General features: G+C 43.7%; 1 protein-coding gene and 1 pseudogene across 4 annotated transcripts; both read right to left on the reverse strand.

The window, feature by feature from the left end:
• Positions 1 to 6,197: 6,197 nt before the first annotated feature.
• ZNF496 (zinc finger protein 496) lies at positions 6,198 to 52,982 on the reverse strand. Of its 4 annotated transcripts, none has more exons than XM_061151110.1 (10): positions 52,844 to 52,982; positions 51,681 to 51,871; positions 49,925 to 50,041; positions 49,150 to 49,576; positions 48,546 to 48,729; positions 42,073 to 42,149; positions 17,506 to 17,638; positions 16,891 to 16,998; positions 15,683 to 15,796; positions 6,198 to 9,658 (listed from the first exon to the last, which is right to left on the reverse strand). In XM_061151110.1, exons 4-10 carry the CDS (start codon positions 49,537 to 49,539, stop codon positions 8,901 to 8,903), a joined length of 1,764 nt encoding a protein of 587 aa, XP_061007093.1. In that variant the 5' UTR covers positions 49,540 to 49,576; positions 49,925 to 50,041; positions 51,681 to 51,871; positions 52,844 to 52,982; the 3' UTR covers positions 6,198 to 8,900. The 4 variants fall into 4 exon arrangements, with proteins under 4 accessions (XP_061007093.1, XP_061007094.1, XP_061007091.1 ...); XM_061151111.1 differs by lacking the exon at positions 52,844 to 52,982 and adding an exon at positions 52,066 to 52,222 and having other exon boundaries at positions 17,506 to 17,617; positions 51,681 to 51,906; XM_061151108.1 differs by lacking the exon at positions 52,844 to 52,982 and adding an exon at positions 52,066 to 52,222 and having other exon boundaries at positions 51,681 to 51,906.
• A 9,712-nt stretch (positions 52,983 to 62,694) lies between these two features.
• LOC133062821 (nuclear transport factor 2-like) lies at positions 62,695 to 63,221 on the reverse strand (annotated as a pseudogene).
• Positions 63,222 to 72,089: the final 8,868 nt, after the last annotated feature.

Raw genomic sequence — 72,089 nt, forward strand, 5'->3', positions numbered from 1 at the left:
ACTCCATAGACAGAGTATGGGCCATCTCAGAGGCAACAGAGGTGGCTGCAGGCACGGGGTTGGGGTCTCAGAAAGTTACAGTAGACCTAAGGTGTGGGAGGTGTTTAGTTTTTATGGACTGGGTAATTTCAAGGGCTATTGAGTGGCAGGATTATTCCAACTATTTTGGGAAAGGGGCAGGGTCTTCTAGCAATTGAACTATTGACCATTTTTTGGCCTTTTATGGTTGGTCTCAGAAGTGGCTTGGCAACTGTGGGTGTGTCATCAGATGCTAATGTATTACAATGAGCATATACAGGTCAATGTCTACTGGAAGTCAAATCTTCTGCCATCTTGGCCCTCGTCAGTTCTGTTTTTGCCATATCCTATTCTTCTAAATGGTTATGTTATTCTTTTAATGATTGTGCCCTCTCCCTTTCTTCCTGGCTCTTCCTTTTCCCATTTCAAAGCACATCATGACTTTTTCATTAAAAATAATTTTTTTTCTTCTCTGGATCTATCATGACTTTGTTACTAAGCAAAGTTTATGTTCAAACAAAAAGACGGTTCAAACTACTGCACAACTGCACTCATCTCACATGCTAGCAAAGAATGCTCAAAATTCTCCAAGCCAGACTTCAACAGTATGTGAATTGAGAATTTCCAGATGTTCAAGCTGGATTTAGAAAAGGTAGAGGAACCAGAGATCAAATTGCCAACATCCGATGGATCATTGAAAAAACAAGAGAGTTCCAGAAAAACATCTACTTCAGCTTTATTGACTATGCCAAAGCCTTTGACTGTGTGGATCACAACAAACTGTGGAAAATTCTTCAAGAGATGGGAATACCAGATCACCTGACCTGCCTCCTGAGAAATCTGTATGCAGGTCAAGAAGCAACAGTTAGAATGGACATGGAACAAAAGACTGGTTCCAAATCAGGAAAGGAGTACGTCAAGACTGTATATTGTCACCCCGCTTATTTAACTTCTATGCAGAGTACATCATGTGAAATGCTGGGCTGGATGAAGCCCAAGCTGGAATCAAGTTTGCTGGGAGAAATATCAATAACCTCAAATATGCAGATGACACTGCCCTTACGGCATAAAGCAAGGAAGAACTAAAAAGCCTCTTGATGAAAGTGAATGAGGAGAGTCAAAAAGTTGGCTTAAAATTCAACATTCAGAAACAAAGATAATGGCATCTGGTCCCATCATTTCATGGCAAATAGATGGGAAAACAATGGAAACAGTGACAGACTTTATTTTTTTGGACTCCAAAAGTCACTGCAGATGGTGACTGCAGCCATGAAATTAAAAGATGCTTGCTCCTTGGAAGAAAAGCTATGACCAACCTAGACAGTATATTAAAAAGCAGAGACATTACTTTGCTGACAAAGGTCCGTCTAGTCAAAGCTATGGTTTTTCCAGTAGTCATGTATGGATGTGATAGTCGGACCATAAAGAAGTCTGAGCAAAAAAAAAAGAAGGCTGAATACCCAAAGAATTGATAGATTTGAACTGTGGTGTTGGCGAAGATTCTTGAAAGTCCTTTGAACTGCAAGGAGATCCAACCAGTTAATCCTAAAGGAAATCAGTCCTGAGTATTCATTGGAAGGACTGATGCTGAAGCTGAAACTCCAATACTTTGGCCACCTGATGCGAACTGAGTCCTTGGAAAAGACCCTGATGCTGGGAAGGATTGAGGGCAGTCAGAGAAGGGGACGACAGAGGATAAGATGGTTGGATGGCATCACCGAGTCAGTAGACATGGGTTTGGGTGGACTCTGGGAGTTGGTGTTGGACAGGGAGGCCTGGCATGCTGCGGTTCATGGGGTTGCAGAGAGTCCGACATGACTGAGCGACTGAACTGAACTGAACTGGAATTCTGTCACCTCCACTAACTTTTTTCATAGCGATCCTTCCTAAGGCCCTTCATTCCAGGATGAATGAAGCCTATTTCCTACAAAAAAGAAATCGGGGACATGGAAAGGCTTTTGTACCTAGGAGGGCCTCGCAGGGTCCTGCTTGATTTCAACTACACCCTTGCTATCTAGAATCTGAAACTCAACCAGGGTTGTGGTTCTGGCTTCTTCAGCCACATCCTGTGATCCAATCACAGAGGAGGAGGTGGGGAGGGAGCAGCACTTGGGCTGATGTCCCAGAGCTGATATCCCAGCAATGATATCCCCTGGAGGGCCCTTCCCTGAAGCCAAAGCTGAAGGAGATCTGATCAGGGAGGAGGAAGCTGTCTGGCTTCCTAGAAGCCTCAGTCTTAGACCTCTCTTTCCAAGTGACCATGAAAATTTGCAAAAAAGTTATTTGCTTCTCCCTGCCTCTTAAAATTCAGTTCAAAAAAAAAAAACCAATAAAAAACCTCTACTCCACCCAAAAAAGTGAATAAAACAAAAATCCTGTGTTCCATGTTCTCAGATTGTCCATCCTAGTGGGAGAGTAACTGCATTATTACTGCTAATCACAAAATGACATCTCAAGTTAATGATTTTAGTGCTTTTCTGTAAGAAAAGAAGAAATTATTCCTTAGATATGCATCTTGATTATATAGGGCCAGTATGCAAAGCACACAATGCTTCCTGATTTTCTCTCTCACGAATTCCCCTCAGGACGCAGTCAGGAGAGTAGTGGATGGGGATGGTAGGGCTACCGTGACTGACTGGCTTGATCCTTGTTTACTGGAATGACAGGCGATATTCCCTGTCCACAGTGGACACCCACCCAGTTGGTGTCAGAGAAGTGGTGTCAGGATAGCAGCAGGTCTTCTCAGCATCTCGACCCAAGCTGGTTTTCAGGAGTCCAACAGGAGTCCAGTCTCTCTTAGGAGGGCAGAAGTGACAAGGTGCACATTATCAGTACCCCACTCTTTATCAGATACTGAGCTGACAAAGTAGACAGATAAACTCAATGAGATTTCTGCTGTTGGTGATTAGCAATGGAGAAAGCATTGAGAGAATGCACCAGGTATCTGCCCACCTCTCCTTCCCAACTACAGTGTGGATCTATGCCACCCTCTCTGAACTCCAACACTGCCTACCTGCTTGGCACTTTCTCGAAGGACAGAGAGTGTGCCCAAGCCAAAGTTATGTGTTGTCACCAAAGGTAACTACATGAAACTCTCCAAAGGCATGGGAGAGAGCTTTAAGGATGCTGGGGCCCCTGGCTCTCTTGTTTCAGTAGCCATCTTTGCTGGAACACCTGGTTCTGCCTCTGTAAATGTGGTGAGTGCACATCTGGTTAGACTTTTGGCTTCTCGAGCAGATGATTAAAGGAAATTGCTAGTTAAGTTTCCAGATTGTGACTCCAGAATATCATCTTGAGATTAGGCAAGCCATTTTAGGAAAATGTGTGTGGCAACAAAGGGAGTCCAAGATAAAATTTGGTCCAGCCACTCAGCAACCCCACACCCCACTCCCCCTATCTGCAACTTGACAACTTAAAGTGTGCTGAAGATGCAAACTGTAGGTGTGATTCCCATATGAGTTTACACACTTTTCCACCCAGATCTTCTTCCTTAAAAATACTCAGGGAAAACACTTAAAAATACATAGAAATCTCATTTTGAATTTACCTTAGATGGACTGGAAGCAGGCTCCCATCTCTTCTGAGCACACAGACACCTTCAAAGGGGATGCAGCTTGATTTGGATAGGATCAATTTACCCCAGCTATTAAATCTGCACTTTTTCTGACCTGCGACATTTTCAGGGCAGGTATCCTGGCCCCTTTATATTTTGACAAGATGTAGCAAGACCTGTATATAATAGGCTAGTGTAGACACAACTGTACCAAAAAAAATTTTGTTTTTTTTAGTGAGTGATGGAAAAACGGCAATCCCCTGCCATTTACTTACATGCTAAGAGTACAGTCCTTTGACTTGTGAGGGTTACCAACCTGCCTGTAATATTGAGGTAGAAATTGTTAGGCAGTTAGTGTAGGAACTCTGAGATCTCAGCCTATTTCAATAAACATCCCACTCCATTAACCTAAAATTATATCCTTTGTCTCAAATTCCTGGCTCTTAGAGGAATGTGTTCTGGGTCTGATAAATTATCAGCACTCAGATCCAGAAAAGGGGAGTAATTAACTTCTGTTCCACATGCCTGAGGGAAAAACAACTGGTGATCATTAATCTTTATACATCTGGTCCATTGTAAAATGGCTGGAGGTCATAAAAAAGAGCCACATTGGCAACTAAATGTCTAAGACAACTTAAAACCTGAGGATCAAAAGATAACTAAGGAATGCTACAATAAAAACTGTGACCTTTAAGTTGATTGGTTAAAAATGACATATGCCAAGGGTAAGAGCCAACCAGAGACATATAGATTAATACTAGTAAGAATATAAACTACTAAAGATAACACTTTCAGGGGACACTTCACCCCCTCTCAATGTCTATGCTGAGAGTTTTGTACTTGTCTTCTCTGTGAAATAAATTCTGTCTGCTTGCTACCTTGAGTGTTTGCGAAGTTCTTTCTTTAGCTCTGAGAACAAGAACTTGGATTCCCAATTCAATATTCTTGGCTATAGTCTAGATACACAAGGGAAGCCTGGCCCTTCCCACTTATATATGAATCTGGTCCTCCATTTCATCTGCATTTTTTATGGGGAATTGATAACACTCAATGTACCTTGGTGACTATGTGCACATTAATCATGGTACCTTGGTTGTTGACTATGGTTTAGAGGATAAAATTCCCAGTCTGTATGGAATGGCAAAAGTAGGTTTGGATGGAACCCAGGGCTTTGTACTTGATGAACTTATGACCCTTAATAACCAGCCAGCAGATGCTGGATGCCTTAGATGTGGGGCGAGGCAGCAGGAGAGCCTGGTCATCCAAAATTCATCCTGATGCTCATTTCCTGGCCAAGATGTCTTACACATGCTACCTAATCTGTAGACTTGTTTGCACTGGAGCACTGGTGGGCATTGACTATTACTAATAAAACAGCATCAACTTCTGTTGCTAACAGAAAAAACACCTGGGCTTGTTTGATGGAATGGGGTGTGTGTGTGTGGGTGGGGGGCAGAGGTGACATAAATGTCATCAAATTCCCTGCATTACATTGCAAGCAGAAGTGTTTGTGCCTGATCAAAACTCTGCTTTTGGTAGAGGACAGAAACTATCTCATGGGAGAAAAGCAACCAGGACCAATCTCCAAGTCTAAGATTGGCACAGACTTGTGCCTTCTCTTCCACTTGTATCAAGAGTTTGTCGATTAAAAAAGATGCGCAACTGGAGAGTTTCGAGGTAAGTTTTATTTGAGGGCAAAATGAGGACTGCAGCCTGGGGGACAGCACCTCAGATAGCTCTGAGACTGCTCCCAAGAGGCAGTGGGGGAAGGGCAATACATAAGATTTTAGTGAAAGGGGAGTTCAGGTTGTATGAAAATGGCTAAGGTTGGGTGAAACAGCTAACAGCTATGGTGTGATCAGGAGTGTATCCTAATCCTGAACCTGGTTACTGGGATTTCCCTAGTGGTCCAGTGGCTAAGATTCCATGGCCCAGGTTTGATCCCACATGCCACAACTAAGAGTTTACATGTTGCAACTAAAGATCCTGCATGCCAGAAAGATCCCACATGCCACAACTAAGACCTGGTGCAGTCAAATATATATATATATATATAGAGAGAGAGAGAGACAAAACATTAAAAAAAAAAAGGCCATTACTTCCTCTCTCTTCTAAAAAGAGAGGTGATCAGATCAGGTGACCACAACTACCTGAGGCCTAAAAGTTTTATAAGGTGACACCTGACATCCAGAAGGGCTATTTTCAGCATCTTCCCACTTCAAGTTCTTTTCTAAAAATTTAATGTATTTTGCTGTGCTGGGTTTTCCTTGCTTCATAAAGGCTTTCTCTAGTTGCGGCGAGCAGGAGCTGCTCTCTAGTTGTGGTGCACAGGGTTCTCACTGTGGTGGCTTCTCCTACTGTGGAGCATGGGCTCCAGAGCACAGGCTTAGCAGTTGCGGCACACAGGCTTGCTTAGCAGTTGCGGTGCACAGGCTTAGTTGCTCTGTGGCACGTGGGATCTTCCCAGATCAGAGATTGAACCCGAGACTCCTGCACTGGCAGGCGGACTCTTTACTACTGAGACACCAGGGAAGTCCTCAAGTTCTCTTTGTCAGGCCAACTGACTATCTCTCTCAGCTGTGCTACTCATACTTTTTTAACTAAAATGAAAAGTCAAACACGAATATTAATTCAGTAAGTCAAATTTTTATTTTGCACCTGTGAATTTATGGGAACAATGCCAAGGAATCAGAGGAAGAGGGAGGACAGATGCTTTTTGGATGTGGGGTCTCTGAACATCCATGGGAAGGTACACACACAGCTCATCTGTCTGCCCAGCCACCCAGGAAGGGAGGGTAGGAAGGATGAAGTGGGTCAGTTCTATCTTCTGGAGAAGCTTTTTTTCAGAACCCAATGGTTCCTCTGCATGGGAAGAACCTGGGATTTGAGTTGCACCACCCAGAGGGGCTTCTGAATCCAGGGGGAAGGTGAACTTCTGATTAGTTAGGTACCTTGGTCAGGTTTGCATCAGTGAATTTGATACTCCCTCACAATATTTGGTGGGTACTGATCAGATGCATAGCCTCCCCATAGGTTTCAATTCTGTTACATCCCCTTTTGTCTTACTTATGATCTGATTTTACAGATAAAATATACTAAACAGAACAGTTTTCTTCTTTTATACAAATATCTAAAGTGGGTAAGTTCATAACTTCCTCCCTTAATGGAATTGTTGGGCAAGAGTGCATAGGTGGGTAGGGAAATGTTCACAGAATCTGGCCTCTATTTGAAATTTTCTCCTCCCTTGTCCTTCAAGATACATGTTTTCCTCTTTTCTGGCAAGGTCAACCCAAGAGGCAAACTATTTAGAAAACAAAGAGCCCCAATAGTTTATTTTTTGTTCAGGGTATAAGCAAATTATTTTATTGTATTTACTGTTCCTGGGTATATAGATGCACCTATACAGGCACAGTAATCATAACTATAAACTGTAACTATTTCATTGGGTTTGTTATCACTTGATGTGATAATGAAGTGACAAAGAGCAAAGGGTCTTGCATTCATTTGCCCGGCCTTACTGTCTGCTAATGGGACCTGACATATAAATATAAAACACAGGCCTGGTGGCCGGCTTTCTGACTCAGCCACCAATATACCACTGCTTCCATGCTTTTTCATCACTGAGCTGAGCCAATCTGACCAGTCTTTCAGGATCAAGACGATGGTTTTCATTGCTTGAGGCTTCACTACCAGTGTCACTCCCAGTCCAGAACCCCAGGCAATGAACTTTAAAGGGTATTCTGCAGAGGATCCCCCACCCTGGGAACAGAAGCTTGAATCTGAGTTCTGCTTCCAATGGAACTCAGAGTAAGCTAAATCAACTTTGCACTAATTCATCTAAGAATGAGAAATATCAGCAGAACCTCAGGATTACCTAGTGTTGTGGGTTAAATTGTCTTCCCATCCCCCCAATTCATATTGAAGTCCTAACCCCAGTACCTCACAATGTGACCTTATTTGGAAATAGGGTCATTGCAGATATAATTAAGATGAGAACAGTCTGGAATCAATAGGGCAGGCCCTACTCCATATGACTGTTATCTTTATAAAAAGGGGAAATATGGAGACAGACACATACACAGGAACACCATGTAAAGACGAGGAGGAGGTGGGGTGATGCTTCGACAAGACAAAGAACATCAACAATTGTCAGCAATCACTGAAGCTAAAGGAGCGGCAAGGAACAGATCCTTCCTTTACAAGAATCCAACCTTGCTGACACCTTAATCTTGGATTCCAGGCCTCCAGAACTGAGATGATGAATTTCTGTTGTTCTGAGCCACCCAGCTTTTGGTAATTTGTTACAGCAGCCTTAAGGAATTAATACAACTGGCACATGAAGTTTATATATATATATATATATATATATATATATATATATATATATATATATATAGAATGACTTCATCAAAGGTTCTGTTTCTCCTGCTCAGCTCATCCAGACAAAAAAACTTCTCATTCATGGGACCTGAGCTCTCCTTTACGGGACCTGAGCTCTCCTTTCCTAGACATGATACAATGGGGAAGGGAAAGTTAAGCGCCTTTCAAAAGATGATGCTGTCACTTCTATCCCACAGCCAAGTATACCAAGGACCTTCAGGGTACAAAGAAAGGACACTTTCTTTGTAGTGTGTGCCAACAAACAAATTAAAATGTGGGCTTAATGTGGGTTTTGCCTTGAATGAGCTCACAATTCCCAATAACCAGTCACCACCATAAAAGAAAGAGTTCCCTTTTGGCAAGCTATAGTCTCCCACAAAGGCTTCTGAGCCTGGAAGGGCCATCTGATAATTCTGAGGTGTTCTCATGGACCAGATGGTGCCTGGGACACAGACTTCTGATGACGGGACATGGCTTGGTGTGCTTGGCCCTGCTGCCCTTGTGCCAAGAGGCCCAGCCCCACCTTCCTCCTAACCCATCACCCCACCTGCAGCTTCCTGCTGTCAGGTAGGGAGAAATTACCTCCAGACCTCAGGATGGGGTAGGAATTCAGATGGGGCAGGAAGGGAGTGTACTGCAAGTTGGCAAGGGACAGACCCCTCAAAGGTTCCCTGTGGTAGGGGGCACCCTAGTCCCTCCACCAGGTGGGAAGCCCTGAACAGGGTTCTCTTAGACCCGAAACACGGGCAAGTCAAAGCTGGTGCTGACACACTCTCCTGGAGCAAATACTTAACTGGCCACTATCTCGTTTCTACCTGAGAGTTAAAGGTCAGGAGGACGTGGTCTCTGTCCTGGGGAGGAGTCTAAAACTGGGCAGTGCCAAGCACAAGTGGGATACACTCCACCCACGCTGGAGCTTCACGCAAAAATTGTATGCTAAGCCCCCGGCTCAGTAAGAGTTCAGAGCCTGCTTGGACCGGCGCTTCATGTGTAGGCGCTGGTGGCGGAGGAGGTCAGAGTTCTGGGAAAAGCTTTTGACGCAGTACCTGCACTGAAAGGGCCGGGACTTGTCCATGTGAATGTTACTGCGGTGCCGGGCCAGGTGCTCAGGCCGCTGGAACACCTTCCCGCAATCACAGCACTGGCAGCGTAGCTTGGCCTTGCCCTTTGTCAGCGGGTCGTCAGAATCCCCACCCGTGGTCCCTGACGCCTCCTGTTCTCTCTTCTTCACTAACTCGAGTCCGTCTGGCTGCAAGTGTATCCGCCTGTGTGAGAGCAGGTGGGAGTTGAGGCGGAAGCTCTTCCCACAAGCACCGCACCTAAACGGTTTCTGGACCTCGTGGGTCTCCAGGTGCCCATCTAGGTCCTCGCTATCACTGAACAGCTCCCCACACACCGAGCACTCATGTGGCTTCTCCTGCTCCCTGCGGCTCCGCAGGTGTCGGATGAAGTTGACCCTCCAGCGGAAAATTTTGCCACAGTTAGGGCACACGTAGGACTTTTTAGAGGAGGTCTGCACCTCACCCGCTGCCTCAATGCCGCTCCGGTGGGAGGTGGGGAGGCTGTGCTGCTTCTCCGCGGGGCTCCGCGGCTCGTCTGTGCAGTAGGGGCCGAGCTGGGAATCCTCATCTCCGGAGCTGGACAGCACAATCTCAATCGTCACCTCCTCATCCAGGCTGTTCTCAGGGAATGGTGCATCACCTCCCACTACCAGAAAGCAACGAGGTGGTCAGTGGTGCTGCCCAGGCCACACCCGAGCCCCTGCAAATCCTACCCAAGGAGGTTCTGTGTGGGTCCAGAAACCCACATTTTTGTAAGGAATCTTCCCCTGCAGGTATCTCTGTGGTATGTCTTGTGAGAAGGAATCCCTTAACACAGGCCACACTGCTAACCCATTCTGCATACGTTTTTCTTTCTACCTTTTTCTCCTAAATCCCCAGACCCAGTCCTTTAATTCATTTCTTTTCTAGCCACTGAGACCCCTCCAAGCTCTAAGACGTTGTATCTATCCGTGTAAGCCTTGACCATTTACACATCACTTAACTCTGCCTTTCTTAATCAGACAAGGGAAAAACTGTCAGGGTGCATTAAAAGCCTTGAGACAGAGAAGGGTCCTGTATTCTATAAACAGTGACTGGAGGCTGCCAGCTACTATATGCTAGGCACTTAAATTCCCCAGGGGCTGTACAAGACTTCTGACATGCACAAGCCCATTTGATCCTGGACACAAGCCAATGATGTACTACTTGCCATTATAAACATAGGCAAACTCAGGTCACGTGCTTAAGGGCTCAGGGCTAGTGATATTGAGCCCTGCTGTGATGGTAGGACTGTTCAAAGGCCCCAGATTATCCAAGGTCATCTCTCCCTTTCAGTATCATATCAGAGGCCAACCAACAGCCACTAGTGGTAATGCATAAAGATGCACTGGACTTTATAAACTAACTGAAGCTGACTCAATGGATCTTGAGTCTGTGATGTTGAAAAGATGTACTGTGGGGAGGAGTTGGGTGGGCAGTGGGGACCCTGATATGAGGTCCTTGCCTGTAGCCCAGAGCCCATTACACAGCTCTCCTTACAGCCGTTTCCTTATTTTTGTGAAATGGGGGGCTCAGGTCTAAAACAGGGGTGGGGGATAGTGGTGCCAGGTCCTTCGATACAATAATAGGAATATGGTTATTCTGGACTTAATTGCTGGAAGGAGGAGAGTTCTGGCAGCTTAGGGAAGTAAGGGCAGGTGAAACTGGACAGAACATAGCAGGAAGACCCAATACCATAGCAAGCAGGAGACACTGGGCAGTGGCAGAGTCTATGCGGGTATTTACCCATACATCAGAGCACAAGTGTGATGGGGGAGTAGGAAGGAAAGACATGAAGATTTAGAAAATTTTCAGTCTATCTATCCTGCAAAAAATGAGAAAGTATGTTCTGGAGAGAATATCAAGCGCGTGGCAGGACAACCACGGATCCTATTCATCATCTAAGAAGCCAAGAGTGGAGATGAGATAATCCAGGAATGGTCTGTAGAGGACCCTCTTGTCTGATGGCCTGAACCCTTGTAAATTTCATAGGAGGCCAACAGTGTTTCTGAGAATATCCATCTTGGAACAAACAGGAAAGAAGATGGACTAAAGAAAGGCCTTCAGACAGTCCATGGGGTCAAAGAGTTGGATTAGACTGAGCAACTAACACTATTACCTCTATCAAACTTCTAGAACAAACTAATAGAGCTACCTGGATGCAAACATGGATTATCCTTGAAAGAAAAGGAAGACAGCCCCAAAGGCAGTTCAGAGGTTGACAGAACTGCCACTGCATCCACAGGCTCACAGGGTGGACATAGCACTGAGCCAAAGATGAATCTCAAACCCTAAAATCTAATGGAATTTGCCCTGTTAGGATTCACACTTTCTTGGGAATCATCAGTCTTTCTTCTTTTTGGAATGAGTGTGTCTACTCTATGCCTGTCTCACCATTTCATTTTGGAAGCACTGAACTTGATGTCTGGATTTAGAAATTCACAGTTGGAAGTGACAATACCCTGAATCTCACTCAATTTTGATTTAGATGATATTTAGATTAAATTATGGACTAGAGTTGATGCTGGAATAGATTAAGAGATGTTGGGATAGAATGGATGTATTTTGCATATGAGAAGTATGAATTATGGGAGAACAGAGGGTAAAGGGGAACAAGAAGTATGGATTATCGGGGAACAGAGGGTGAAGTCTTAACCCCCAGTAATCAAGAATGTGACTATATTTGGAGATAAGATCTTTCAAGAGATAATATGCAAGAGACCTCTTGGAAGAAGAGATTAGGACATAGACATGCAGAGAGATGACCATGAGAAGACACAGGGAGAAGACAGCTGTCTGCAAGCCAAGAAGAGAGGCCGCAGGAGAAACCTCTCTACTGAAAACTTGATCTCAATCTTCTAAGCCTCCACAATGTTGAGAAAATCAATTTCTGTTGTTTGGGCCTCCCAGTCTGTGGTACTTTATTATATCATTCCTAGGAGACTAATATAGTACATATGGGATTCATGCATGTGTGTGCTAAGTCACTTCAGTCGTGTCTAACTCTTTGCAACACTATGGACTGTAGCCCACAGGCTCCTTTGTCCACGTGATTTTTCAGGCAAGAATACTGGAGTGGGTTGCCATGTCCTCCTTTAGGGGATATTCTAAACCCAGGGATCGAACCTGCGTGCCTTAGGTCTCCTGCATTGGCAGATGGTTTCCTTATCACTAGTGCCACCTGGGAAGCCCACATATGGGATAACAGCCCCCTGAAATCAGATGAGGTGACTAAAAATGGATGCATAGTTTCTAAAAAGGGGGAAATAATTCAACAATAATGTTGCTGTGTGCCACTGACACAACAGTGTAAAGAATTTCTAGTAGATGAGATAAGACTTACAGAGGTGTGTCCGTAACACTGCAGAGAAAGAGTAACACTAGGGATGTCTCAGCTCAGCACTGAGATAAATATGGGTGATGCAGGGAAGGTGCAGGGCAAAAGAGAAGCTAAACTGACTGTTAGGATAACAGTAGAGAAAATAGGGAAAAGTTATTAGCTGTAAGTGCTTTTACCTGTATTATATCAATCTTCAACAATAACCCCATAAGGTAGACTTGACTATTATCTCTATCTTACAGGAGAAAAATGTAAAACAGAGATAAAATAGCCCAAGGTTCAGGGGAACTGCGCTTAACTGGGGGTGGGGGTAGGGGTGTGAACCTAAGACTACGACCATGCTCTTCCAAGGCCAGGGAACAAAGGCTGCTTTGTACTTTTAAGAGCAAAAAGCTCATAACCAGGTTGATGGCTAACTCCTCAAGAAGGGCAAGCTGTGGCCTGGGAATAAATCATTTCCTGTCAGGTGGAGGTGCTAAGGAGAAAAGCAGGATAGGAAGCTATATGTAAAAAAAATAAGTAAATAAAGACATCATAACAAATATATCCTTATAACGTTAGGATCGGGGGGCTTTCTTAAGCAAGATACACAAAAAAGAGATGAATAACTGTATTTACATATTTAAAATGTTTTTTAAAAGAACATTTATGTGCAGACTTCCCTGGTAGTCCAGTGGTTAAGAATCCACCTGCTAATGTGGGGGACAAGGTTTGACCCCTTCTCCAGGAAGATCCCACATGTTGTCAAAGGGTAACTAATCCCATGCGCCACAGCTACTGAAGCCTGAGTGCCTAGAGCCCATGGTCCACAACAAGAAAGGTCACCGCCATGAGAAGCCCATGCACCACAGTGATGAGAAGTCCCTGCTCACTGTAACTAGAGAAAGCTGGCAAGCAGCAACAAAGACCCAGCACAATCAAAAATAAATAAATAAATAATTTAAAAAAATTATGTGCTAAAAGACACATAAAGAAAGTTAAAAAGTAGTAAGAATTATGTACAAATAATTAGGACAAGGTTTCCCCAATGGCTCTGCAGTAAAGAATCCACCTGCAATGCAGGAGACACAGGAGATGCAGGATAGATCCTGGGTTGGGACAATCTCCTCAAGAAGGGCATGACAACCCACACTAGTATTCTTGCCTGGAGAATCCCATGGGCAGAGGAGCCTGGCGAGCTATGGTCCATGGTGTCGCAAAGACTCGGACACAACTGAAGTGATTGAGCACGCATGCATGCACTTAGGAGGCAATTCACGGAAAGGACAAGCAGCTATGGAATAAAGAGCATGGTGTCTCTTAATCACATGGGTTCAGATCCTCAGTCTGATACTATGGGCCAAGGATTTGTGTCCTTCCAAAATTTTTATGTTGAAGCACTAATTCCCAATGTGATGGTTTGTGAAGTGGGGTCTTTGGAAGGTAATTAGGTTTATATGAGATCTTGAAGGTGGGACTTTTGTGATGGGATTAGTACTTTTATAAGAAGAGGAGACAAGAGTTCTGTGTAGCAAGGAAAGGTCATGTGAGCGCATTAGGGAGAAGGAAGCCAACTACAAGCCAGGAAGAGTCCTCACCACACACTGAATCTGCTGCTGACCTGATCTCACACTTCTCAACCTCCAGAACTTGAGAAATAAATTTATACTGTTTAACAGAACATATCTCTTTGCTATTCTGATCTAGTAGCCTGTGCTGACTAAGATGATATCTAACTCAGAAGGTACATAAAGATACATGAATATAATCACGTAAAGACCTTATACTGTTGCAGTGCTTGGGACATAAAGACACAGAGCTTATCAAATGTGAAGGGGGAAGGGCAAAAATGAAGAAAAAAGAAAAGGACCAAAGAGTATTCACTAGGCAATTCACAGAAAAAACACAATAAACAAGAAGAGATATTCAGTCTCAGTGGTAGCATTATAATGTGCTGGTTGGACTGACACAAATGGAACTGGTTGGAAGGGTCCTTTGTGAGCGTGGATGTGGCTATGCAGACCCTTCACCTGCTGTGAGAAGGCGTGGGAAGAACTACCAAAATAAAAATGGTGCCTATCCTCTGCAATTTATCATCTCTCACTGATCTTAGATAGATAGCAACCCTTAGCTTCTTGTCATTTCAAAATAGATTCAGTATCAGAGCTCAGCAATGGGAGAGTGAAAACTCCCCTGTGGTAATGAAAATCCACATTCTGTAAGTATGCTGCCAGGGCTGAGACCTCCTGTGAGCAGGCAGAAGCAGAGAGGATTCAAACTTCATCTTGAGAATCAAGCTGAACTAGGAATGAGCCACAAAGGGACGATTACCCTCGGCATGCAGAAGCAGGCTCCTCAGAAAACCAGGGCATCAAAGCTTGTGGGGAGGGAGGACTCTCAACCTAGATCTGCTGAAGATTTACAAAAACAGAAAATCCCTTTAGTCTACACAGGCAGGATAGGGGGTGAATACAAATGACTGTGAACTCTGCATGACACTAGGTGGAAATACCAGAATATCATGCAAATCTTGCCTCTGAAAGGTATCAAATTGTGCATGAGTCACTGTACTTGCAAAAAACCCTCTGTGACACAGTGGATTTAAGTAAGGACTAGAGACTCAGAGTCTAAATGGTGCTGGGCACACTCTCCAGTGGTCCTCCTTTTAGCATTCTGCTAACCTGTTCTTTAATTGCAACACTGTCCAGGGACTCTGGTTTTACATGCACAGAAAAGAAATACACAGACCATGTGTCCAAAAGCACTCTGTCAGCACCCTGCCTCAACCAACCCACAAGAGAAAGGCATGGAGGGGAGGGCCTCAGACTGGGAGTCAGCTGGAAAAGATCCTAGAAAAACAAACCTAGGGCAAGCAGCCTCAGTAACTCTCAGGAACTGTCAGCAGAAATTTCAAAAAGCTCAATTCCTAAACCTACACCACCCCCACCACCACCAGCACAGATGTATATACATACACAACACATATGCATGCACATAACCACACATGCACAATTTCACACACACAACACAGCAGACATTATATAAACATATATGTACCACATACACAAATGCCCACAGGCATGCTCACATGTATACAACACATGCCATACACCCTACACATGTACACATTCACACACAATACACCAAACATACTACATACATATACACCATACATCCTACTACCACATTCATGCACACACATACACAGATACACATGTACACATCATACTCGCATGCTACATGCACACACATACTACATACATATATACACACTCAAGCCACTCATCACACACAGGGGCACCCACCCCCACACCCTCCTAAGAATTCCTTTACCTGGGCAGGTGCTTTGAGGGAGCACTGTCTGCTGGCTTGTCTGGAACTCCGGCACCTGCAGCTCATCCCGCTTTCTTCTTTCTTCTACCTGGAATGGCTGGAGACTTGGAAAGCCTTTCCAGAGAAGAAAATGAAAAATTCATTTTCCCTGCTGCTGCAGCACTACCTGGAAGAGGCATCTTAAGAGATGCCAGGCTGTGATGCGAGAACAGGCCTGGCTCCCTCTCAGGGCAGTCACTCAGTAAATTAATGTCTGATGAGCAAACAAACCTGTAGGCAAAATGGGCCAACACCATGAACATGGGTTTTGAAGCTAGATAGAATGAACATGGATCTGGGTTCTGCCCCATCCACTTGACTGTGGACAAGTAACTGGCATCCATGCAGTCATTTTCACTTTCTGTGGTGGGATTTCCAGTATTCCACACAGACACCGCATAAACACAGTCTGGACAGTCTGCTGGGGCAGAGATGGGATGGGAAACTGAGCACACCAGAGGCCCTGGTTGCTTGTTCCAGGTGGGGGTGGCAAGTGAAATACTGATCTGCTCTGTGCCAGCTCAAAGTCCTAAGAGAAAGGAGGCCTGGGGGTACTGCTGGCACGGTACAAAGCTTTTCCCCTGAAGAAGCAGGCATCTTAAGGCATTAAAGCACAGTGGTTACAAACACAAGCTCTGGTGACATGGAAAGCTGGGGGTGGGGGTAGGGGGGTAGGAAATGCTGCTGCTGAGCTGTGGCACGTCAACCAAACCCCAGCACCTCCCCAAGCCTCAGTTTCCTTACACTACCTGCAGTATGTGGCTGGAAGAAGACAGGTGAGGCACCCAGAGGCACTGTGCCCAATGCCCAGCCAGAGGTGGCATGCCCTCCTCCTCTTCCACCTGACTTTTGGAGAGCATCTGACCTTACTTATAAAGCGGTCACTGCATTGTTACCACAAGCCAGATGTTACTTACAGCAGAGGAGAAAGATATTCCTATCATATCTTAGTTCCTGGTTGAAAGAGGGCAATCCCCACACCTGGGAAAACTGAAATACCACATTTTTTCTGTAAAGAATGAGGGATGAGGCAGGACTCATTCTACCAAGACATGGTCCAGGGGTGATAGTCATGGTCAGAGACATGGTCAGAGAGTGGTAGAAGGAGCAGGCCTGCCTCTGGCCGGCAGCAGCCTTGCATTCCACTGAGTTCTGGTATCATTCCTCACCCAAGTAGGAGACCTGGGACATGTCCTTCCCCTGGAAGTCCTGCAACTCTGGAACACGTGGCTCATTCTCTTCTCCCTGGGAGAGATCCAGCTGGGCAGCTGCATCATCTGTTCACAGAAAAGGGAAGGATATGCATTCATCAGGCCTCTGCTCCCGCAGGAAACCAAAGCAGGAGGACAGTGGTGACTCTGAGACAGTAGAGGAGAGAGAAGTTGGAGGGACGCACAACACACCGAGACCACCAACAGGGGCCATGCAGGGAAAGTGGAAGGGCCAGGGCAGGTAGGGAGAGGGCAGGGGAGTGGACACTAGGGGGAAGCTGTGGGCTTGGGATAACTCTTTCAGGCCTACCAGAAAACCAGCAATGAAAAGAGTCAGAGTAAGAACAATAGAAGAGCAAATGCAAGGGATACAAGTTATATTTCGTTGTGTATGTAAAACAGTCAGGTAACAAGCCTAACTTTCATGTGATACACCAGGCAATGGTTAATCTGCAGAGTGGCCCTGGCACCACTGGGCACAGGTGCCTCCCATTAGGGTGTGGGGGTGAACAGTGAGGTAAGATGTGGACCCCCAGGCCCCTGGTCTCAGGAGAGAGCTGAGTTAAGTCTTACTTGCAGGCAGTGAGACCCCACAGTCTTCTCCAATGATGAACTCTCCGTAGAAGCCAGTCTGAGCAGGGTCTAGAAGGGACCAGTCCTCTTCTGAGAAGCAGAAGATCATATCCTTGAAAGGAGAAACCCGGTTCTGAAACCACAGAACAAGTACACCTCAATCCAGGCACAAGCTAGGGGAGGGATGCGGGAAGGAAGATGAGTCTGAGGCAGAGCCCCTAGCAACGTGTACAGCTGGGAGAAAGACAAAGCAGAGAGGCTGCTGCAGAGCTCACAGTCTCCCCAGTTCTAGCCTGAGATCCACCCTTAGATGTATATGGTTTGGCAGAATCCAAACAGTGGCTACCTCACAGGGTGGCCAAGGATGTGTAGGACAGGTCTTCCTACACAGTGCTGGAGAGGCTGCATATCTACAACCCCAAACAGGCAAATGCAGAATGTCTCCAAATGATCCATGTAATGCAGAGACCCCAGTTCTGGAGTTTATTCTGCACATGTGCAGCATGAGGTCTATATGAGCTCCTCTGCTGCAGCACTGGTGATGATAGTTAAAGTTGAAAACAACATTTATGCTCAACAGAAGACTGTTTACGTACGCTGCAGGATATCCTATAAGGCATAATCACCAGTATTAGAAAAAAATAAGAGCTTTTCTGTCCTGAGTAGGAAGCCCTCCAAGGTGTATTGTTACACGAAAAAAGCATCTGTGCAAAGATGGTCTAGATTCTACCTAGAAGTCTTGACCATTGGCTGCTTCTGCAGAGTGAGCTAGGACTTTCCAGATAAGTGTAATATTGAGACTTTTCTTATACTTTGTGTCATGAACCATGGGAATGTATCAAAAATTAACTTTTATTTGTGACATGATGGCACATCCACATAATATCAAGAGACCATAAAAATAAAGAAGTCATTTACAATATGGAATTACAATTCTTTGCCAGTTAGAGCATGATGCTAGGTTCTCAAATTTCCTGTAAATACTAATATGACAATAGATTAATGGCAAATGTAAATGTCACTGAAAAATTACTCATTTTGTTTGTAGTAATCTGGAACCTCGATCATTTGACAGAATAGTTGGGAGATGTAAAATGTGAAAGATGGACAATTACTGGTCTAGTTGATGTTTCTGTTTGCACCTTCTAATTCCAGAACAGAAATACATAAATACATTTCTACTAAGCATGCACTATACATTGGCTTAACGTGCACATATTTTCTGCAAAGGGTTTTAATCACAAAGCATTTAAAATAAAATTCTGTTCGGGGTTTTTAAAAAAAGTCCTTTATACATTTAATTGGAAAAGACTTCAAAATAGTACCAGTTATAGCCATATATGATTGCCCTGGGGCCAGGTGCCAGGAAGAAGGGGCATGGGAAAGGCTGGGTAAGGAGAATTTTTGTTAGTTTTCTGTTTTTGACCATGCAGTATGTGGGATTTTAATTGCCTGAACAGGGATTGAACCCATGTATCCTGCATTAGAAGCAAGGAATCTTAAAAATTGGACCACCAGGGGAGTCCCAGGAGAGTTTTCAGTGAATCTCCTCCAGTATCTTAGGACCCTTCCTCCCAGCCACATACACACTTTTTAATTTTTCAAATTAAGCCTAGAGAAAACAGAGTAATACAATAAACATGAAGGATATACAACTCTGCAGCTAGAGTCAATAAATTAACATTTTGTCCACAGTACGTTTCATCCCAACATGCATCAATGTGAATCTCCTACTAAAAAGTTATTCTCCTACATCAGTACAACTTTTTTTTTTTTTTTTTTTAGCACAGTGGTTCTCACCCAAGGGGGACTGACTGTACTCAGAGGATGTCTGGCAATGTCTGGAGACATTTTTGTCACCACTGAGGGGTAGGCATTACTGGCATCGAGGGGGCGAAGGCCAAGGATGCCGCCTAACACGTCCCTGGGTGGTGGTGCCCCAGATAGCCAACGTGACAGAGAATTATCCAGCCAAAATGTCAAAAGAGCCATGGGCAAGAAACTGTTCTACAACAGCCAAGAAACAACACTGGTTCAATAAGCATCTTCTGAATTATGAAATAGCATTATCCTTTCAAGGAAAAAAACCATGAAGAGTTATACAGGTAACTGTGACAAGAAGTCAAGATTGGAATTTGCTGGGTTAAAGCTTTCTAATAGGCCCCTAGAAGTCTTTCTAAAGATGCATTGCCTTAAAATGTCAATCATCCGAATATAAATAAAATTCAACAGTCTTATGTTCATATAACCATAGGTGTATGCTTACAATTACTTATTTATAATTTTTTTTTTTGCCCAAATCCATTTGATTAGAAAAAATTAAGTGTGATTCTCCCCCAGGTACTTCAGGATGTAGAAAAGTAGGCCTTTATACACAATTGAGAAAAATGAACACTTGAACTAGCAGAAGGATACCCTGTGATCCAGTAATTCTATTTCTAGTAAATCACTAGAGATGTATGTAAAAATGAAGGTCCCACCACTAAATCTTCCTAGAAGGAGGCTTCACTATGGAATTGGTGTTTAATATCCTATGCATGTCTTTCAAACTCCCAGTACATATGAATATAGCATGAAATGACAGCATTGTTCTGTAAGTTCTCATCTGTCACCACGTCCATGTGTAAGAGTGTCTCCAGAGTATATGTGCAGAGGGAGCCATGGGAACACACATTTTGACTAATCCTAAGTATTTCCACACTGGTTTTCAGGTAGAGTACCTAAAGGACATTCCCACTGGCAGCCCACTGGCATGCCTATTTTCATACACCTTTGCCAATACACTGGGTATTGTGAAAAATCTAAGGTTCTAGCAACACTGTGGCTATGAGGCAATCATAGCAGTGTAACTCCCCTTATCTCAATGAACATCTCTTTGTGGATTTATTGGGCACTTGGGTTTTGTCTTAAGAGGTCCATTTATTTATTTATTTATGCTAGTTTTCACTGAAGTATAGTTGGTTTACAATGTTGTGCCAGTCCCTGCTGTACGGACTCAGTTATACACAAATATGCATTCCTTTTTTTCACACACTTTTCCATAAAGGTTTATCACAGGATACTGAATATAGTTCCCAGTGCTATACAGTGGGACCTTGTTTATCCATTCTAAATGTAAGAGTTTGAATCTACCAATCCCAAAATCTCAGTTCAACCCTCTCCCTCCATCCCTCCCCAACCACAAGTCTGTTCTCTATGTCTGTGAGTCTGTATTTTGTAGATAGGTTCATTTGTGCCATTTTTTTAGATTCCACATGTCATATCATAGGTATTTGTCTTTCTCTTTCTGACTCACTTAGTATGGTAATCTCTAGTTGCATCCATGTTGCTGCAAATGGCAATATTCCATTTTTTTTCTTATGGCTGAGTAGTATTTCATTGTATACATGTACCACATCTTCTTTATCCATTTATCTGTCCAAGGACATTTAGGTTGTTTCCATGTTTTGACTATTGTGAACAGTCCTGCTATGAACACCGGGGTGCATGTATCTTTTTGAACTATAGTTTTGTCTAGGTTTATTTCCAGGAGTGGAATTGCTGAACCATATGGCAGTTCTATTTTTAGTTTTCTGAGGACCCTCCATATGTTTCCATACATTTTTTTCCACTGTATTTTTTACAGTGGCTGCACAAGCTTGCATTCCCACCAACAGGGTAGGAGGGTTCCATTTTCTCCACATGCTCTCCAGCATTTATTATTTGTAGATTTTTTAATGATGACCATTCTGACCAGTGTGAGGTGGTAACCTCACTGCAGTTTTGATTTGCATTTCCCTGATAATTAGCTTAGGGCTTCCCTGGTGGCTCAGTGGTAAAGAATCCATGTGCCAATTCAGGAGCCACGAGTTCGATCCCTGGGTTGAGAACGCCTAGAGAAGGAAATGGTAACCACTCCAGTATTCTTGCCTGGGAAATCCCATGGACAGAGGAGCCTGGTGGGATTGACTCAGACACAACTTAGAGACTAAACAACAACAATAATAATCAGAAATGTTGAGAAGATGCTTGTTTATCTAATGATGAGTTGTTCTTTCTTTTTTTTAAAAAAAATCAGCTTGTTATTAACTGTGGCTATACTTAACAATCATAAAATAAAAAATAATATGATTTCAATTAGAAAAATTCTAAGTATGCGTCAATCACTTTATGGTTGTATGAGTAATCAGTAATATTAGTGACATAGAAAGGATTGCAAGAAAATGTTTAACAAGTTAGTAGGGTGATCATTTTAGAAAAGAGCTTCAATATCAGAAATGTGGCTCTGGAACAAAAACAGGCCAACAGAGAAGAGAAGAAAAAGTTCAGAAACAAAATTTGGTAATATGTAAAAATTTAATTAATAAATTTTACTTACGGAAAAAATCTATAAGTAAAAACAGGACCCTAACCAGTGGGGGGAAAAATATTATTTTCATCTGATGTGCCTGATACAGTTGGCTAACTACTTAGAAATAAAACTAGATTTTGATCTTTTACCATAATTACTACAAAAAAAAAACAACTTGAAGCCCAACCCCCAACCAAAAAGCTTTCAAGCACTAAAAATAGAGAGGCCATATGAAAAAGCAATTGGCAGATACTCCACATAAATTATAAATATTCATAGTGATGAAACAGCATGAATGAAATTAAAAGACAAATGACAAACTGGGAACAGAGATACACCATTAATGAAAGGCAAAGAGTACTTAAAATATATGGAGCCCTTACAACACAACTGGTAAAGCTTTCTAATATAGTAAAAAAAAAAGTGAGGGAACCAAGTAAGTATTTTAAAACATATAAAAAAAATTCACCTTTACTAGTACATGAAAAAAATGTATATAAAATACCAGTACCAATGTTCACTTTGATGAAGTTTCAAAAAGAAAGGTGATAAATTTCACTTGAGCCCAGAGGTCAAAAGTCCTACAATCCAATCACAGAAATCCCCTGGAATCTTCATGAGAGCTTCTATACCAACAAGTAAAATTAACAAGGTTGCTGGATAGAGAGTCAACATTCAAAAATCAATTTTATTTCTATATATGAACAAATGGAAGATGAAATATTAAAAAAATATACCACTTACAATAGCATAAAAAATCATGAAATTCTTAAGGAAAATGTTTACTAAATATGTACACTATCCAAACACTGAAGAACTAAGTAAATGGAAGGATTTAAATGTTTCTAGATGGGAAGACTTCATACTGTTAAGATGTCAATTGCCCCACAATGATCTATAAATTCAGTGAAATTCCATATAAAAATTCCAGGAGGCTTTATTTATTTAAGTTGATTCGAAAATTTATGACATACTAAGAACTTAAGAGTAGCCAAAAGAACTCTGTAAAACAAAAGTCAAACTGGAGGACTCACTACCAACTGCAAAGACACAGTATAATGTTACAGTGTTCTTGACATAAAGGATCAAAGCATAAATCAGTGCACCATATAGAGCCCAGATGTCCAGACATATGTGGACAATCAATTTTTGACAAAGGTACCAAGGCAATTCAATGGAAGAAAGGGAAATCTTTCAGTAAATTGTGATAACTAAATATCAACATAAAAAAATAAAACCAAAACAAAACACAAACTCTACACCTCATACCATACACAAAATATAATTTTAAAAGGAACCAAAGGGACTTCCCTTGCTGTCCAGTGGTTAAAACTCCATGCTTCCATGGCAGGGGGGCTCAATCCCTGGTCAGGGAGCTAAGATTCCCACATGCTGCTCATTGCAGCTAGAGGGGAAAAAAGAGGAAAAAAAAAAAAAAAAAAGCAAAGACCTAAATGCAAAACCCAGAACTATGAAACACACAGTAGGAAAATATTTGTGGCCATAGGCTAGACAAAGATTTGCTAGATAGGACACAAAAAGTATTAAATGATAAAAGAAAAAACTGATAAATTCAACCTCATTAAAATTGAAGATATATGACCTTCAAAAGTGAAAGTGAAGATGCTCAGTCATGTCTGACTCTTTGCAACCCCATGGACTGTAGCCTACCAGGCTCCTCTGTCCATGGAATTTTCCAGGCAAGAGTACTAGAGTGGGTTGCCATTTCCTTCTCCAGGGGATCTTCCCGACTCAGGGATTGAACCCAGGTCTCCCGCATTGCAGGCAGATGCTTTACCCTCTGAGCCACCAGGGAAGCTACGATCTTCAAAAGACATCATTAAAACAATGTAAAGGCAAGCTGAAGACTGGTAAAACATACTTTCAATACATGTATCTGACAAAGGACTTCTCTAGAACATATATGCTTTAAAAAGTTCCTAAAACGCAGTAAGACAAGCAACCAGATGAGCAGGGAAAATGTTTGGACACTTCACAAAAGATGCAGAAATGATGCACAGGCACATGAAAAGATATCCAGCTTCATTAGTCAACAGAGAAGTACATCAAAACCACATTAAGATATCTATTTCAATAACCAAAATACATGTTTTTAAAAATGACAGTGCCAGGTTATGGTGAAGATATGTAAAAACTGGAACTCATATTCATTGAAGGTAGGAGTATAAGTGGTTAGATCACTATAGAAAACAGCCAATTCTCCTGTAATTCATTACATATACACTTCCCCTATGGCAAGTGTATATACCATATTCATTCCTAGGTATTGCCCAAGAGAAAGGAAAACATACATTCACAAAAAGACTTGCATATGAATGTTCATAAAAGCTTCATTCATAACATTCAAAAGCTGAAGTGACCCAAATATTCACCAACAGGTCAGTGGATAAAGCAACTATGTGTGTTTGTTTTTGGCCACACTATGTGGCTTGTGGGATTTTAGTTACCCAACCGGTGTGGGCCCTCCACAGTGAGAGAGGGGAGTTTTAACCACTGGACTGCCAGGGAATTACCCTGGATAAATTAACTGTGACACAGCTATACAACGGAGGACAAACTACTAATACACACAAGACGAATGATGCTTAAATCACTGGGCTGAGAAAGAGGAGCCTGACGCCTCTATCATACAGTAGGATTCCATTTATATAAAATTTTAAAACAAGAACAAACCTTATTGGGACAAAAAGGAAATCAATGCTGGTCTGGGAGAGAGAGCATGCAGAAGGACACAGGGAACTCCTAGGATGATGGAGATGTTTTATATCTTGATTGGTTAATGGTTACATGTGTAGACAGTTGTCAAAAACTCTCTAAACTTTACATTTAAAACAGGTGTTATTGTTGTTCAGTCGCTAAGTCATGTCTTGACTCTGCAACCTCAAGGACTGGAGCATGCCAGGCTCCTCTTCTCCACCATCTCTCAAAGTTTACTCAGATTCATGTCCAAAAATAGGTGTGTTGTATGCAAATTTTAGCACAAAAACTAGATTTAAAAAAGTGAAAATATAGAGACCATCTTCAGCCATCATTTCAGCAAAGATTTAAAAAAACATTAATATAAAAAAATATATATGTAACAATTATACATAAATTCTATATATGTGGGTCACATTAAAAATCACCTGAGATCCTTACCCCTGAGGTCAGAGCTGGCATCACCCATATGGGGAAAACCCCTTCAATGGCCAAAACATGCCACATGGGGAAAGACACAACCCAGCTTGGCACTTCCACCAAAACATGTAACCTGAATCTCAATGCAAGTTAAAACTTATCTGAGCAGAGTCTGCATTACAACTAGTCTTCACTCTTCAGAACTATTGACACTGTGACAAACACTGAAATTTCAAGGAGAAAATGTTGGACACAGGACAACTAACTGGGAAGCATGATGCTCTAAGATCACTATTTCAATGCTGAGTTTCCAGAATGTAGTAATTGCATTATGGTTATGCCCTGGAACTGCCCTGGCTTTTAGGAAATATGCCCCCTTGGCATGAACAAAGAGATAAAAGGGGTAGAATGTCTGCATATAACTCCCTAAAAATTCTGGGGAAAAAAACGAGGTGGGGCAGTGGGTAGGGGTGAGGCAGAGACAAAAAGACAGTAGGAGGGAGGGATGGAGGGAGGGACAAGCGAGAGAAAGTGACAGAGAATGGGGGAATTAAAGCAAAGGACCAGGGCTTCCCTGGTGGCTCAGTGGTAGAGAGTCCGCCTGCCTGTGCAGGAGACATGGGTCCGATCCCTGTTCCGCAGAGCAACTAAGTCAATGTGTCACAGCTATTGAACCTGTGCTCTAGAGCCCAGGAGCTGCAACTACGGAGCCCACATGAAATCTGAGCCCTAGACCCCATGCTCCGCAACAAGAGAAGCCACTGCAATGGGAAGCCTGTGCACCATAACTACAGCCCCTGCTCACCACAACTAGTTGAAAAACTGGCAGCAATGAAGACTCAGCACAGCCGAAAAATAAAAATATAATAAAATTACAAATAAATAAAGTAAGGCTATTTGCAAGTCTACTATTCTGGCAATCTTCCCCAAATTTGATATCAATGCCGAAAAAGTTAAAAATAAAAATAAACACAATATTTCAGGGACTTCCCTGCCAGTCCAGGGGTTAAGGCTCCCTGATTTCATTGCAGGGGGCATGGGTTCAATCCCTGGTCAGGGAACTAAGGTCCTGCATGCTATGCAGTGTGGCCAAAAAGGAAAAAAAAAACTTCTAAGGTTGAATCAATTTGGAGCTGGACTTCTCAAACTTGGATACATATCACTCAAAGCATCTTGGTAAAAATGCACATTCTGCCTCTACAGGTCTAGGGTGGAACCTGAGAGCTTACATTTCTCAAGTGGCTTTACTGCTAGCCAGAGGCCAGTGTGGGGGAAATCTGTCCTCCAAGTTCCACAGAATGGAAGCCAAGGCTCAGGAAGTCACAGGCTCTCCTCTCAATGGCCCGCAGGAGAGACATTGATATTGGTCTTAAAGTGGGCAAGAAATACGCCACCCTGAAACACACCACTTTGGCCCAAGGACCTTTTTGAGTTGTAGGGAATGGATAAACAGGAAGACTGCAAAAAAAAAAAAAAGTACCCTCCCCCCATTTGCCTAAAGGCAGGCCGTAAATGTTCCTCTGTGAAAGTGTGCCTCCCCTCCTACCAGGGAGGTAAGGTGACTTAATTACCAGATAGAACTCTAGACTCTTATCAGCCCAGAGACAGCATAGCGAACTTAACTAAATAATCTTTATCTTCCATTAGTTTCTATATATATCTACCTTCCCACAATTTATTAGCCCTTGAAGCTCAAAATCCTCTTGTCATTTCTCCATAAATGAACTGCCTGTGGTTAAAATGGGTTTCCCAGGTGGTGCAGTGGTAAAGAATTTGCCTGCTAGTGCAGTAGACACAAAAGACTCTGGGTTTGATCCCTGTGACAGGAAGATCCCTTGGAAGAGGAAATGGCCACCCACTCCCAGTATTCTTGCCTGAAAAGTTCCATGGACAGAGGAGCCTGGTGGGTTACAGTCCTTGGGATTACAAAGAGTCTAACATGACTGAGCATACATGCACGTGATTAAAATGGTATATAAATCTCTGGATCTGACTGCTTTCTAGTTTTCATTCCTGTGAGGCATCCCATAGGCATACAAAATAAAAAATTTTCACCTGTTAACCTGTCTTCTATCGGTTCAATTTGCAGTTTCCTGGCCACTAAACCTTAGAAAGTAGAGGAAAAAGTTTTATTTCCCCCCTCCCTAGGAAGTCTCTCAATATGAGAAATTGATAAGGAAAAGACAGTAATTGACACTATTGATGAAATATGAAAGAAATCAGTGCTCTCAGACAGCACTGTGGAGGTGTCTCATTCTGAAGATTCTAAAGACAAAATTGGCAGTATGTATTATCAAAATAGACTTGGATGTTTTTCCCGTGACCCTTGGACAGGTGTCTATGAATCTACCCCAAACTGGAATAGGAACAAAACACGGTGGGCACAGATGTTCATGGCATCATGGAAGCAAACCCAAGTCCCAGGGCCCCATCAACAGATCAATGATGCTCCAATCACTGACAGTCACTAGGATACTCAGGGAGCTTTTATATCACGTGGAAAAATGCTTATATACACACACTTTGGAGACAAAGCTTTAATAAAAACAGGACTCAAATACAACATGATCCTAGAAAGGCATAAGCAAAATGGCAGAGAAAAGAAAGAAATTCATGAAAATACTCAGAAATCTCAGAAAATTGGAAACATGTAATATTCTTTTACTTTTCTAAATCTTGCCAATTTTTATAATAAGAATGGGTGGGGGGAATATATAGGTCCATTTAAAATCAGATTTTCAGAGGAGACCTCTGTTTCCTTCTTGAAGATGGAGGAGACATACCTTTCTTTAAGTGCTCCCACTAAGTAAAACTAAAATTCCAGGAAATCATACATTAAAAATAAAAGAAAACACACAGCAGACTATGAAAGGTGGAGAGAGGGAGGCACACCAGATAGAAACCTTGGAACAGGAGGAACAACAGTGGTGAGTACCCTCATTTTTCTTTCTGCCTCATGTATCAAATCAGAACTTGAAGCTGAAGGAGCCAGAGACTCCAAAACCCCAATAGGCACAGATAAAAATAAAACCCTAACAAAAGCCTGTTCTCTAAGGCACAGGACTGAGAAAGTAGCTAGACAGACAATACCTGCTCTACTCCAGCCAAGCACCACAGAAAGCCCTCCAAACTTGCTCATGATAGGAGTGAGTGAGTCAGAGTCTAAACTTCCACCCTCATTAGGCTGCAATGAAGTGTTCAAACACCCCGACTGGGGTGGTCTCAGAGAATGCCAAGCAGGGACCTGGAATTTCCATCCCTGTTGCTGATAACAGTCCTCCCCCACTACCACCACTATATCAGTGGAGATCATATCAGGAACTACCAAGCCCCCTCAGGAGTCCTCTGACTTTGGAGCCAATGGAGACAAGTTAAGGGGGGAGCTTGATTTGTTCCCTCACTTGTCAGTAATATGGTAGACTACCTGCTTGTTTTCCCCTCTCCACCTTTAAGAGTTTGCTGTGTTTTTTAAAAATGTATAATTTCCTGGGATTTTAGCTGTACTTAATGGAAGCAATTAAAGAGATGCAGGTAAAGAAGCAACAGTTAGAAACTGACATGGAACAAGAGACTGGTTCAAAATTGGGAAGGGAGTATGTCTTACAGGCAGAGTACATCAGACTAAATGCTGGGATGGAGGAATCACAAGCTATAATCAAGACTGCCAGGAGAAATATCAATAAGCTCAGATATGCAGATGATACCACTCTGAAGGCAGAAGGCAAAGAACTAATGAGCCTCTTGATGAGGATGAAAGAGGAGAGTGAAAAATCTGGCTTAAAACTCAATATTCAAAAAACTAAGATCCTGGCATACAGTCCCATAACTTCATGGCAAATAGATGGGTAAGAAGTAGAAACAGTGGCAGATTTTATTTTCTTGGGCTCCAAAATCACTGTGGACAGTGACTGCAGCCATGAAATTAAAAGACACTTGTTCCCTGGAAGAAAAGTTATGACAAACCTTGCTGCTGCTGTTGCTAAGTCGCTTCAGTCGTGTCCAGCTCTGTGAGACCCCATAGACGGCATATTAAAAAGGAGAGACATCACTTTGCCAACAAAGGTCTATAATCAAAGTTATGGTTTTTCCAGTAGTCCTGCAGGGATGTGAGAGCTGGACCAATAAAGAAAGCTGAGAGCCAAGGAATTGATGCTTTTGAACTGTGGTGTTAAAAGAAGACTCTTGAGAGTCACTTGGACTGCAAGAAGATCCAACCAGTAGATCCTAGAGGAAATCAGTCCTGAATATTCATTGGAAGGACTGATGCTGAAGCTGAAGTTCCAATACTTTGGCCATCTGATGTGAAGAGCCAACTCATTGGAAAAGACCCTGATGCTGGGAAAAACTGAAGGCAAAAGAAGAGGGCAGCAGAAGATAAGATGGTTAGACAGCATCACCAACTCAATGGACATGAATTTGAGCAAACTCCAAGAGATGGTGAAGGACCCAGAAGATACATCATAAGAAACTTCTGAAACCTAAAGACAAAATTTTAAAAAATGGGATCTTTCCTATAGGAAGAAAGTCTGAACCAAATTTGATAGCAGATTTCTGGTCAGAAAGTGTGCATGAACCGTACTTTTCAAGTGCTGAAAGAGAACTATCAACTGTAGACTTTATAACTGATGAAAATATACTTCAGGAGTGAAGGGAAAATCTAGACATTCCCAGAGGAATAAAAAATAGCTACATTTGCCACCAGCAGATTTATCTTAAAAGAATGGCTAAAGAAAATTCCCTAAACAGAAAGGAAACAAGAAAATAATAAAAGGAATTATGGAACATAAGAAAGGAAGAAAATGTTAAGCCAAAATATGAGCAAAGACAATAGGCTTTTCCTTCTTCTTTTTAAGTTTACTAAATAATGTTTGACAGTTGAAGCAAAGGTTGTAACATTGTCTAACATAGTTCTAAATATCAGACATGATTCTTAATGTATGCATAAAAACTATTTAAATCAATTGTATTATAAAATAGGAAGGGTAAAGGGATATAAAACATTGGGATAACTTATGTATATTACCCAGAGAAAGTGAGACAGGAAGGAAGAGGGCAGGGCACAACCATTAAAAGAATGACACAACCATTAACAACAGAGTAGGATATAGACTGGTTAGAACCAACTACGCCTGGAAGGGTGGAAGATGTCCCTTCTGGTGGACATTGAGCCTCATTATACACTCTAGGAACATATTAGTATCTAAATGACATATCCACAGATGCCACGGCAGTTCAGAGGACAACCATAAAAGGTCAAAAAGTGAGTGGTGGCCCAATTCCTGGAATCTCTGCTCCTTCCCCAAATTAGAATAATCTTCCCACTCGTTAGCCTATGAAGTTACTCAGCTAATAAAAAATAACCACTGCCACACCTCAGGGCCACTCTTGCCTTCCCAGACCATACACACTGTGGAGTATTTTCTCCCAGCACCTCGTACTTCCCAAGACCCCGACCTCATGCTCTGGGGCTGCTGCTCTCAACTTTTGAAATGACCCACACCGTCCACAGTGCGTGAAAGTGAAAGTGTTAGTTGCTCAGTCGTGTCTGACTCTTTGTGACCCCACTGTCCATGGAATTCTTGAGGCAAGAATACTGGAGTGAGTAGCCATTCCCTTCTCCAGGGGATGTTCTCAATCCAGGGATGAAACCTGGGTCTTCTACACTGCAGGTGGATTTTTTACCACCTGAGCTACCAAGGAAGCCCATCTACAGAGTGTGTATTTCTCTAAACTTGCTTCCACTTTACTATGGTCTGCTAGTGAATTCCCTCCTGCACACAGCCAATGACCCTCACTTGGTGGACTGTCCCAGGGAATCATTCAAGACCTAGGACATGACCATCCTCTCACGTGTGCCACATTTTTTCTGCAACACTATCACTAAAAAGTTATATGACAAAAATTCTTTGCTTGATCAAACTTTAGTCAGGCTCCTGAACCTTCCCCTATGCCCTCTGTGCACTTCCTCATAAAACCAAATTTCAGCATTAAGTCAGTTTAACCAGCGACTAAGCATAGCATAGCATAGCGGTTTAACCAGAATCTTCTGTCTTCAACAACTGACTGGGTTCCTCATCCCTTACCATACCCTAGGTCATGTCTGATCACCCTGGTCCAGAGGTCCCCAACGCCCGGGTCAGGTACTGGGACCCATCTGTGGCTTGTTAGATAAACCAGGCCACACAGCAAGGGGTGAGTGGTGGACAAGAGAGCAAAGCTTCATCAGTATTTACAGATGCTCCCCATCACTCACATTACTGCCTGAACTCTGCCTCCTATCAGATCAGTGGCAACATTGGACTCTCATAGGAGTTTGAAGCCTACACTCAACTGAGGAGGTACTCCATTTCCAAGGTCAGAAGCAGCGGCTGTGCTTCACTAGAGCGGCCTTGAGCAGATACCCCACGTTCAAGGTCAGAGAAACCCCAGCAAGACGGTACGGCGCTGGAGCGGCGGCTGCGTGGTGCTTGAGCAGCTGTGAGAAGATACCCCAAACCCAAGGGCAAAGGAGATGCCCCAGCAAGACGGCAGGAGGGGCGAATTCGCATTCAGAATCAAACCCCACTCCTGCCAGAGACACTCAGAGGGCTCAAACAAAGCTTGTGCATACCAGGACCCAAGGACCCCACAGAGACTGAGACAGAACTGTTTTGAGTGTCTCCTGGTGACTGCAGCCATGAAATTAAAATCTGCTTACTCCTTGGAAGGAAAGTTATGACCAACCTACACAGCATATTAAAAAGCAGAGACATTACTTTGTCAACAAAGGTCTGTCTAGTCAAGGCTATGGTTTTTCCAGTAGTCATGTATGGATGTGAGAGTTGGATTATAAAGAAAGCTGAGTGCTGAAGAATTGATGCTTTTGAACTGTGGTGTTGGAGAAGACTCTTGAGAGTTCCTTGGACTGTAAGGAGATCCAACCAGTCCATCCTAAAGGACATCAGTCCTGGGTGTTCACTGGAAGGACTGGTGCTGAAGCTGAAACTCCAATACTTTGGCCACCTGATGCAAAGAGCTGACTCATTTGAAAAGACCCTGATGCTGGGAAAGATTGAGGACAGGAAGAGAAGGGGACGACAGAGGATGAGATGGTTGGATGGCATCACTGACTCATTGGACATGGGTTTGGGTAGACTCCTGCAGTTGGTGATGGACAGGGAGGCCTGGTGTGCTGTGGTTCATGGGGTTGCAGAGTCGGACACGACTGAGCGACTGAACTGAACTGACTGACTGTGGAGGTACAGGTCAGCAGTGGACTGCCATAGGGAGAGGGGCTCTGGGAGCAGCAGACTTGGGTATGGCATAAGTCCTCTTGGAGGAGGTCACCATTAACCCCACCATAGAGCTGCCAGAACTTACATAGGACTGTGCTTTCTCTTGGAGAGCACAAACAGAACCTTGTGTGCACCAAGACCCAGGAGAAAGGAGCAGTGACGCCACAAGAGACTGACCCAGACTTGCCCGGGAGTGTCTAGGAGTCTCCAGCGGAGGTGTGGGTTGGTGTTGGCCTGCTGCAGGGTTCGAGGCAGTTAGTATAGCAGTACTTGCATGGGATCTTTTGAAGGAGGTCCCCATTACCTTCATTACCTCCACCATAGTTTGGCCCCAGGTAAATAGCAGGGAGGGAACATAGCTCCACCCATCAACAGAAAATTGGATTAAAGATGTATTGAGCATGGCCCTGCCCATCAGAACAAGACCCAGTTTCCCACTAAGTCAGTCTCTCCAATCAGGAAGCTTCCATAAGCCTCTTATCCTTCTCCACCAGAGGGCAGAGAGACTGAAAACCACAATCAGAAAACTAGCCAGTCTGATGACATGGACCACAGCCTTGTCTAACTCAATGAAACTATGAGCCATGCCATGTAGGGCCAAGACAGACAGGTCATGGTGGAGAGTTCTGACAAAATGTGGTCCACTGGAGAAGGGAATGGCAAACCACATCTTGCCTTTGAGAACCCCATGAACAGTATGAAAAGGCAAAAAGATAGGGCACTGAAAGATGAACTCCCCAGGCTGGTAGGTGCCCAATATGCTACAGGAGATAAGTAGAGAAATAACTCCAGAAAGAATGAAGAGATGGAGCCAAAGCAAAAACAATACCCAGCTGTGGATGTGACAGGTGATAGAAGCACAGTTTGATGCTATAAAGAGCAATATTGCATAGGAAACTGGAATGTTAGGTCCACAAATCAAGGTAAATTGGAAGTGGTCAAACAGGAGATGGCAAGAGTGAACGTCAACATTTTAGGACTCAGCGAACTAAGATGGACTGGAATAGGTGAATTTAACTCAGATAACCATTATATCTACTACTGTGGGCAAGAATCCTTTAAAGAAATGGAGTAGCCATCATAGTCAACAAAGGAGTCTGAAATGCAGTACTTGGATGTAATCTCAAAAACAAAATGATCTCTGTTTGTTTTCAAGGCAAACCATTCAATACCATGGTAATCCAAGTCCATGGCCCAACCAGTAATGCTGAAGAAGCTGAAGTTAAATGGTTCTATGAAGACTTACAAGATCTTCTGAACTAACACCAAAAAAAGACGTCCTTTTCATTTTAGAGGACTGGAATGCAAAAGCAGGAAGACAAGAAACATTTGGAATAACAGGCAGATTTGGCCTTGGAGTACAAAATGAAGCAGGGCAAAGGCTAATAGAGAAGACTACATATAGAAATCACCAGATGGTCAATACCAAAATCAGACTGATTATATTCTTTGCAGCCAAAGACCAAGAAGCTCTATACAGTCAGCAAAAACAAGACCAGGAGCTTAGTTCATGAACTCCTTATTGACAAATTCAGACTGAAATTGAAGAAAGCAGGGAAAACCACTAGACCATTCAGGTATGACCTAAATCAAATCTCTTACGATTATACAGTGGAAGTGAGAAATAGATTCAAGGGATTAGATCTGATAGAGTGCCTGATGAACTATGGACGGAGGTTCGTGACATTGTACAGGAGGCAGGGATCAAGACCGTCCCCAAGAAAAAGAAATGCAAAAAAGCAAAATGGCTGTCTGCAAAGGACTTACAAACAGCTGAGAAAAAAAGAGAAGCTAAAGGCAAAGGAGAAAAGGAAAGATATATTCATCTGAATGCAGAGTTCCAAAGAATAGTAAAGAGAGGTAAGAAAGCATTCCTCAGTGATCAATGCAAAGAAATAGAGGAAAACATAGAATGGGATAGACTAGAGACCTCTTCAAGAATATCAGAGATCCAAGGGAACACTTCATGCAAAGATGGGCACAATAAAAGACAGAAATGGTATGGACATAACAGAAGCAGAAGATATTACGAAGAGGTGGCAAGAATACACAGAACTATATAAAAAAGATCTTAATGACCCAGATAACCACGATGCTGTGATCACTCACCTAGACCTGGACATCCGGGAATGTGAAATCAAGCGGGCCTTCACTACAAACAATGCTAGTGGAGGTGATGGAATTTCAGCTGAGCTATTTCAAATCCTAAAAGATGATGCTGTGAAAGTGCTGCACTCCATATGGCAGCAAATTTGGAAAACTCGGCAGCGGCCATTGGACTGGAAAAGGTTAGTTTTCATTCCAGTCCCAAAGAGAGGCAATGCCAAAGAATGTTCAAAGTACTGCAAAACTACAGTCATCTCACATAGTAGCAAAGTAATGCTCAAAATTCTCCAAGCCAAGCTTCAACAGTACGTGAACCATGAACTTCCAGATGTTCAAGCTGGATTTAGAAAAGGTAGAGGAACCAGAAACCAAATTGCCAACATCCTCTGGATCATAGAAAAAGCAAGACAGTTCCAGAAAAACATCTACTTCTGCTTTATTGACTATGCCAAAGCCTTTGACTGTGTGGATCACAATTAACTGTGGAAAATTCTGAAAGAGAAGGGAATACCAGACCACCTTACCTGCCTCATGAGAATATTTGTTTGCAGGTCAAGAAACAACAGTTAGAACTAGACATGGACAACAGACTGGTTCCAAAGGGACCAGTCTTGGGAAAGGAGTAAGTCAAGGCTATATAATGTCACCCTGCTTATTTAACTTCTACGTAGAGTACATCATGTGAAATGCGAGGCTGGATAAAGCACAAGCTGGAATCAAGATTGCTGGGAGAAATATCAATAACCTCAGATATGCAGATGACACCACCCTTATGCCAGAAAGTGAAGAACTAAAGAACCTCTAGATGAAAGTGAAAGAGGACAGTGAAAAAGTTGGCTTAAAACTCAACATTCAAAAGACAAAGATCATGGCATCCAGTCCCATCACGTCATGGCAAATAGATGGGGAAACAATGGAAATAGTGAGACTTTATTTTCTTGGGCTCCAAAATCACTGCAAGATGGTGACTGTGGCCATGAAATTAAAAGACACTTGCTCCTTGGAAGAAAAGCTACGTCCAACCTAGATAGCATGTTAAAAAGCAGAGACATTAATTTGCCAACAAAGGTCCACCCAGTGAAAGCTATGGTTTTTCCGGTGGTCAGGTATGGATGTGAGAGTTGGACTGTAAAGAAAGCTGAGTGCCAAAGAATTGATGCTTTTGAACTGTGATGATGGAGAAGACTCTTGAGAGTTCCTCGTTCCGCAAGGAGATCAAAGCAATCCTAAAGAAATTCAACCCTGAATAGTCACTGGAATGACTGATGCTGAAGCTGAAGCTCCAATACTTTGGCTATCTGATGGGAAGAACTGACTCATTTGAAAAGACCCTGATGCTGGGAAAGATAGAAGGCAGGAGGAGAAGGGGATGACAGAGGATGAGATGGTTGGATGGCATCACTGACTTGATAGACATGAGTTCTAGCAAGCTCTCAGAGTTGGTAATGGACAAGGAAGCCTGGCAAGCTGCAGTCCATGGGGTTGCAAAGAGTCAGACAGAACCAAGCTACTGAATCAAACTGAGCAATAAAGATCCAGTAAAGTCAAAAAAACAAAAAAGCAATTTTTTTTAAAAAAGAAAAGAAGCATGAATACAGAAGAACTCAATAGCACCATCAAAAATAAGATCTAAGCAACATTTATAGACTACTTCACTCAACAACTGCAGAATTTTTTTAATTCAAATGCTTACAGAATACAAACAAGACAACCCTACACTGGGTCATCAAAATCCTGGAAGAAGAGGAGAGACTCCCAACAAATTTGAAATCATACAATATGTTCTCTGAAAACAATGAAATTGAACTAGAAATCAATAGTAGGAAGATAACTGGAAAATTTTCAAATCTTTGGAAACTGAACACCACACTTCTAAAGTATGGTGAAGAATAAGGCTCAAGAGAATTTAAAAATATACTAAAGTGATTGATAATAAAACAAAAACACACTGTACTACAATCTGTGGGATTGTAGTAGGATAGCATGAAAATGCTTACATAAGAAATGCTTACATTTGGGAACTTCCGTGGTGGTTTACCAGTTAAGAACCTTGTTTCCAATGCAGGAGACATAGGTTTGATCCCTGGTTAGGGAACTAAGATCCCACATGCCTTGGGGCCAACTGAGCCCACACACAGTAGAGCATGTGTGCCATAACTAAAGCTTTTGCATTGCAGTGTAGATTGCATGGTGGAACTAAAATCCGATGCAGCCAAATAAATAGATAAATATTTTTTAAAAAGAAAAAGAAAAACACACATTACACAACTCATCCACTGTGAAATAGATAGTATGAACAGTCCTATAACCATTAAGGGAGTTGAATCCATAATTCAAATACCACACACACCCCACTCCACCCTCAAACCTCTATAGTTTGTGTAGTTTCCCTAAAGAATCCTACCAAACATTCAAAGAATGAACACTAATTCTACACAATCTCTTTTAGAAAACAAGAAGACGGGCTCCAGTTTCATCCATCTCATTAGAACTGATTCAAATGAATTATTTTTAACAGCTGAGTAATATTCCATGGTGTATATATACCACAGCTTCCTTATCCATTTGTCTGCTGATGGGCATCTAGGTTGCTTCCATGTCCTGGCTATTATAAACAGTGCTGCGATGAACATTGGGGTGCACGTGTCTCTTTCACATCTGGTTTCCTCGGTGTGTATGTCCAGAAGTGGGATTGCTGGGTCATATGGCAGTTCTATTTCCAGTTTTTTAAGAAATCTCCACACTGTTCTCCATAGTGGCTGTACTAGTTTGCATTCCCACCAACAGTGTAAGAGGGTTCCCTTTTCTCCACACCCAAAGGAAAGGTTTTGACAAATTCAACAATCACACACAAGAAAAACTCCAGAAAAACAGGAATTAAGAAACTTACACAACTTGATAAAGAGAATTTATTTAAATTTTGCAACTAACATGCTTAACTGTGAAAGACTAAATGCTTTCCCCCTAAGATGGGGAATAGGGCAAGGATGGAGGTTTGCTCCCAGCCCTGCTATTCCACATTATGCTGGAAGTTCCATCCAGTGGAGTAGGGCAGGAGAAGCCTGCCCTCTTAGAGACTGAAAGGAAGAAAGAAAACTGCCCTTATTTGCAGATGACATAATTGTCTACACACAAAATCCAGGACTGCTTAAAACTAAAAACAAAAACAAAAACTGCACCAAAACCCTTCTTAAACCATTCCAGCATGGTCTCAGACTACAAAATAAACTTACAAGAATCAAGTATGTTTCTTATCCTGTAAATAAATGTGTTGTCACCACAATTTTAAATATATTATAATTTACAACTGCTGATAAAGTGAAGTACCTAGCTCTAAATCTAACAAAACAAGTACAAAATGTATATGCTAAGAATGTATATAACAGTGATGAAATAAATTTAAAAAAAAGTAAATGAAGAACCGTATTGCATTCACAGATTGGAAGACTCAGATGATAAAAATGCCAGTGTTCCCCAAATTGATATACAGGTTGGTTTAACAAAATCCCTATCAAAATCTTAGTAAGATCCTTTGTAGTCATGGACTAGATTATTCTAAAATTTACAGAGAAAGGAATTAAAATAGCTAAAATCAAAGAGATTAAAATAGCTAAAATAATTTTGGAAAAAAAAAAGAATAAAATAAAGTAAAAGACTCAATCTACCCAACTTTAAGACTTAGCATATAGCTACAATAATCAAACTTGTATAGTACTAACAGAGAAAGAGACAAAGATCAATGGAACAGAATAGAGAACCTAGGAAAAGACTCACACAAATATGTTCAACAGCTTTTTGACAAGGGAACAAAGCAATTCAGTGGAGGAGAGGCAGCCTTTTCAACAGATGGCATTGGAGCAACTGGCAAAAAACATCCACTGGCAAAAAATGTGAACTTTGACCTCAGTCTCACATTTACACAAAATTAGAGGTCATGGAGTTAAATGTAAATGGATCACAGATCATGGATTAAATGGACTCAACTGTAAAATGTGAAACTATCTCACTTTTAGCAAAAAATAAGAGAAAATCTTTGGGATCTAATACTAAGCAAAGAGTTCTTAGACTTTATACCAAAAGCCTGATACTTAAAAGGAAAAACTAACAACCTGGACTTAATCCAGATTTAACACTTTTGCTCTGTTAAAAACTCCGTTAAAGGGATGGAAAGACAAGTTTCAGAGTAAGAGGAAAAATCTGCAAAACACATATCCAGCAAAGGACAAGTATCTGGAATACATATTGAGTTCTTAAAACAATAGTAAAAAAGTAAATGGTCCAATTAGAACCACGGGCAAAAGTCATAAAGAAACATTTCACATAAGAGGATATTCAGACAGTGGAGAAGCATATGAAAAGATGTCCAACTTTATCAGCCATGAGGGAAATGCAAATTTAAACCACAGTGAGATATCACTTATTAGAGTGGCTTTAAACAAAAAGTAACAACAACAAACAGTGAGAGGATGTAGACAGTGTAGTTTAGTCATACATAGCTCACAGGAATGCAAAATGGAACAGTTACTATTGAAAAGGAAGTTACTCTGGAAAATAAAAGCTTCCCTACAAAACTAAATATGCACTTCCCAGTCAACTTAACAACTGCATGCCTGAGCATTTATCCCAAAGAAATAAAGACTGACATTCACACAAAACCTGTATGCAAATATTCATAGCAGCTTTATGCAAAATGGCCCCTGTGGGGAGAGAGCAAATTAGCCAGGATGGCTGTGTTCAGGCTCTCTCACCCCACATTTTGTAAATAATGACTATTAACAGCTGAAATCATTTATCGCACTGCACATGCACTCATGAGGTACTCCCTTGGTCACGGGCTACTTTGTGGGGTATCCCTGTATGAGCTCACCATGAAAAACTCTGGCTGCTGCTACACTGGGGCTATGTTGGAAGAACATCATGATTATGTTATATGAGGTTATATTACAGCTTGTTATGGCTACATTACGATTACCTTGTGGCTGCTGCTATGGCTGCCACGCCAGCCAGGAGAGATGCTGTATTGTGGCTGCCATGCCAGCTAGGAGAGAATAAACATGTCTGAAGTTCCTACGGCTCCTCAAGTCTTCTTCTGGCCTCTCAGCTCGTGCCTTGCCTACCCTGAGTTCAGCGAACAGAGTGGACAGTGTGAAAAGCGAGACAATTGGCACTGTGAGCAGATTCAGCAAGACAGCCCCAACTAGAAACAACCAAGATATCCTTCAATGGGTGACTGGTTAAACAAACTGTAGTATAGCCATACCAAGACATTCCACCCAGCACTAAAAAAGGAACAGATTACTGATACATGCAAAACCCTGGCTGAAGCTCCACAGAATTATGCTGTAAATTCCCAAATGTTACATACTGTATGAATCCATTCATATAATTTTCTTGAAATGACAACATTACAGAGATATAAAACAAGTTAATAGTTGTCAGAGAAAGATGAGAGCATGGTATAAAAGAGAAGCGAGTTTGGCTATAAAAGGCAAAATGAAGGATTCTCCAATGAAGCAAATGACCTGTATCTTGTATGTATCCATGTCAATTTGCTAGTTGTGACATTGTATATTTTCACAAGATGTTGCCATTTAGGAATTTCCCACAGTTTGTTATGATCCACACAGTCAAAGGCTTTAGCATAGTCAATGAAATGGAGGTAGACGTTTTTCTGGAATTCCCTTGCTTGTTCTGTGATCCAATGGATGCTGGCAATTTTGTCTCTAGTTCCTCTGCCTTTTCTAAATCCAGCTTGTACATCTGGAAATTCTTGGTTCATGTACTGCTGAAGCCTAGCTTGAAGGATTTTGAGCATTACCTTACTAACATGTGAAATATGGGAGAAATATCAATAACCCAGATATGCAAATGACACCACCCTAATGGCAGAAAAGCACAAAGGAACTAAAGAGCCTCTTGATGAAAGTAAAAGAGGAGAGTGAAAAAGTTGGCTTAAAACTCAACATTCAAAAAACTAAGATCATGGCATCCAATCTCATCACTTCATGGCAAATAGGGAAACAATGGAAACAATGACAGACTTTATTTTCCTGGGCTCCAAAGTCACTGTGGATGGTGACTGCAGCCAGGAAATGAAAAGACACTTGGTCTTTGAAAGGAAAGTTATGACAAACACAGACAGCATATTGAAAAGCAGAGACATCACTTTGGCGACAAAGTTCCGTATAGTCAAAGCTATGGTGTTCCCAGCAGTCATGTATGGATGGATGTGAGCTGGACCGTAAAGAAAGCTAAGTGCTGAAGAACTGATGCTTTCAAACTGTGGTGTGAGAAGACTCTTGAGAGTCTCCTAGACTGTAAGGAGATCAAACCAGTCAATCCTAAAGTTTTGAATATTCACTGGAAGGACTGATGCTGAAGCTGAAGCTCCAAAACTCCAGTCACCTGATGCGAAGATCGGACTCACTGGAAAAGACCCTGATGCTGGGAAAGACTGAGGGCAGGAGGAGAAGGGGGTCGACAAGAGGATGAAACGGTTGGATGGCATCACTGACTCAATGGACAAGTTTGAGCAAACTCCAGGAAATGGTGAAGGCAGGGAAGCCTCGCATGCTGCAGTCCACGGGGTCACAAAAAGTCAGACACCACTTAGTGACTGAACAATAACAAATATTACTTAGTATAAAAGTATAAGCAATCTGATACTTAGTATAAAAGTATAAGGGATCTCTTGTGAGTACATGAGATTCAACTTCATGTAAATTGAACTATATGTGAATTTACAGTTATGTAAAAAAATTTTAAATATATAAATTTCATGTGCACCCATGATCACAGAACAGCATTACTCACAATAGCCAAACGGTCAAAGTGACCTAAGTGTCCATCAATGAATGAACAGATAGACAAAATGCATTATATACATAGCAGGGAATACTATTCAGCCTTAAAAAGGAAGGCGATTCTGCACATGTTACTTCAAGGATGAACCTTGAGGTCATTATGCTTAATGAAATAAGCCAGTCATGAAAAGAAAAATGCTGTATGATTCCACTTACAGGAGCTATCTAGAGTAGTCAAGTCACAGAATAAGTAGAATGGTGGCTTCAAGAGGCTGGGGGGTATGAGGAATGGAGGGAGTTACTTAATTTGTGAGGAATTTCAACTTGGGCAGATGGAGAAGGAAATGACAAACCATTCCAGTAGTCTTGCCTGGAGAATCCCATGGACAGAGGAGCCTGGCAGGCAACAGTCCACAGGATCGCAAGAGTCGGATATGACTTAGAGACTAAGCCACCACCACCACCAGATGAAAAAACACTAGAGATTGGCGCCACAACAATATCAATGTTTAATATTACCGAACATTTAAAGACACTATATTAAAAATGGTTAAGATAGTATATTTTATGTTATGCCTATACTACATTTTTTAAAACCAAAAAAAAAAAAGGTTTTCATGATGGTGATTTCTAGTTCACTAGGCAGCAACTATGTTCAACAGTGATAGAACAACACTGAATATCAAAATATACATCTTTCTTTCACAAGACGCATATCAAAGCTCATTAGATATTAAATTTATAGTATCTCCCTGTGTGTCACACTAATCAAAGATGTATCAATTTTTAATAAGAAATATGAGTTTCATCTCCTTTGGGTCATGTACGTTCAACAGCCATCACAGTACATGATAGATACTGAAACACATGTGCCAAGCACTAAGGCTCATGAGTGACTGCTCCAGAAATCACTCACCGGGGGTAGCTGGAAGGTAGTCACCTGCTGTGCGTCCCTCAAACTCGCTTCCTGAAGAATGGAAGTGTCTTGCAGGACTGAAAGAGATCAGAAAAGAATCCCGTAAAAATCTAAGTCTCTTTTTTCACCTGAAGAAAGAGGATCACCAGATGATGTACGTAAAAAGCACTTACAAACCATAAGGATTTCTATTGCTTTGCTTTCAGACAGGTCAATGTGGGCTTTAACATGAAATGCTTGGGTTCCAGTTGGCTCTGCCACCAACCAGCTATGTGACTCCCAAGTCCAGGGACCTCAGCTCTATCATCCATAATATGAGGGAAATAAAGGTTAAAACTCCACACAGGAAAAGGACAGTAAGAGTTGTTGGCAACAAAGATTTTGTGGGACTCTAGTGTCATGTAAATTTATACATTTATAAGTTTATAAATTGCAAAGCTCCTTAAGGAAGCCTATCTTTCTTATCTCTATTAGATGTTCCTGGAAGAGTACTTAGCACAGTACCCTAACCACTAATCACACAAAAAATGCAGAGTGTAGCATTGGGATCATCTCACTCTCCCATATCCTGGGCTACCAAGAGCCTCTGCTATATTCTCATGTGATTTCTCTCCCCTGACAAGCTCCTGCTTGGGCTTCTGCAAGAAGTGAGTCATATACCTGGCTTATTGTGCAGTCATGTCAAATGACCTGTGTTTCAAAAAGTGCTCCTTTCATGGAATAAACTTGGAAGGATGAACTATCATCTCTCAGTTTAGAGAAAATTCAGATTAACCCCAGCTCATAATGCAAAATCAGTGCCAAACAGAAGCCAATGCTCCTCACCTTTCACACTTGGGATGCAAAGCCTTCTGCAAACAGGGGCAGGTGTGGTTACTTGGAACAAGAGCCTAAGACAGGAGCCAGCTCAGCCAGCAGTGACATTTGGGGAGTAGTTCCCTATGGGAGGCAGCCTCATCACCCTGCTGCCAGGCTCAGGGTTGGTGGGCATGGATTTGAGGAAGGGATTTTTTAAAAAAATAATTATTTATTTATTTGGCTGTGCCAGGTCTTAGCTGTGGCACTCTGGATCTTTTATCTTCATTGCAGCACACTGGATCTTTAGTTGTGGCATGCAAACTCTTAGTTGCAGCATGTGGGATCTAGTTCCCTTACCAGGAATCAAACTTGAGCCACCTGCATTGTAAGCATAGAGTATAGAGCATAGAGCATAGGGACCCGGAAGTCCCTTGAAGAAGGGATGTTTTAATTCTGTTCTCATACCTACCACCTTCTGAGGGATAAAACACAGCCCTACCCTACTTTTCAGCATGATAAATGAGCATAACAATACTCTGAGGATTACTTTGAAAAGCTTTCAGCCTCTAAATAAAAACTATATTTTGGGGAAAATCTTCAATTAGTAACTATATGGTTTTTAATGGAAATTCTTCCCAGTGATCAATCACCTGAACGTTTAAGGTATTGCTCATAGCTAACTCTCATCATACTTTCTTCATCCATTTATTATTACTGCTCAGGGAAATGGCAGCATTGACCCTTTTGACACACAGTACCTGGCTTATCTCAAAACTCTACCCGGAAGTGAGTAGGCTGACACAGTTCCTTAAGACTCTCTCATAGCTTGTATAACCTGTAGAACCCAGGCTGTTGGCATGGGCATGCATGCTAGGTAACTTCAGTCATGTCTGACTCTTTGCCACCTTATGGGCTATAGGCCACCAAGCTCCTCTGTCCATGGGAATCTCCAGGCAAGAATATTGGAGTGGGTTGCCATTTTCTCCTCCAGGGGATCTTCCCAACCCAGGGATTGAACCTGCGTCTCTTGGGTCTCTTGCATTGGCAAGCGGGTTCTTTACCACTAGTGCCACCTGGGAAGCATTGTTTATTTGGGCAAATGGTTGTTTCTCATGCCTGTGGTTGTGGGCTGAATTGCATCTCTGCTGAATTCATATTAAAAGTCCCAACTCTTAATACCTCAGAATGGGAATATATTTGGACATAAGATTTTTCAAGCAGTAATTAAATTAAAATGAGGTAATGGGAGTGAGCCCTAATCCAATATGCCTGATGCTCTCATAAGAAGAGATTAAGACACAGACATACATAACGAAGACCATGTTAGGACACAGAAATGTCTGTTGTTTCGGCTGCCCAGTCTGTGGGACTGTATTACAGCAGCCCAAACAAACTAGCACATCTGTCTTGACTTTTAAGCAAGGAAAGGCTGGCGTTTTATTTGATTTGTATAAAAATCAGTGTAGTTTCACACATAAAGAAATGTAACTTTTCTACACTCCGAAGTTTACTACAGTAAGGACAACTTCTGTAAATCACCAAGAATGGATTTCTGGTCTCCTTATACTTTCTTCTGCCATCTATAACTACAGTACAAAGTGATAAGTCCACCCGAGCTAACCCTCACACCATACAGGTCACGTCCTTCAACCTGAGAGGACCAAATTTTTTCCATGGTGATTACAACTAAAAATCATGGGCAGGGGACTTCGCTGGTGGTCCAGTGTTTAACGCCATGCTCCCAATGTAGGGGCTCAGATTCAATCCCTGATTAGGGAACTAGATCCCACATGCTACACGGTGTAGCAAAAAAAAAAAAAAAATCTTAAACAAAAATACCCCTGGACTTTCCTGGTGGCTCAGTGGCAAAGAATCTGTCTGCCAATGCAGGAGACACAGGTTCAATCCCTGGTCTAGGAAGATTCCACAAGTCTCGGAGCAACTAAGTCTGTGCACCACAACTATTGAGCCTGTGCTCTAGAGTCTGGGAACTACAACTACTGAGCTCATGTGCTGCAATTACTGAAGCACGTCTTGGGGTCTGGGCTCTGCATGAAAAGCCCATGCACTGCAACTGGAGAAAAACCCTCACAGCAACAAAGACCTGGCACAGACAAAAAGAAATAAGTAAAATTAAATTAAAAAACAAAAAACCCTAGGAGTTTGCATGCCACAACTGAGTGTGAACTCCACAGTGCAGCCAAAAAAAAAAAAAAAAAAATTCATGGGCAACTCAGGCCCCCTATTCAGTATTTTATGGGTAGCCAGGCATACCTCATCTTATTGCACTTTGCAGATATTATGTGTTTTAAAAAGTAAAGATTTCTGGCAACTCTGCATCAAAACAATCCTACTTTGATCCCAAAGCAATCCAATTCCCAACAGCATTTGCTTACTTCATGTTTCTGTGTCACATTTTGAGAGTTCTCATATTTCAAACTTTTCATTATTATCATATTTGTCACAGTGACCTGTGATCAGTGATCTTTGATGTTACTACTGTAATTGTTTTTGGGTACCATAAACTATGCCCACATAAGACAGCAAATTTAACAGGTAAATGTGTGTGTTGTGCTGGCTTCCTCATTTCTCTCCCTCTTCTTGGACCTCTACTTTGTGAGACCCAACAATACTGAAATAAGGCCAACGAACAATCCTACAATGGCTTCTAAGTGTCCAAATGAAAGGAAGAGTCACATATGTCTCACATTAAAAGATTTAAAACAGTGAGGAAGGCATATCAAAATCTGAAACAGACTGAGGGACTTCCCTTTTGTGGCCCAGTGATTAAGACTGCACTCCCAGTGCAGGGGGCCTGGGTTCAATCCCTGGTCAGGGAAGTAGATCCCACATGTAGCAACTAAGAGTTTGCAAGCAGCAATTAAAGATTCTGCCACCAGCCAAATAAATAAATATTAAAAATTTAAAAAGCTGAGGCAGGCTAAAAGCTAGGCCTCTTGCATCAAACAGCCAAGCTGTGAATGCAAACAAAAAGTTATTGCAAGAAATTAAAAGTGCTACTCCAACGAACACACAAGAAAGTGCAATAGCCTTATTGTTGATACAGTGGAAGTTTTAGCAGTCTGGATAGATCAAACAAGCCACAACATTCCCTTAAGCCAAAACCTAATCCAGAACAAGGCTGTAGTTCTTTTTATTCTACAAAGGCTGAGCGAGGTTAAAAAAAAAAAAAAAAAAAGCCATAAATAAAATGTTTGAAACTAGCAGATGCTGGTTCACAAGGTTCAAGGAAGAAATCTCTTCTCCATAATATAAAAGTGCAAGGTGAAGCAACAAGTTATCCAGAAGGTCAAGTTAAGATCATTAACGATGCTGCCTACACTGCACAACAGATTTTCAGTGTGAATAAAGCAGCCTTATATTAGAAGATGCCACATAGGACTTTCATAGCTACAGAAAAGGCAATGCCTGGCTTCAAAGCTTTAAAGAACAAGCTGACTCTCTTGTTAGGCACTAATGCAGCTGGTGACTGTAAGTTGAAACCAATGCTCATTTACCATTCCCAAACTCCTAGGACCCTGAAGAATTATGCTAAAGCCACTCCGCCTGTGCTCTATAAATGGAACAAAGCCTAGATGACAGCACATCTGGTTACAACATGGTTCAATGAATATTTTAAGCCCCACTATTGAGACTTACTGCTCAGAAAAAAAAGATTCCTTTCAAAATAGTACTGCTTTTTGAATAGTCACCCAAGAGATCTCTGATGGAGATGTACAAGATTAATGTTGTTTTCATGCCTACTAACACAACATCCATTCTGAAGCTCATAGATCAAAGAGTAGTTTCAAGTCTTATTATTTAAGGTAAGAAATACATTTCACAAAGCTATAGCTGCCATACACAGTGATTCTTCTGATGGATCTGGACAAAGTAAACTGAAAATCTCCTGGAAGGGAGTCACTGTTCTAGATGCCATTAAGAACATTCACGAGAACATTCCTGGTGGTCTAGCAGTTAGGGGCTTCCCACATAGCTTAGTCGGTAGAGAATCTGTAATGCAGGAGACCCGGGTTCTATCCCTGGATCGGGAAGATCCCCTGGAGAAGGAAATGGCAACCCATTCCAGTATTCTTGCCTGGAGAATCCCATGGACAGAGGAGTCTGGCAGGCTACAGTCCATGGGGTCACAAGAGTTGGACACGACCTAGCGACTAAACCACCACTACCAGCGGTGGACTCAGCGCTTTCACTGCCAGGGCTCAGGTTCAACAGCTGGTTGGGGAACAAAGATCCCACAAGCCAGCATGGCCAGAAAAAATAAAACACTCATGGGAAGATACCAAAATATCAACATCAACACAACAGGAGTTTGAAAGAAGTTGACACCAATCCTCATGGATGACTTCGAGTGGTTCAAGGTTTGAGTGGAAGAAGAGATGGTAGATGTGGCAGAAACAGCAAAGAATCAGAATTAGAAGTGGAGCTTGAAGATGTGACTGAACTGCAAAAATCTTATGATAAAACTTGAAGAGTTGCTTCTTATGGATGAGTAGAGAAAGCAGTTTCTTGAAATGACATCTACTCCTGGTGAAGACGCTGTGAAGACTGGTGAAATGGAAACAAAAGCTTTAGAATATTACATGAACTCAATTGATACAGCAATGACAGTTTGAGAGGACCAATTCTATTTTAAAAAGAAAGAAGTTCTGTGGGTAAAATGCTATGAATCAGCATTATATACTATAGGAAAATCGTTCCTGAAAGGAATGATTCAATCGATGAGGCAAAAGTTAATTACCATCTCATTTTAAGACACTGACAGTTACCCCAACCTTCAGCAACCTTCAGCAACTGCCATTTTGATGAGTCAGCAGCCACCAACACAGAGGCAAGACCTTTCATCAGCAAAAAGATTTCAACTTGCTGAAGGCTCACACAATGGTTAACAATAAAATATTTTCAGTTAAAATAAGTACAGTTTTTTGAGACATAAATGCTATTGTGCATGTAACAAACTACAGCGTAAATAAAAATTTCTTATGTACCGGAAAACCACAAGTTCAAGTCATTCACTTTATTGAGATTATCTCCACTGGACAGACTAGGACACTGAGGCTTGCAGAGTTTAGAAGCATGACCTGGGTCACAGCTAGAGGATGAAAAGCCAAGTGTATTTGCTGCCAAAGCCAACTGCTTATGGCCATTAGTGCACTTTGTTACAGACATGGCTAGCCACCACTCAAGCCGCAAGTCCTGGTGATATCACTCTGTTCCCTAGGAGGCATTTTTATATCTTCTTTCAACATTATAAAATCTTGAGAGCAGAAGTTATTTAGCTGAGAAAAGAGATGTTCAGAGAGATAAGAGGACATGGCTATACTCAGCTCCCCACGCAGGCCCTATTTGGACAGTGATGGTGCCCAGCTGTCTCCAAACCAACAAAACAAACTCAGAGATGCGCCCTCAAAGCAGCGACATGATGCAACCTCAAAAAACACCTACTCACAGTAGAGGTCCCTCCGGGCAGCCCTGGCACCATGAAGAGGACACTCTCATGAGATTCTCATTGAATTGCTCTAGGGAAGGACCAGACCCTGAAAAAGGTTCAGAGCCACTCAGGGAGCAGGAGAGAACCAAAAATGTCAAGAGCTACTTCCAAGCGCACAGGGCCAGGTACAAACGCCCCTCCCCCACTCCCATGGGCACCCTACCTGGGTCCCCGCTGAGCTGGCCTGAGAGCCTGCTTGGAAGCCCAGGGCTCTGAGCCAGAGCTATGGGCTGGGCATCCTGGCTCTTTGCAAGGTCACTGTGGGGCTCTGCTGGCAGCTGCTCTTGCTCTTGGTCTGGAGGGCTGTCCCCATCGTCAATCACCACAGGGTCTTCACAGTGCTTGAGCTGCAATCCCAGAGAGGGCTCTTTAGAGCTCGGTGGAGAAGTCTCTGGCCAGATGAGGACCAGCAATTGTGCCAGGGACTGGGCAAATTCCCCCCTCCCTGGGCCTGCTGACCATTAACTCAACCACTAGAAGCACAGACCCACCTTGTTCAGGGCTATAAAGAGGGATGACATAACCGTGTCACAAATTAGAGCCTTTTGGTAATGGAGTCTGCCTTTGGGGTTATCAAACTTCAACATGGACATAACGAAAGCACATGGCTCTAGATGGAATTCCTCATCCCTGGCCAGGGAATACGTGACTCCACCAAAGCATCAAAGTGCAAGGTGGCCACCCTCTCCACATCTGCTGCCCAGCCCCACTCTCTCCCTCTCCCTTCCCATTCTCCCAGCCAGCCTAGCCCAGCCCCCTCTGCTCACCCATTGCCAGGGTCTCCCCGGCTCTCGTTCTAGGGCCTCCACAGCGGACACAGCCTGATCACCACTCTCAGGTTCCTGGGCTCGCACCCAGCCCTGGACCTCCCGGGGCAGGATGGCCAAGAACTGTTCCAGCACCAGCAGCTCCAGGATTTGCTCCTTGGTGTGCCTTTCAGGTCGCAGCCAGCCCCGGCACAGGTCCCAGAGGCGGTGTAGGGCCTCCCGGGGGCCTGCAGCCTCCTGGTAGCAGAAACGTCGGAAGAGGCGGCGGGAGGACTCGGGACTGGGAAGCTCACCCTGGGAGGAAGGGTTCTCTCCCGGTGGGCTCCTCATTTTCCTGGGCTCCTCACTTTCCTTTGGAGCCAAGACTCGGGGGCACAGGGCTGTGGGCATGATGGGATTTGATGGGGGTCAGCAGCAGAAGACGACCCTATTTCCAAACAGAAATCACTGGCTTCAATGTTCTGGTCTCCTGTAGTAGTTTTTTGGGGGTGGTGATGGGAAAAGTGAAAAAGCCCACAGAGATCAGCCCTTGGGAGAAGCACCAGGATATGTGACAAGTGTCAGTGCGGATGATCCTTACACAAAGGCAGAGAAGGAACAACCCCATTCCCAAAAGCATCATTATATGATTTCCCTAACTGAGGACTGGATGAACAAGGCAGGCAGTCCAGGAGAAAAGCAGTGACATTTCAACGTGGCACTGGTGTTCCAAGCATCCCAGGAGACCAGTGGGGCCGCATGCAGGAGAGAGATGGTAATTAACACTCTGTGGTACCTTCGATGGCCAGGTCCTCCTGGAAGGGACCTGAAATGGACGAGCTGAGAAGGCCGCTATCTTGAGGCTTCAGAGTCAAAGTCACCGTCCTTGCCCTTGAGACCTTTACAAAACGAGCTGAAAAGACAAAGACAAACATGCACAGGAAAAGCCTTCAAAGCTGATCCAGGACAGGAAATTCACCCTGCTGGTAGTGAGGGCTATCAGAGTTAGACCAACGCAGAGCGAGTCAGTCTTGCTCAGTGGAGTATGCACCAGGAAGCAGGGAAGAAAGCAGACAGCCCCGAAGACACCCCCACAAAAGATGTGTGTGTGCAGGCTCAGTCGCTCAGTTGTGTCCAACTCTTTGTGATGCGATGGACTGTAGCCCGCCAGGCTCCTCTGTCCATGGGGATTCTCCAGGCAAGAATACTGGAGTGGGTTGCCATGCCCTTCTCCAGAGGATCTTCCAGATCCAGGGATCTAACCTGCATCTCCTGCACTACAAGCAGATTCTTTACTGCTGAACCACCAGGGAAGCCCCCAAACAAGAGATGAGGAGAGGCAAAAGAGGCACATCCTGAGTTTACTAGAGAAAAATAACACTAAGTATTTAAAAACACCAGTGTTTTAAAAGGCGCCTCCACCCAATTCACTAAAGTCTGAATAGTAACCTTCAGTATATATTTAAAGATATCTGGACCTTCAACCTGGCCTCCACCCATCTTGCCTTCTTTTCTCTTGCCATCTTCAAACCACAATGAAGAAAACCACACACACACCTCAGAGACCTTCCCCAGGCAGGACAGAGGTGGGGCTGTCATGGCACAGTCTCCACCTATGCAGAGAAGAGGCTCAGGAGCCCCTGCATCTCCTCAGTGAACAAATGCAGGGCGACCAGGTTGGATGCATGAGACAAGTGCTCAGGGCTGGTGCACTGGGAAGACCCAGAGGGATGGGATGGGGAGGAAGGTGGGAGGGGGGATCGGGATGGGGAACACATGTAAATCCATGGCTGATTCATGTCAATGTATGGCAAAAACCACTACAATATTGTAAAGTAATTAGCCTCCAAATAATAAAAATAAATGAAAAAAACAAAACAAAACAAAAAAAACACAAATGCAGGGCGACATCAGAGTAGCAGCCACTAAACCAGAGTAAGGGACCCAGGGAAAACGAATGGCAAATACGGTCCAACACGGTCCCCTCCCCCACCCTCAGGCCTCTGAGATCCTTGGACGTGGTCCCTTGCCCTTAACACCCGGTTTAGGAGACTCCCCAGCATGCCAGCACACATTACAGTTTGCCCCACCACCGGATTTCCTCCAGTGTCAGCTCCTGTATCTGACACCCAATCTCAGCCCTACTCAACTCCACCTTCCCTGAACTCGGCCATCACACACCTCCAGGGCCTCTGGGTTCCTCAGGTCTGCACCCACCCTCAGAGCTCTAGGGCATCTGGCTCTGGGCTTAGTCCATCATCCCTAACAGAGAGCCGTGTTCCTGTCACCCTGGCACCGGCACATAGGAAGCTCAGAAATGATGAGTGATGAATGAATTAACGTTGATTAATTCAAGAGGATCCAACAGGGGGCGGGGCGTACTTAAAAGCAGCTCTACGAGGAGGAACGGAGCTGGATGAGCTGAAAGGGAAGGGGATGGGCATACCGTAAGCCAGGGAAAGGGGCAAGGTTTCCTTTGATCCAGATCTCTCCCTGTCCCCTCCCTATACACCCACACCCACCTCCACTCTAGCCAGCTCCCGGCTCCTCACCTCACAGCATGGAACTCCTTCTCAGCGTCTACCTCAAAGCCCTCCTGCGGCGGAAGTCTACGGCGGCAGCTCCTCATCCTTCCAGCCCGGTCTCCCGGGTGTCCTTCCTGAGGCGGGTTCTCTGCGAGGGCCACTCTGTCCCTGGCTAGCCAAGACCCCGTCTCCTGCTCATCCAGAAAACCACGGCTCCGCTTAAGAGGGAAGAAGTGGGATCAAATGCAGGCGCCTGAAAAACATTTGTGTCGTCTCATCCCCCTGCCCAGGGATTCAGCGCTCCGCTCTGGGAGGGGAGGCCGGAGCGCGCGGGGCTCGGAGCCAGGGGACCAAGGAACGCGCAGTGGCGCGCGCGGGCCGCAGAAGCCGGGGCCGCCCGGGCCGCACTCACCTCCTCTCCAAGTCCCAGTTGGCGGGCCGTACAGGCCTGACCGCCTCCGGAGCCCGCCGGACGCTGAGGAAAGGAAAGGCCGAAGCCCTCCGGCTCCCTCCCCTGGGACACTTCCTGCTCCGCTCTAGGACCGGGGAGGTCTCCGCATCTCAGTGGTTCTCTCCTCCGCCCCCCGGCCGAGGTGTGCGCTAGGGGTGACATTCGACACCCCCGGCCCGGCCCGGCCGGCGCGCCCCGCCCTGCCACGCCCCGCTTCGCGCGCGCCTGGGCCTCGGCGCCTGGCCGGGGGCTTTGTAGGTCCTCCACGCCGCCTCTGCCGGGCCTCCCCGCGGGCTTGCGCCGGGGGCGCGCGTCGACGCGGGGCGGGAGGCAGGGGCCTCGAAGGCGCGACGGGGACCGCGCCTGGAGGCGGGTGGCGGGGCAGAGAAGCGGGCCAGCGGGAGGGCTCGCGCGGGTGCGCCCGGCTGTGGGCCGCCGGTGGTGTGGGAAGGTTGGTCTTGGGGCTCCTCTCTTCTCTGTTCTCCCCCTTCGGACTCGTACTAGGGGCTTGTTTACTCCCAGAAGGGCCGATCCGGGAGCCGAGGCTGAATGCTGGAGTTGGGAGGGGGAGCGGAGGAAGGAGGCTGCGGCGCACCGGAGCCCGTTACATTTCAGAATCGCCGTGTGGCACCCCCACCCCACGCCCGCAGGCCCAACCTCCTTCCAGCCAAAACCCCTCCTCTACGCCCGGCCCGCGGCCGCTGGAGAGGCGAGGAAGGCTCGGGAAAGGAAGACTCACCTTCTCCTTCTATCCGCTGTCTGATGCCCAAGGTGTCAGCCCTGGCTTTCGGAGGATGTGCGGAGTTTCACAGCTACTCGTTACACGTCCCTTCTGGGCATCAGGACAACCCTGGGGAGCGCCCAGAGGGACTTCGGTCCGTCTTGGCCCCCAGTGGGTGGTCAGGGTGCTTATAGCTCCCTTAAGTGTAGGGTGTGGCTAGCTGTTCACACTCAGTCAGGGGAACGGGCTAATGGACTTTGACTTGAAGTCGAGTCGCAGCGAGGGCCAGGAAGAATTAGGGCCTCTGGACGTCTAGACAGGGCTCCTTGCCGCTACACTATGCTGAACATGTAGCTCGAAGACAGAGAGGTCTTCCTGGGACCATCCTTAATCTTGCAGGTTCTGGAGCTTGGGAGAAAGCATGTCTGGGGGTCCTGAGCTGGGCTGATTGACACCAACACTTCTCTTTTTCATCTGCTGGGCACTGAAGTTGAACTTTCCCATAGAAGAAGGCAAAGAAATGTCTCCATCTGCTAAACAGGATGGGCTTCCCAGGTGGTAAAGAACTGGTAAAGAATCCGCCTGCCAATGCAAGAGCCAGTGCATATGCGGATTGGATCCCTGGGTCTGGAAGATCCCCTGGAGGAGGAAATGGCAACCCACTCCAGTATTCTTGCCATGACTGAGCATGCAGAGTCTAGAGAGGATACACTACTGCAGATAACTGATGTCTGGTCAGATCGAGCAGAACAATACCAGTTCCCCTAAAGAAAGGAAGTGGCCTGGTTGAGCAGATGTGAAAGAGGTGGGTGGACCATGAAACTGGATTGATTGATTGATTGATTTTTTGGTGGTGCTGCATGTCGTGTGGGGTCCTAGTTCCCCAACCAGGGGTGGAATCTGAACCCTCTGAATTGGAAGCACAGAATCTAAACCACTGGACCACCAAGGGGGGGTCTGGAACTGGATTTCTTGGCATTGCTTTCCTCGTTTCAAGGACTTGGGAGCCTTTTGTTTCTTCCTCTAAATAACAGATAATCATTCCTGAGTAAGGGAGTTAACAGGGAGCCACCGTTTGGTGTTTGCTTGGATTCTGTGACTTTTGCAGGAGATAAAGCAAAGGAGTAAAATTCATTTTTGTGAACAGTGATTGGTCCCCCAAATGACAGCCAGGTGCAGGCAGGGTCTCCCATCTCTCAAACATCTGCTATGTTTGATTTGCAGTGCAGAGGAAGAAGAACGCTTAGCAGTATCAGGTAATGGATGCTGGGGATGAGCTGGGGATGGTCACAGTATTAAGAAAGAGGTCAGGGCAGGTTCCACTGTGATGGTGACATCTGAGATGAGGGAGTTGATCAAGCTCAAGCATGGGTGAAAACAGGGTCCCAAGTGGAGGCCACCATGACAGCAAAGGCCCTAAACGTGTAGAAGCACAGGGAGGCAGTGAGTGAGTGAGGGCCATGGTGTGTCAGCTTGGGGTGGAGGTGGGGAGGCAACTGGAGACCGTGGGAAGGTGCTTTCTTTGACATCAAGTGGGATTATGACAGATAGCACAAGTAAAGCAACAGAAAGAAAACCCTGAATGTAAATGCTACTCAAGGACCATTGATCCATCTCACAAGTAATGTTTCATTTGGTTTCTATTATGTCGCTGATTGTATGTATTTTTATAAAGTGCTTGCTGTGTGCCACCAGTTTTGTCAACCTTGGGGAGATCATAGTGGATAGATGATCCTGGCTTTTAGGAGCTAGAAGAGGAATCAGATGATAGATGGCATGAAAAAATAAAACAGGGTAAGAAGGAGCCTGCTAGGGTGGTTGGGTAGGACCTTCATAAGGTAACATTTGAGCAGGGAGCAGGTGGAGGGCAAATTGAACAGAAGTGTGCAAGATCATTCCAGCAGAGGAATAGCATATGCAAAGGCCATAAAGCAGGAGGCTTATCCCCTGGCTAGAGAAAGGGGTAACTGGAATGGAGTGACCGTGGATTTTACACTTAGAAGTTTTCAAGTGAGGGCATGGCTTGATGGGACTTTAATTTTATTATTTTTTAATTTTTATTTATATTTTTATAATATATATTATATATATAATATAATATATATAATTATAATTTTTATTAATTTTATTATTATCACTGTGCAGAACAGATTGGATCTGGATGGAGGGAGGCAGAGGCTATTTTGAAGCAGCCACAGAAATGCAAGCAGGACATGGCCCATTCCAGAATCAGCTGGTGGAGGTGAGGCTGGTGAGCAGTAGTGGTTTCCTCCATGGTGTGCTACTGGGTGTTAAAGGAGTGAGAAATGTGTGTAGTTTTGGCCCCAGTTGGGTGATTGGAGAGTCTGCCTAGGAAACTGCAAAACAGTTTCTGGGAAGGGGTTGGGAGACAAAGATGGGTTTTGGACTTGCTAGGTCTGAAATGCTCAAGACAAATAGCTATGATGGTTCTGGGAGAAAGCCAAGACTAGAGGTGGAAATCTGTTGTCACAGCAAACAATAGGAGTTGAGATCCTAGCACAGACTCGGATGGGTAGAGGAGCTGTCTTAGAGGAGTTGAATGGGCCACACTAGCTTTGGAGACTAGAAAGAGAGGAGAGAGATCCAGAGGGGAAAAAGAGGAAAGGGGGAAGTGGGTAGGGGAAGGAGAAGGAGAGGGAGCAGCCACTATGAGGTGGAGAGAAGTCTGGGCAGTGCTGAGCCTTGGAATCCCATGCAGGCAAAGGTATTTTCAAGAAAGAAGGATAGTCATTGAGGATAAGTGCTGGTGCAAGATCAAATGAAATGAGGAAAAACCACTGATAAGAGCATTGACCCATAGTATTTGGTATAGAGGCCCCCTGAGCAGAACAGAGGTGGTAGAGTGCTGGGATGGGGTAGTTTGGAGAGAGAAGGGAGGTGAGGGAGTGGAGACAGTGGGTAGAAAAAAGTAGCAGTAGCTGAGGGAGAATGGGTCCCACCTTAAAGATGAGAGAATTACAGTGTGTGGCTTAAAGGAAGGAGGGACTGGGCAGGAGCCAGGAAGAGCAGAGAAGGGAGAAGAGGAGGCAAGGTGGTCTCTGGACCCTGAGCCTAGCAGGGAGCAAGTGAGTGGAAGTCCATGGTGGACTCCTGAATACACAGACACTTCAGCAAAAGAAGAAGCAGGATGTGATGGTTTATTTTATGCATCAATTTGGCAAGGTCTTGGTGCCCAGTTATTTGATCACACAGAAGTCTCAAATTTGCTGTGAAGATACTTTTTGGCTGAGATTAACATTTAAATTAGTAGACTTTGCAGAAAACAGATTATCCTCCATAAATGAATGGGCTTCAATCAGTCTCTAAGTAAAGACCAAGGGAATTCCCTGGTGGTCCAGTGGTTAAAATAGCGCAGAGTTTTAACAATGTAGGGGGCATGAATTTGATCCCTGGTTGAGGAACCAAGATCACACATGCCGTGCAGCACCACCAAAAGATTAAAACAAAAAAGAGTAAAGACTGAGGTTTACACATACACACACACATGCACACTGTCCTCCTTCTATCCCACGCTTAAGAAATTCTGCCTGCAAGCTGTGAGGTTTACACACACACACACACACACACACACACACACACACACACACACACTGTCCTCCTCCTATCCCACACTTAAGGAATTCTGCCTGCAAGCTACCTTCTGTCTTGAGCTGCCCTGGTGGTCCAGTCGTTAAAATAGCACAGAGTTTTAACAATGTAGGGACACACACACACACACACACACACACACACACACACACACTGTCCTCCCCTTATCCCACACTTAAGGAATTCTGCCTGCAAGCTGCCTTCTGTCTTGAGCTGCAACATCTTCTCTTCCCTTGGTCTCTGATCTGCTGGCCTGCCCTGCACATTTTGGGCTTGCAAGCCTCCACAATTATGTGACCCAGTCTTGTGAAATAAACCAATCAGTTCCCTCCCCTCTTCATACACATACTCACACACACACACACCCTATTGGTTTTGTTTCTCTGGAGAACCCTGACTGACAGGAAGGAACAAGAGATAGTAGAGATGTGAGAGCAGGAGGAAGGCATGACACACTCACCTTGCAGAGTGGAAGGTGAATCGACTGTAGCAAAGGAAGCCATAGGTTATGCCAAACATGGAAAGTGAACTTTGCACCGTAAAGTACCACGTATAGCTTTCCTAAAAATGCCATTTCTACAAACAGAAGGGCAGCAATTACATCTTCCCCTGGGGAGAAGGTCATCATTCCACAGGATATACTTGTGGATGAATGACAAATACAGGTGTATAAAATGTGCCTTGCCACCTTGTTGTCTGATTCCTGGACCAGCCACATCTGGCTTACTTGAGAGCTCATTAGAAATAGAACCCTCAGGTAGGTCCTAAACACAGTCTGAATCGTTAACCAAATACTAGGACTAGACTTTCTAGTTACTTGCAGTTTGTTTTGTTTTGTTTTTTGGCTGAGTTGAATGGCATGTGGGCTCTTAGTTCCCTGACCAGGGATCGAACCCATGCCCCTTGCAGTGGAAGCTTTACTTCCACTTCCACTAGGGAAGTCCAGCTCTTTGCAGTTTGAGAAGCTCTGTTGTAAAGGAGTCAGCATGGTTCTGGGCAGAGTACATGCTCAACAAACTATAACAGTCCTAAGAATAACAGTACTGAATTTTACTATGACTTATTCATAGACTTCTAGGAAGCAAGGACAATAGGGTTCTGAGCTGGTACCCCAATATCCATCAGAGGTTATGGCTGATAAAAAGGGCTCTGAGAATCCACTGAATGAAGAAATTTGGCTTGATTAATTTTCTTGCAATACAGGCCTCCCAGCTGTCACATGAAGGCTGCTCATCTATTTTTATATTTTGTTTTGTTTTGTTCCTTTTGCCAAAGTCAGAAAGACTTTGAGAACTACACAAAGACCAACATAACTAACTATTCAAGGGCTCCAATGAAAGCACCTAAAATAACCCAGTTGTTCACTGGAAAAAGGTGCCAAGGATGGAGGAGAAGGAGGGTGTTAGGGAAGTAGGGGTCACTTGCACTTTGGATGCTCTTTAGAGGTGGGCTCAGGACAGGTGAGATTAACTAAGGATCATGAGTTTTCGGGAGGCGAGGGTGACTTAATGGAATAGTCACACATGAGTGTAGCAAGCAGATCTGGGGTGTGGGTGGTAAGAAAATAAAAGTCACTCCAAGATGGGTGCATTGTGGCATTTCACAGTTGCAGCAAAACCTTAGGAAAACCATGTTTCCTGTGAACACATAGATGTTTTACTGTGTCTGTCTTTCCTGCCTGTTTTTTCTTTTTAAAAATTTATTTATTTTGGCTGTGCTTGTCCTTCATTGCTGTGCACAGGCTTTCTCTAGTTGCAGCGAGTGAGGGCTTCTCTTTTGTTGCTGTGTGCAGGCTTCTCATTGCAATGGCTTTGTGCCTTGCAGAGCACAGGTTCTGGGCAAGCAAGCTTCAGTAGTTGTGGCTCGCAGGCTCTAGAGCTCACCCTTGGGCTTGGTTGTCCTGAGGCAGGTGGAATCTTCCCAGAGCAGGGATCGAACTTGTGTCTTCTGCACTGGCAAGTGGATTCTAAACCACTGTATCATGAAGGAAGTCCTCCTGCCTGTTTTCTCTATCCACTCTGATTTTCAGTTTTGTCCTGGATAGTCTTTGACTCTTTCTGGAGGGAATCAGCCCTGGTCATGGCAGTTCATTGAGTGTTCCCCTTCATTCTGTCTGTTCCTTAAGTGAGGTGAATCCCAGGATCCTGGAATTTTAGGAAGCTGAAGCTCAGGGAGAGAAAACTGGTCAAGGATCCCAGATGTGTGGGGGTCGGGGTGGGGAAGGCAGATATCATGCACAATATGTTCGGTATATGCTAGGCTTACCATCTGCATTTTATCACTTAATGCACACTGGAATCCCAGGAAGCCAGAGCTCTAAGGGCCACATGAAGAGCTTGGAGTCTGTCCTGTAGGACAGAAGTGTTCACTATATGTTGGATCCCATACTCTGAAGTGTGTCCTGATTCCCTTCTCAGAACACAGAACCTATGCCAGCCCTTCCACCTCCATCTAGCCTTCCTATTCAAGTGTGGTTTAAGTCACATAACCATGGAGTACCTATATCTTAGGTATTTTTTCTTAGTCAGTCTCAGGAACAGGGAAATCTTATTTCTGTTCCCTTGCTCTGCAGGTTGCTTAGATGCTGGGAGGCAGTGGATAAGTTTCTCCACTCATATATAATGATACAATACCTGGGTCACATGGATCAAACAAAATTTTTTGCATAAGTACTCCAGTGACAGGGGCTTCTGCAGTGGCTCAGTCCTAAAGAATCCACCTGCAGTGCAGGATTTGTAGATGTGAGTCCAATCCCTGGGTAGGGAAGATCCCCGGGAGGAGGGCATGGTAACCCACTCCAGTACTCTTGCCTGGAGAATCCCATGGACAGAGGAGCCTGGCGGGCTACAGTTCATAGGTTTGCAAAGAGTCAGACATGACTGAGTGACTTAGCACACACACACACACACCCCAGCACAGAGCCGGGGATACTTAGGAGGTATTTATACGTCATAGTGCCCCTTTCCTCCTCAGTTAGCTGTACTTGAACTTTTAAACTTCTTAGTGTTCAACACCTGTAATTATAGTGCATCTCAGTTTGTGTTTCTGCTACTGAACACCCAGATGGTAGTCACTGTGTATTTTTGCTCCAGACATAGAGAATTCTGAATTCTGAGTCCTTATTCCTCAGACACTCTGAGTGCTTTCACTAAATCTTTTAAACATAGCATGATCTATTTCAGGAATTTCCTGACACTCTCTAGCTACTGACCCTTCTAATTTTGCCAGTCTCCCTTCAGCCCCATTCCCTCTAGCTCAGTTCATTTCACGTGCAGATAGGGATGGCAGTGAGAGTCTTGTAATGGGTTGAAATGTATCCCACAAAATGATATACTTAAATCCTAATCTCTTATTTCTGTGAAAGTAGCCTTATTTGGAAATAGGATCTTTGCAGTTGTGAACAAGTTATGACAAGGTCATACTGAATTAAGAGTGAGCTTGAAGTCCAATGATGGGTTCCTTATAAGTAGTTCATATGAAGATAGACAACAGGATGAAGACCATGTGACCATGAAGGCAGAGATAGGAGTAGTGTGCCTACAAGGCCAGGAATGCCAGGGGTTGCTGGTAATCACCAGATGCTAACAGAAAGCAAGGAAGGATTCTTCCCTAGAGTGTGGTTCTGCCGTGCCTTGATTTCACACTCTGGCCTCCAGAACTGTGAGAGAAGAAATTCCTGTTGTTTTGGGTTGCCCAGTCTGTGCAATTTGTTATGGCAGCCCTAAGAAATTAACACAGGCCTGGGTACTTCCCTTGTGGCCCAGTGGTTAAGACTCCATGTTCCCAATGCAAGGGGCCTGGGTTTGAGCCCTGGTTAGGGAGTTAGACCCTGCATGCTGCAACTAAGACCTTGTACAGCCAAATAAATAAATATTAAAAAACAAAACAAAACAAAAAACCACAGGCCTTGACCCACCCACCCTCACACACCCACTAATTTGTCCTACAATAAGAACACTTGTCACAGTCCTACTTCTGCTTGTTTATGATTATTTCCAGGCTTGCTCATAGTCTCCTGTAGATAAATTTGAGACCCCGCATTGAAACTTGAAAGTTATCAGCTTCTCTCTGCCTTTTACCTCCCAGGCCTACCTAACTGGTTAAAACTGACAGTTAAGCTGGTTAAAACCCCATTCATCTTCTCTTTTGCATTCTGGTTGTTTTTGTTGAGGTCATCTCCTTGGAATACTGAGATAATTGCCAGCACATATGCTATCCTAATCACTCTCCTCTTTGAGTTCATTCAATTTAGCATTTACTGGGTGTCAACTCAGAGCAGCCTGGCTCAAGGTCATCTCCTTGGAATACTGAGATAATTGCCAGCACATATGCTATCCTAATCACTCTCCTCTTTGAGTTCATTCAATTTAGCATTTACTGGGTGTCAACTCAGAGCAGCCTGGCTCAAGGAGCTTCTTCTGGAAGATGGGAAAACCTCATTGGCACAATACAAAGATGAAATAAGTGAGTGAATGACCATTATGCAAAATACTTGTTATTTGGAGGGAATTGTGTGACCAACCTGCAGATGAGGTGAGAGGCTAAAGAATTTGGGTTTCACTCTGTAAATCATTTCTCATGATTTTTTTGCCTGCAGCCCAAAGATACATAAATCATAATTCACGCTGATAATTTCTGCTCTATTCTATAATGCAGAAAAAAGGCTGTAGTGTTGGCAGATTCTCTCTTCAGCCAAACTTGACCCAGGTTTCCCTGAGCATTTTGCCAACTAGACCTGACTTTCAGGCCTCCATTCCTGCTCTACATTGTCCAACTTTAGGAGGAATCCTGCTCAGTCAGTTTAACCAGGAGCCCCCACCCTCAAGATTTCTGATTACCCTTGAAATCTCTGATCAGGTTGCTCATCCTCCCCACCATCCCTCAGGTGATATCTGATCACCTTGGCCTGCCTTCAGCAAGAATCCCCTTAGGTCAGATTGCTTTATCCTGAATGCCCCTTTACTCCTAAGGTTTTCCCTTGGTAATATTCTATCCACTGACCTTGCTCCTTGGCTATGAATTTCCACCTTTCCTTTTTGCCTTTGGAGTTGAGCCCAATCACTCTCTCCATTGCAAAATCCCACTTCGGTGGTCTGTACACCTATCCCAGTAGTCCCCTGAATAAAGACTGCCTTATTGTGCTTTATATGGTGTCATGAATAATTTTTCTTTAATACTATTATAGGCTCTATTGGGTCTTTTAACACAGTAGAGTGTTAATGAAGGGTTCTCCTTAGGCTACGGGAATTGTGATGTGTACCAGAGTTCAGTTAAGTATTTTGGGAAAACCCAGGAGAGAGATATGTGGGCTGCTGGCTTACTGACTTGACACGAAAACAGACAGTTGTTAGTGAGTATGGGAGCTGAAGGCCAGAAAGTCAGCTGCCCTGTAACTGTAATTGAATCCGGTCTCTGATGAGGGGTCTTGTATGTCTCAGTCACCATTAGGTTGTGGAAAGGCATTGTCAGGTAAAAATTCTCTCCCAGAACTGTAGAAAGTCTGGGAACCAAAAACTCTCATCTTGTAGTAACTTGCTGAGAAATAGCACCTAAAGCCTGTGTTGTGGGTTTTGGGAATAAAGGTCTGGCTCCTAAACCTCATGACAAATAGTAATAGCCAGAATTCTGAATTGTAAGGTGGGCCCTGGGTCTGGCTCATGCTGGTAACCTTCCTGGAGACTCCCCAGCTGTGTCAGAAGGGAGGCTACTGGGACTTAACAGATGAGACAGATGTACTGTCTATAACCAACTTGATGTGAACACAGCTGTCTTCCTCTGTGGCCGATCCAGGTCTCCCATGGATCTAGAAACTAGATCTAGAAACTAGACTGGATCTAGTCCAGTCTCCCAGGACTAGAAACAAATAGTCTAAATGTTACTTTGTATTCTTATTTTCTTTCTTTACATTATTTAGTCTAGTTGGAGGGTTATCCTTAGTCTCACTTAAAAAAAAAAAATCTGCCTTTAGCCTCACACTTACTTGATATAATTGCTTGTTCTTTTTGTTGTTGTTGTTAGGAAAATATTTATGGTTTTATTGTACCATGAGACATTGAAACATCTGAACAAATCAGTATCTGGGTAATGAGACTTTCTCCTTCACTTTTATGGGTTACTAAAGCAACTTGTCAGCAGATTTTCAAAAAAAGAAAAAAAGACAACCTTTTGTATTACTTAAGTCATTCCAAGGTATACGCCGGTACAATACAAACTTCTATCCGATGCAGCTAGTCCAGGATCCAAACATCACGTGAAACAGCTCACTGGAGCAGCACCCTGCACCCATTCCCACCGTGGCCCTGTTTATTTGTTGATATTAGGAGCCTCTGGAGGAATGTGGACAGTTGAATAGTAAGAGGAGGGGGAAGAAGGAGGAAATAGCATGAATGCCTGGCTGGGAGGGTTCCGCCCAAGTTGTGCAGGGCAAGCCTGAACATGTCATTGGTACAAATCCAAGCAACCTTGATGCTCTTTGATAGGAACATCTGGTGGAACTGCATGATGGGGTCTTCATTGGCCTTGAGCTGGCCCACGACTGTGCTGATGATGCAACTATCCGGCATGGGCTGACGGTCCTGAGCCGTGATGCTGTGCCGGGTTTTCTGGAATGGAAGCTAGGCAATATCTCCACAATGGCAGCTTTCCCTTGGAATTGCTGTCCTTCCCATGTGAAGCATGAGACGTCGGAATAAACTGCTCCTAGTCGGCTTCTATCGTTATCAAATAACTGGTAGTAATGTTGAATGAAGCTGGAGCCAATCTGCTCCCAAACTGGCTTGTCTCCCATTCTGGAGCATCACCCAGCCTCACTGAGACCCAAGAAGCTGGCACAATGGCGGCAGCAACCCAACTTGGTCTGCCTGTTTTGTTTTAAAATTTACTTAGTCTACTAGTCCAGAGGTAACACCCCGATAAATCCTCAGAAGTTATCCAGCATCAAACTTCTTAACTGAGTTGAAAACAAAGCCTGGAAAAGTTAACAGGGTATTTAAGGAATTTCCAGGGACTCAACAAGTTCATCTGACCTCTGATTTCTGGGACTCTTTACAGGGACTGCTACCTGGTCTGTTATAACAGAGCCTTTCGGTTGCTGGAGGCTGGACAATCCACACTCTTGGCCTTCTCTTCTGTTCTCCACTGGACCCTCCCACCTTTCATAATTCCTCCTTGTTGTTGTTCAGTTGCTAAGTCATGTCTGACTCTTTGAGACCCCATGAGTTGAAGGAAGGGAACCCCTTTTTCAGGGCCCAAGAGTGGGCTCTTGTCTAACACTCAGAAATGAATTGTCTGAGAAATGAATTGTCACATAAGCTGACAAAGCAAAAGATGTTTATTAAGAGGTGCCCATGCAAAGAGGAGTAGGGTAAGAGAACCCAGGAGAACTGCTCTGCCACATGGCTTGCAGTTTCAGGTTATATGGTGATAGGATTAGTTTCCAAGTTTTCTCTGGCGAATCACTCTGACTAAGGGTCCTTCCTGGTGGGTCAAGCATTGCTTAACCAAAATGGATGCCAGTGAGGATTCTGGGGGGTAGTAGGACATGGGGAGAAACATCAATAACCTCAGATACGCAGATGACACCACCCTTACGGCAGAAAGTGAAGAACTAAAGAGCTTCTTGATGAAAGTGAAAGAGTGAAAAAGCTGGCTTAAAACTCAACATTCAGAAAATGAAGATCATGGCATCCAAACCCATCACTTCATGGCAAATAGATGGGGAAACAGTGGAAACAATGACAAGCTTTATTTTTTGGGGCTCCAAAATCACTGCAGATGGTGACTGCAGCCATGAAATTAAAAGACGCTTGCTCCTTGGAAGAAAAGTTATGACCAACCTAGACAGCATATTAAAAAGCAGAGATATTACTTTGCTGACAAAGGTCCACCTGGTCAAAGCTATGGTTTTTCCAGTTGTCATGTATGGATGTGTGAGCTGGATTATAAAGAAAGCTGAGTGCCGAAGAATTGATGCTTTTGAACTGTGGTGTTGGAGAAGACTTTTGAGAGTCCATTGGACTGCAAGGAGGTCAAACCAGTGAATCCTAAAGGAAATCAATCCTGAATATTCATTGGAAGGACTGATGCTGAAGCTGAAACTCCAATCCTTTGGCCACCTGATGGGAGGAAATGACTTCCTGGAAAAGACCCAGATGTTGGGAAAGGCAGAAGGAGAAGGTGACAACAGAGGATGAGATGGTTGGATGGTATCACCAACTCAATGGACATGAGTTTGAGCAAGCTCTGGGAGTTGGTGATGGACAGGGAAGCCTGGCGTGCTGCGGGCCAAAGGGTCACAGAGTGGGACATGACTTAGTAACTGAACTGAACTGAGGACACGGGGTCTCTCCTTTTGACCTCTTTCAAATTCATCCATTGGTGATGGCTTGTTAGTTCCGTGTTCCTTACTGGGACCTCCTGTCTTAAAATATACCTCATGCAAGTGGTTACTGTGGTGCTTGGCCAGGGTGGGCAGTTTCAGTCAGTGTGCTTCCCCTAACACATGGACTGCAGCATACCAGGCTTCCCTGTCCTTCACTGTCTCCCAGAATTTGCTCAACTTCATGTCCGTTGAGTTAGTGATGCCATCCAATCATTTCATCCTCTATTGACCTCTTTTCTTCCTGCCTTCAATCTTTCCCAGCATCAGAGTCTTTACCAATGAGTCAGCTCTTCGAATCAGGTAGTCAAAGTATTGGAGCTTCAGCTTAAGCATCAGTCCTTCCAGTGAATATTCAAGGTTGATGTCCTTTAGGATTGACGGGTTTGATTTTGCTGTCCAAGGGACTCTCGAGAGTCTTCTTCAACACCACTGCCGGGCCAGCCGGAAGATTTCAGCGAGCAACACGACGCGTTCCTTTAGGCTAAGAAATAAAGACACAGAACAGATGGGGTCGAGAGGATCGCTGCAGTCAGCGATGATTCTTTATTTCTCAGGGTTACATTTATACTAAACCAAGAAGAGAATCTTAAGAAGAGAAAATATTTTTCCATAAACATCACTTTGAGATAACAATCACCAGAACTCTCTGATAATGTCAAGGGTTAAGAAGGGCATCCCGTTTATCTTAAGGGTGGTTGAGAAAGGCTTATCCATCTGCATCATGTGTGCATTCAAGGCTTGCTAATGTTCTGTTAAGATTTAACTTAGATAATAAATTCCAGAGAGGGGTGGCAGGACAGAGAGCTATGTCTGCGAACAGACCCTTGAGGATCAAGGCAGCTCCCAGAGTCAACCTTTTGGTTCAGGCCGCTCCCTGCACACCACAATTTAAAATATCAATTCTTCTATGCTCAGCCTTCTTCTTTATGGTCCAACTCTCACATCCATCTACTGAAAAACCATAGCTTTGACTATACGGGCCTTTGTCCTTAAAGTGATGTCTCTCCTAGCCCATTTCAACCTGTGGGCACCACCCCCCTTAACACACACACACCAGGCTCCAGGAGTTTCTGGGGGCCTCCCCTGCCAGGGCCAAGTTCTCTGATGCAGGGGTGGTTGATCCTTACAAAGGCCATGAGCCGAGGGAGGGATAGGCTGGCCATAAGGGAGAATCTAGAACTGTGGCCTCCTAGTCAGTCACTTCAGACTGGGGAGGGGAGGGTCCAGATGTGCGCACATCCAGCCAAGTACATTTTGCCCTGGCTCAGGAATTTCTGAGGGTGGGCAATATATTTTAAACAGCCTACCCCCTGGTGCTGGGCTCCTGAAGATGACCAGACACAGGAGCTGCCCGCCACAGTAGGTAATGACCCATTACCAACTTTGGTTCCGTGACACCAACTCTGTTGTAAGAAAATCTCGTGTTGGCCCTAATACCATTGTAAGGGTGAAATTGTGGGAGGTCTCGGGGATCAATATCTATTCCAAAAATGCCATGCAGGTATTTGAAATCAGAATTAACCAGAATTTCAATTCTCCCATTTCTAGGGTGAAAGGTTGTTTAAAGAAATTTTAAATACAAGTTATTTTCTTAGGGAAATTTCTGGTGCCCACTGCTGGTCTGTGCCTGCAGGGATTCCTCACATTTGCAAATAAAAAACTGGTCTCACAGTTGAGAACCATCGCTTCAGGGAAAATCTCGCCCTAGTCTGAGCTTCCATTTCTCAAACTACAGCTAGTCTCCCATTTCTCAAACTACAGCTACTCTCCAGGTTTTGTGAATTTGCCTTCCCTCTTTTTCCACTTCCAGTGACTTCTCTGATAGCACCTTTTGCACATTTCCTGTTGTTGTTCTAAGTCTTTGTGACCCCATGGACTGCAGCACACCAGGTTTCCCTGTCCTTCACCATCTTCCCAAGCTTGCTCAAACTCATGCCTTTTTTTGAGTTGGTGATGTCATCCAACCAACTCATCCTTTGTCGTCCCCTTCTCCTCCTGCCTCTGATCTCTCTCTGTATCAGGGTCTTCCCTACAGGGGGCTTAAGGAAAAAAAAAAAAATCTGCAAGTTGCCTATTGAATGCCATTCAGAATGAAAACAGGGAGCTCTTTTAACCTGGATTGTTCTGTCCGGTATGACTTTTTGCTACCCCATGGACTGTAGCTGGCAAGGCTTCTCCATCCATGGGATTTCTGAGGCAAGAATACTGAAGTGGTTTGCCATTTTCTTCTTCAGGGGAGCTTCCGGACACAAAGGATGGAACCAGCATCTGTTGTGTTCCTACATTGGCAGGCAGATTCTTTATCACTAGCACAACCTGGGAAGCCCTTTAAGCCTGGAAAGTGAAAGTGAAGTCGCTCAGTTGTGTCAGACTCTTTGCGACCCCATGGACTGTAGCCTACCAAGTTCCTTCGTCCGTGGGATTTTCCAGGCAAGAATACTGGAGTGGGTTGCCATTTCCTTCTCCAGAAGATCTTCCCAACCCAGGGATTGAACCCGGAACTCGTGCATTGTAGGCAGACGCTTTACCATCGGAGGCACCAGGGAAGTAAGTTAACCTTGCAGCAAATCTTCCTTTCCCAACAGGTCTTAGACTGGTGCATTTCACCCTGTGAGTTGTACATGGGTTAATCAATCAGTGGGCCAACACTCACTTTTTTTTTTTCTTTAAATAGAAGAGACTAGTGGAGATGAAATATCAGATCACATTGCCCTAGTTTGGAAATGAGTCCATAGACTCAGGTATTTCTGAAATAGGGCTTTTGTTTTCTCAATATCTGCAAGAAGGAAGAATGAGGGGAGTATCCATCATCAAGAAACCATTAGTTAACTTCATTACACTTCCCACTTCCACAATTTTATGGGTGCTTTTAGAGAACAAAAGAAGACACCCCCACCTTCCAAATACTGTTGGTTTGAATATCTACAGTGCAGTCTGGGGAGTCCTCAAAAGTAAACACAATCTACCTTTGAAAGCACAGGCTTTGAAATCTACCCTAAATAACCATAGATAAAGTGGAATTTGCATTTGGAAAGGCCCCCAAATATACATTTAAAAGAGAAGTGGACGACTCTCCCCTTTATGGGGAACAACAAAGAGAAACAAGACCTAGAGGGAGGAAAATGAAAGGACTTTTTGTTACATTAAGTTTTAGAACTTTTAGGCTATGTCAGGGTAAGTATTGTTCCCAGAATTTTGTGCCCATTTTGAACATACATGCATATTCACATACACATACATAAATATGTACTCGATACAAGGTTATATGTATTTCTTTGGCTTGCAATTTTAGAAGTGTGAGAGACAGTAACCATATTATTATATCATTAGTTCTTTATTTTTTTCAATATTTATTTGGTTCGGTCTTAGTTGTAGCAGGAGAGATCAGGCATTATGGTGCAATGGCTTAGCTGCCCCAGGGCATATGGGATCTTACTAGGGATCAATCCCGCATCCCCTGCACTAGAATGCAGATACTTAACCACTGGACCACCAGGGAAGTCCTTATCATGAGTTCTTAAAGGGCAGTCTTTGGAATACCTGTGTTGAATTCCAATTGTGTATATAATGAAAACCCTGATTCCTGGCTCCTTCAAAAACCTTGCCAATGGCAAGCACTAAGTGGGAGTCTTTTCAACCTGCATTTAGCACCATCTGACCATCGTTTATTCTCAAAGAGCAGTGGAATCCTGTCCACACCAAAACTACCTGGAGTTTTCTCTGAAAGCAAGACTTCCTTAGTCATAGAACTGCTGGAAGATGGAACCAAGAAATCTTCCTTCTTCCTAAGTTCAGATGAGTTTCTGAAACACTGTAAAGTTAGAACTGCATTAGATGATTTGAGTACACTCTAAAAGTTTTTCAGTCATTACCCCATAGATTCATTTTTTTGTTGTTTTCATTTGTTTTTGTTTGGTTCACCCTTGGCAGTGACAGTGTGGAGTTCCCTGTGGACCACCAAGGAATTCCCTCTCTCTCTCTCTTTTTTTTAATTAGCAGCAATTAGAACCGGACATGGAACTTCTGACTGGTTCCAGATTGGGAGAAAAGTACATCAAGGCTGTATATTGTCACCCAGCTTATTTAACTTATATGCAGAGTGTATCATGCAAAATGTGGGACTGGATGAAGCACAAGTTGGAATCAAGATTGCAGGGAGAAGTATCAATATCAATATGCAGATGACACCACCCTTATGGCAGAAAGTGAAGAAGAACTAAAGAGCCTCTTGATGATGAAGAAGGAATTCACAGGGCCTTGACTCCATTTGAGGCCTGTCCGTGCTGATTGTGCTCTCCAGTGGACTCTGAACTCTCTGCTTAGTGACTGTGGGAATGACAATGGAAGGATAAGACCCCCTCTGGACAAGGGAATCTTGAAGATCACATTCAGGTTACTCATTGCCTAAGAGGAAACATACCGTAATCACCCCTGCCTCCGGACAGGTCATAAATTTTCTCCATATCTATCGGGATGTAATCACGGGCTTATCGATTATTAACTGGTTAGAACGTGACCACGGGCTTATTGATTATTAACTGTTTGGAATGTAACTGCGGGCTTATTGATTAGTCATCATCAGCAGTGATTTTGGAGTACCCCCCCCCCCCCCAAATAAAGCCTGTCACTGTTTCCACTATTTCCCCATCTATTTGCCATGAAGTGATGGGACCAGATGCCATGATCTTAGTTTTCTGAATGTTGAGCTTTAAGCCATCTTTTTCGCTCACTTCTTTCATTTCCATCAAGAAGCTCTTTAATTCTTCTTCACTTTCTGCCATAAGGGTGGGGTCATCTGAGTATCTGAGGTTACTGTTATTGCTCCGAGCAGTCTTGATTCCAGCTTGTGCTTCGTCCAGCCCAGCATTTCTCATGATGTGGTCTGCGTAGAAGTTAATTAAGCAGACTGACAATATTCAGCCTTGATGTCCTCCTTTCCCTATTTGGAACCAGTCTGTTGTTCCTTATCCAGTTCTGTTGCTTCCTGATACAGATTTCTCAAGAGGCAGGTCAGGTGGTCTGGTATTCTCACCTCTTGAAGAATTTTCCACAGTTTATTGCTGTCCACACAGTCAAAATCACTGCAGATGGTGATTGCAGCCATGAAATTAAGAGATGCTTACTCCTTGGAAGGAAAGTTATGAACAACCTAGACAACATATTAAAAAGCAGAGACATTACTTTGTCAACAAAGGTCTGTCTAGTCAAGGCTATGGTTTTTCCAGTAGTCATGTATGGATGTGAGAGTTGGACTATGAAGAAAGCTGGGCACTGAAGAATTGATGCTTTTGAACGTGTGGTGTTGGAGGAGACTCTTGAGAGTACCTTGGACTGTGAGAAGATCCAACCAGTCCATCCTAAAGGAGATTTGTCCTGGGTGTTCATTGGAAGGATTGATGTTGAAGCTGAAACTCCAATGTTTTGGCCACCTGATGTGAAGAGCTGACTCATTTGAAAAGACCCTGATGCTGGGAAAGATTGAGGGCAGGAGGAGAAGGGGATGACAGAGGATGAGATGGTTGGATGGCATCACTGACTCAATGGACATGGGTTTGGGTAAACTCCAGGAGTTGGTGATGGATAGGGAGGCCTGGCGTGCTGAAGTTCATGGGGTCGGAAAGAGCTGGACACAATTGACTGACTGAACTGAACTGACACAGTCAAAGTCTTTGGTACTGTCAATAAAGCAGGAGTAGATGTTTTTCTGGAACTCTCTTATTTTTTCGTTGATCCAACAGATGTTGGTAATTTGATCTCTGGTTCCTCTGCCTTTTCTAAATCCAGCTTGAACATCTGGAAGTTCACCGTTCATGTACTGTTGCATCCTGGCTTGGTGAATTTTGAGCATTACTTTACTAGTATGGGAGATGAGTGCATTTGTAGTAGTTTGAGAATTCTTTGGCATTGCCTTTCTTTGGGATTGGAATGAAAACTGACCTTTTTCAAGTTGTGACCAGTACTGAGTTTTCCAAATTTGCTGGCCTATTGAGTTTACCACTTTCGCAGCATTATCTTTGAGGATTTGAAATAGCTCAACTGCAATTCCATCACCTCCATTAGCTTTGTTCATAGTGTGTTTCCTAAGGCCCACTTGATTTCACATTCCAGGATGTCTGGCTCTAGGTGAGTGATCACACCATCGTGATTATCTGGGTCATGAAGATCTTTTTTGTACAGTTCTTCTGTGTATTCTTGCCACCTCTTCGTAATATCTCTGCTTCAGTTAGGTGCATACCATTTCTGTCCTTTATTGTGCCCATCTTTCCATGAAACGTTCCCTTGATATCTCTAATTTTCTTGAAGAGATCTCTAGTGTTTCCCATTCTAATGTTTTCTTCTATTTCTTTGCTTTGATCGTTGAGGAAGGCTTTCTTATCTCTCCTTGTTATTCTTTGGAACTCTGCATTCAGATGGATATATTTTTCATTTTCTCCTTTGCCTTTTGCTTCTCTTCTTTTCTCAGCTATTTGTAAGGCCTCCTCAGACAGCCGTTTGACCTTTTACATTTCTTTTTCTGGTGGATGGTCTTGATCCCTGCCTCCTGTACAATGTCACGAACTTCTGTCCATTGTTTTTTTTTTTTTTTTTTTTAAAGATTTATTTATTTGGCTGTGTAGGGTCTTGCTTGCAGCACATGGGCTCTTTTGTTGCTCCTCATAGTACATGGACTTCCTTGCCCTGGGGCATGTAAGATCTTACTTCCCCAACCAGGGATTGAACCCACATCCTCTGCATTGCAAGGCAGATTCTTAACCACTGGGCCACCAGGGAAGTCCTGTCCATTGTTCTTTAGGCACTCTGTCTATCAGATCTAATTCCTTGAATCTATTTGTCACTTCTTCTGTATGTAAGGGATTTGATTTAGGTCATACCTGAATGGTCTAGTCGTTTTCCCCACTTTCTTCAATTTAAACCCGAATTTGGCAATAAGAAGTTCATATTCTGAGCCACAGTCAGCTCCCAGTCATGTTTTTGCTGACTGTATAGAGCTTCTCGATCTTTGGCTGCAAAGAATATAATCAATCTGATTTCAGTATTGATCATCTGGTGATGTCCATGTGTACAGTCTTCTCTTGTGTTGTTGGAAGAGGGTGTTTGCTATGTCCAGTGCGTTCTCTTGGAAAACTCTATTAGCCTTTGCCCTGCTTCATTATGTATTCCAAGGCCAAATTTGCCTGTTACTCCAGGTGTTTCTTGACTTCCTACATTTGCATTCCAGTCCCCTATAATGGAAAGGACATCCTTTTTGGGTGTTAGTTGTAGAAACTTTTGTAG

The sequence above is a fragment of the Dama dama genome, chromosome 9, assembly GCF_033118175.1.
Source record: "Dama dama isolate Ldn47 chromosome 9, ASM3311817v1, whole genome shotgun sequence".
NCBI lineage: Eukaryota > Metazoa > Chordata > Mammalia > Artiodactyla > Cervidae > Dama > Dama dama.

Coding starts and splice junctions, on each gene's coding strand:
- ZNF496 (XM_061151110.1), bottom strand. CDS start 49,539: ATGCCCACAGCCCTGTGCCCCCGAGTCTTGGCTCCAAAGGAAAGTGAG. Junction 17,639..42,072: donor CTACCTTCCAGCTACCCCCG/GTGAGTGATTTC, acceptor CTGTGGTTTCAG/AACCGGGTTTCTCCTTTCAA. Junction 16,999..17,505: donor TGGGGTCTCACTGCCTGCAA/GTAAGACTTAAC, acceptor TTCTGTGAACAG/ATGATGCAGCTGCCCAGCTG.